Raw genomic sequence first — 72,089 nt, 5'->3', positions numbered from 1 at the left:
ATTGCTCTATCCTTATGCGGAGTACTCAATAACCCTGTTGAGCACAGCTACTGGCCCGATTTAGCCACGTGCTTCGAGCATATTTTCACCTGATGCGACGTGCCACTAAGAGCGCCATAGCGTCCTTTCAGGTGGTTGCTACACTTCGCTCTAAGAGCGCTGGGAATATATGAACGGAAGAAACAAACGTCCCACGCCGACACCACCAAACTCCGTTAAGTAAACAATACCAGAAGTCTCGAAGCTTTCCTGAGCGCCCTATTCAGGCGCACGCTTTTAACAAACAGCGAAACCATCTGTAGATGCAGTTCATTTCTGGGAATAAAAAACCCGTGTCTGTCAGTAGTTACTGATTATGTCTGGCATTTCAAGAACCAAGTGAAAATTCAGGAACGTCAAAAAAAAAAAAAGCGTAGCTTGCACTCGAGGCGCAATGCTAAAGAGAGAGCGGAGCTGATGGGCACCTACGTATTCCTAGTTGCTGCTGTTTTGCTGAGCTTTGCTATTTTTGTCTTGTTTCCCTCTATTTATTTCTTTTGCTTTCTTCTCTCTGTGTTTGTCCATCTATTTTTTATCACTGCTTATTTCTCTTTCTTTCTTTTTTCCTCTCTCTATCCAGTTCTTTCTCGTTCTTGGTATTTCTATCTTTCTTCATATCTCTCTCTCTGCATTTCTGGCTTCCTCTTTATTCCACCTCTTTCTCTCGCTTCCTATTTCTTTCTCTCTCTTTCTCGTTCTTCCTATGCTATGCTGCACTCTCTCTCTCTCTCTTCCTTTCCCCCTCCTCTCTATCGCTTTTCTTTCTCACCCCCTTGATGTACTATATTATACAAGGGTATGCTGAGTTATGTTAGCGAGCCTTCGGATCGTGTGTACGCAGATTCTAATCTCGTCTCGCGAAGAAATTTTCTTTTTCTTTCGGACAAAAATTGTTATGCCGTCATAAATGCATTTCGACAATTAGAAATTTCTTACACTAGGTTAAGCTGTCAAATCCCGCAAATGAATTTTTAATTACATAAAGCTGACCTGAAGGCGTCCCCATTGTGCCAGTCTGGCAATGAAATCGAAACAATAGGCCATTTCTTTTTATTCCGTCGCCTACATGTTATTCACAGAAAAAGGTATCTTGTGGCTCCTTTTTCGAAGATAGGATAGATGTTGCGGTACTTTTATTATTTGGTGGCACTGCATTAGGTTATAGTCACAGGGGCGTCTGCCTGCTCTATTCGATTTCACCAATGACAGAAAAAGATTACCATGTTTGTGTATTTCTCTTTCTTCCTATTCCTGGTTTGCAATAAGTTTTCTAAATGGATTCCTTATATAACTTCATAATCAGATGTTTATCGCCAAGTGCGTTATTATCCCCCTAATATCATCTGATAGTGTGACCGCTTGCTGGCTTGCCATATTCATTTATTCGATTTATTGTTAGCCAAGATTTCCAGATTGCTTTAGCTTGATACGTATATACATTAACATCCTGCAGCCCGGTTGGTTGGTTCCTATCAGAATGGCTCAACCCACCACGGGGCATTGGCCGTGAGTCGTGCGGTAGGAGGCTGGTTCTTGTTCACCTTCAAGTGTGGCTCACACCCACCATGGTGGATTGGCCAAGAATTGAGTGATTTTATCAAATGTTATAATATTTTAGAAGGGAGCTTAAAGAATAAAAACATTAACATTACATATGAAATTCTTGCTTGATCAAATATGAAAAAAATTAATAATAAAATAAAATAAATTAATGCCCTAATTTTAAAAATATATATACATGTGTCGACACAGAAGGATAATAATATAAATTATCTAGTTAACCGATTGGTTTCATACTAGGGCCACTGCTGTTTAACATTTATATAAATGATTTAATTAATATCAGTACCACGGCGCGGTTTGTCATTTATGCCGACGACACTAGTTTATTCATGACCGCTGGAAACACCGCAGCACTACTCAGTACTGCCAATGATACAGTACAGCAAATAAATAAGTGGAGCTCTTTAAATTCGCTAACTATTAATGCTACGGAAACAAAAGGCGTGCTTGTTCAGCCAAAGAACAAAAAACAAATGGTCCATGAATGTCTTCAAATAGGAACTTCCGTGATAGAGATAGTACCTTCGGTCAAATGTTTGGGCGTCATTTTTCAGGAAAACATGTTGTGGAATGAACACATCAATATTATTGCCAACAAACTTGCTCGAGTTACAGGAATACTAATAAGATTACGCCTCCTGTTACCATTAGGAGTGAAGCTATTACTTTATAATTCTCTTTTTCTATCCCATATTAATTATTGTCATCTCGTATGGAGCAACACAACCACCTCAAACATCAACATTCTATTCCTCTTGCAAAAGAAAACCGTTCGTACGATTTGAAAAGCTCCATTCGATGCACATACTGGTCCCATTTTTGACAAGTTAGATATCATGCCAATAAAGTCGCTGTACAATACAATTTTGCAAAAACGGTTTTTAACAGAAAGAAAAAAATAGCTTGAATTTTCTGGAACATCTGTCAAGGCTCACACTAAATTCTAACACGCTCAGTACACGTCACAGAGAAACCTGGTATGTTCCCCACTCTCGAAGAAATTATGGAAACCAAATGCTGCATCATGCCTTGCCATCTTTACTTAACTCTCTTCAATAATTGCCATATTTACTCCCTCTGAGAATGTCTACGTACCATTCATTCATTCTCTTATTTGTCTGCTTTACTTGTGTTTGTTTTGATGGACATGCATTGTATGTTGAAAGTGCATGGTGATGGATTTTCAAACTTTGAATCTTGATTAAAGCGATGTTTAGGATACAAGTGCTATTAAATTATCTCTATTTTACTCTTTAGTTTTTCATTTTTCTGAAAGCTGCAAGAAACACGTCACTTTGGATTCATGTCATAAAATTTTTAATAATGTTTTTATGCATACTTTCTGTTTTTTCCTCTTTGTGCAAGCACCTGTTCATGCATTGTATTGATTTTTCTTTCTTCTTTTGTCTTGCACGTTTGCTGCTTGTTGCCAAAAAGGGACACAGACCTAGTGAAGCCGTTATGTGGCTTTTTGTCTGCGTTCCTGTTATCTGTACTATGTATAGATGCGAAATAAAGTTCAAAGTTCAAGATAATCCCTCACGGCCACGCAAGCCTTCGCATTGGAGAACCAAAAAGTAGAGGCTCCAAAAGACAAAATCACAGGCACAGATAAATTCATTCCAATAGCACGTAAATGTGTTTCCAAAAGGGTTTTTCGTGCTGTAGTATATCGCCTGGAGGTCAGAAAGAAATGATCAATAGTTTCCAGCTCACCACAGAAAGTGCACAGTGGAGAAGGGTGGCTGAGCAGGCCTGTGTTGATAGAAATTTAGCTTCGGTACACGACATCGCAGCCGCGTAATTGACACTTCCAGTTTACGAGTTTGACAAAATGACCTCCGCCAGGGATATAATAAGTGCCGATATTCTGTGGAACTTTTCAGTGCTGTGTCTGCAAAGACTTCCATCATGCTACGCCTGCGAAATCTTGCAGCCGTCACATAAGCGGATGTTGGAAAATAAGGTAAAATGGGTCCACTGATCGACGACTTCACCAAAGAATCTTCGCTAAAGGTTCTTGGTGGTGAATGCCAAAACGAAGAAGATATAATTATCATCATCAAATGAAGGCACGTTTATTGGCCCGGTCGATGGAAGCTGAAAGAGAAGAAGATAAGCTTTCTTCCGGGTCGCAGTGTTGAAACGGGGCACAGGAACAATGGACCAAGGCGTGAACATCAAGGAAGAGAAGCGTGTAGAAGAAGTGGTCCATGTGGAGGGAGACATCGCCCAGCAAGGCCGGCGTATCATAAAGGAGCATCGTTTCCCGCCATCTTGGTGAGCTCAGCAAATCAGATGGCATCTTTTATTGCGATAGTACTTATCGAACCTCAATCTCATTTTCGCCGCCGCCTTGGGCGTCGCCGCGGCCGTGAGGTTCCCTATAAAACCCAAGTCGATAACTTCGTCTCTCGCATCGTGGGTTCTACGCATAAGTAAAAGCGTGAGAGGGCGGCCGACGATCGCGGCTCAAGGGGAGAGGAAGGCCGGCGGTCTGTTCTGTTAAGCACGTTGCTTGCTAAACGACTTAGCTGGTAGCCTTACTTCGTGTGGCGTTTGAACGTGTTCTTTCACATTCCCTTCTTCGCCAGGCAAAAGAGATACACATTGGAAAAGACGACGACGTTACCAAGGGTATTTCGATTATTTGTTACACTTCAGTGAGTGTAATTAATAAAGTGTGACATAAGCGTCTGGTTCAGTTCAGTAGATCAAGGGACATCTGCTTTTAGGTAAATACCATAAGGATGATGATGCGATATTGTTTATTGGCGTAACGTTCAAATTGGGACAAATAGCGTCATCGCTATGAGTGTTCTCGATGGCAAATGATATATAAACAGAAAACCAAGACGTTGATTTTAACGAGTGTTTCGATTGGTTACCCTTTACTGAGTGTAATTAGTGAAGTGAAAGCTGGTGTCATGGTCAGCACATTGGTCAATTAATGGATGGAAACAACTTTATTGTCCCATGTCGGTACGGCAAGGCCTTGCCTGTCCGCCGCTCCACGGGTCTTGGAGCTGCGCTAGGCGGCTGGACACCTGGCTGAGAGAAAGTCGGAATTAATACCTTTAGCTTTAAACTCGCATTCCCAGAGCGTATACTTAAAAGCAGCTGCGCCTGTCTGCCAGACCTTACAGATACAGGCACTGTAAGGTCTGTATATGTATAACACTGTAAGGAGAAAATTGGAGAACGGTGCCTGCAAGGTACTTCTCGACCACCTCAATGGCCTCCTACTGGGCCGTCTCAATCTGTCCGTCACTACCCCGCGTGACGTCATCTGCTACCACAAGTGACGTCATCAGCATATACCGCGTGATTGTTATTGTTCACTGTCTGGAGCCTTTTGGGAAGACCGGTCATGACAGAATTGAAGAGATTGAGGTCCACGTTGAGGTCTCAGAATGGCCGAATGGCGGGCCCAGGGCCCCTGCAATAATTGGAAGGTTCATGAGTTGGCCAGAAATAAATGGATAAAGGCAGTAAGTAAAATACAGCGGCGTTAACAGGAGGATTTCAGCCGATCGTGCATTGGTATGAAATTCGACTATGCCTGATGGGGTTAGCATTCCAAAAGCCCAGTGTATCGAACTCGCTGCACGGGACCCCCGTTGGAGAGAGCAGTTGTCGCGATGGGATCCTGTGTTGTGCCAGCAAAGCTCGTTATCCTTGAGGTGTAAAGTAAAATTACGTCCTGGTGCATCGCACGCGTGGTTCATTGCACAACACCGCACCAGAGTGCCAAGCCACCGAAAACAATGAACACGCTTTTCAAGCTTTTGTATTTCTAGGTGTCATAGGAATCGTCGGCACACTGCGGAAGCTCGCCCACGTGTGCAACACGTGGTCACCGACGTAGCCTCTACAAATAAAGCGCTCCCTTGTCCGGCCTATAAGTTGGCCTTGAACACAGCTCAGCAACGCTATTTTGCAACATTCCTCTATAACAGCAAGCTAGCCGAGGAAGTGCTTTCGTGTTCCTAGCTCATAAGAATATGCTCAGGGACCGTCCGCCACTCTTTATTAATAGTGGCAACAAGGGCTCGTTGCTGTATGATGTTCTGCTTTACTTTAGTGCGGTAACGACCGATGTCCACCAGAAAAAAAAAAGAAACACCTGATCCCAGAGAGCACTGTGCCTTTTGCCGCGTTAGAACAAAGTAGAGCAAGTTTTGATTGTCTACTGACAATTATAATCGCGTGTAGACCAATGGTGCTCCAGGAGATTGATTTTCCCCTTATTTTCATTCCGCCCTTTCTTCAATCGAGGCGCGTCACGTGGCTGGGAATCTTCTGCCAGGGCTTCAGCATCACGCTCGACATCGTACTGCATAAGAAGCTGGAGGAGGACCCGCTTTACGGTGTCGAGATCGCCGTAGCCGTCGGCGACGTCAAGGAAATCGGTGGCATCATGGGATATGTGGTCGGCAGCGTGCTCATGCAGGCGACCGGTCGTGTCACGGCACTCTACCTCTACGGAATCGGCATGGTATTTGGTACGTCTCACGTACATCCGGGCGCGGGCGCTTGTTCAGTCTTTTGAAGCCTATTGCTTGCTTAATTTGTTGAACGCATACTCTAGCTGCGCACGAATGTCTATGGGAATTGATCATTTGCTGGGGTTTTACGTCCCAAAACCGCGACATGATTATGAAGTACTCCGTAGCGGAGGGCTCCGGATATTTCAGTGACCGGGGGTTCTTGAACGTGCACCTACATCTAAGTACAGGGGCCTCTAGCATTTCGCCTCCATGGAAATGCGGCCGCTGCGGTCGGGATTCGATCCCGAATCCTTCGGGCAAGCACTCGAGCGCGATAACCATTAGAGCACCGCGGCAGTTATTAAGCACCTTAGGAAAGTCTCTTTCGACCTCACGGACTATGCGCGTCGTATTGCTGCCTACAATCCATGCCAATGCAAAACAGGAACCGCGCTTTCATCTTGAAGGAATATAATGGCAGCGGCACAAACCTGAGTGTTCTTTTCTTGTGTCCGCATGCATTGAGTTGATGACTGCCGAGACGATAGCTAGTTGGCACGAACGCTAGTAATCGCTGTAAGAAACGACAAATAACAGATATGCTTACAAGTTAACTGTGACGTAACTCATAATATGAAGCAGAATGCGATTCGCTTTGTTAAACCTCAAACCCCAGCTCACTGCGAAACCGGCTTGTTGCGTCAGCGCAAATGTTCTGCCCATTAAAGTGACGACCGCACGTTCAAACCAGCCTAAGATGTACGTGTTCGTGGATGTGCTGTGTGCACGAACACTTCCTCATAACCACGGAAACTTTCAGCGTTTACGCCGGAGATTGAGCCGGTGAAGCGTAATGTTACTGCCATTTTTGTTGTTAAGGTGCGCGTTGTCCCATATTATGAAGAGGTCAAGCAGTACTACAAAAGAAAAAAAAATATTGTACGGGTATGTTTCTTTCGTGAGAGATGGCAATGTGTGGCATGTCTTCATAGAGGGATGTGCAGTGAGTGATAGCGATTATTCTGATCATCTCATAAGCGCAAGCACAGCCACTCAATACTAGTTCGTATCTTCAGTTAAACTTTGATACATGTGAAACCAAACCAACTCCTCCAGAGTGCGCCAGCACTCTTTTGTATATGGACATGAACATGCCGATACTCTCGCCGCCATTTGCCACATTTTAAAGGGGCATTTATTTCCTAGGACCCACGACGCATTTTGGTTACACATTAGAAATCGTAATGTGCTACCTCGTGAGAATTTTAGAGAAAGAATTCAAGGACTTTATTCGTTGTTTAAAGAGTTCGAAGAAACTGAACTGTGCTGTTAAATGTGCCGCCAGGGGGAGAGACGAACTGTGAGCACACACTCCTTCTCTTTGCCTCGGCTAGTTAGGGCAAGCAGCGTACGCCCATAGGCAGTTGCGTAAATCCAGCAAAACAACAGGGGGGGTCCCGGACTTTGCATGGCAGCCATCTTGATTATTAGAAATGTGCATTTTATTTTACACAAGAATGAAAACTTTACAATAAAACAAAAAGAAAACACAAATATTCATATATCGCGTTATTGCAATGCTCTTGACGATCTGCACTGCGCGACGAATACAGCGTTCTGAACTAGTTTCTACAACACAGTTCCAAACAGCCAATGAGTATTCGATGAATCTACACACTGGATATGAAACAAACGTTAAAGGAACACTGACACCAAAATTGAAACCTCGAGATGTTTGTATTGTTTGATTGTCTGTATGCGTGCAAGGGTACTTCTGGCCGTTTATAACTGGCGGACGTTAGCTTTCAGTTATCTTAATTTGATTTTGAAGCAAGCGTGAATGCTCATCTGAGTTGACAGCACCTCGCGACATCTTCACTAGTATGGCGAAACATTGGTATTTATGAGAACTAACACACAGCAATGCCAAGGCGGCGGTCATCTCCCCATCCACTTTATAGGGTATATATATGGATTGAAACTTCAGGAAACTTAGGAGTGTTAGAATTATTGGTCAGCTGCCTGCTCGTATATAGATCACGTGCTACGTGACGCCAAGAAGGCAGAAAAAAGAGTGTTCCACACTCGACCCCACACTATTCCCCCTCGCCTCGTTCTCTCCGAAAGAGCATATGACAGAGAAAGTTAGACGTGACCGAAGTCACTTTCATGTCCCTTTCATCAGGTGCATACACAAAATATTTTTACGGATATCAAGAACTCGTTGCGCACCTTATGTTTGCATAACAAAATTAGAGCCTTGTATACACATAAAGCCTTCTCCTTGCTTTCTCACCGCGGGAGCGGTTGATTGAAGGAGCCATGGGGCGACGCCCTTGGACGGTTCGCTCTGTGTTACATCACTTCCTGCTTGATGTCCGAATAAACACGAAGAGGGCATCATGCCATCATGGGATGTTTTGTGTCATTAATATACGGGAGATTGAAATATGCACTTTTTAATTTTTTTTCTTCGCAAATACGCAACTCTGAGCCTTCACATTGCGAGGGTGCATGGTTTCTAAAGCCCTAACCCCCCGTACGCGTTACAACGCGTCAGCTCGTGGCGTGTGGACTCGGCGCCGCGCCCTTTCCCTATGGAGTGAGAGGACGTGCGGCTACACAACACCCTGGGTGTTGGGCTACACGTAGCTGCGCGACCTCTCTTTCCATAGCAGTCGAGAAGGTGTTGAGAGGAGAGACGAGCTGATCAACGAAGGAAAGAGAGAAACGAGCGAGGGCCTTTTTTTTATCATCAAGCACGTGTAACTCAGATATTACAGCAGCGTTTCGAAACATTCTCACGGCTACGTGTTCGTTGATTGTAAACACTTTTGTTCATGAATAAACAGACTGTCCGAAAGTTAGCCACCAGCCTGGAGATCGTGCGTGGGGAAACTTTCGCCTGCTGGCATATTGCAGGAAAGCTGGGAGGTTGAACATTACAAAGTTTCGAGGTTCCTTCGCGTGATTCAAGAACCGCGCTAAGAAAGCCATGTAGATGGTGCGTAGAAGAGTTTTCGGGTAGCTCATCACTGGACTCAATGTCTTGATAACATGTCACTGCTGCGCGTGCGCTTCTATCAACTCCAAGGCGATGACGATTCATGCTAAAATGACTGGGCGCGCAAGCACGGAAACAAGAGAGAAGTCAAGACACCACAAACTGCGCTTGCGGCTCACTAGTTCGTCTCTCTGTTATTATTCTAAGGTAATGCAGAGTTGGCCGAAGCGTCTAAATCACTCTTCTAAATGGCATTAATTCCTTCGGTGGGTGATCCTGGAACCGGTGGATGAAACCACCAAACATTCCTTGCTTTTTAGCGAATTGTATGAATTAGGGTAGTCCTAATAATAGCTCCATTGAAGCTAGTTGCATCGTAGTTCACGAAACCATTGGTTTAAAAGTTATCTAGCAGATTTCTGTTAGTTGTTTAACGTAACGTGGTAGTTATCCACCTGTCTAATGACTGCAAGCCATTTTGGGCTTTCAAGGCGGCATTCAAGTAACTGTCACTTCCCCCTTTTTTAATCATAATAAAAATTCTTGTATGTTGCACTAAGGGTACCCGACAAAACAAAATTATAATCAATGATCAATTACATAAAAGGCTCACCTCATCAGTGTTTTTGATGACATTGTCTTCCGAAGAAGGTCGCTTGGAGTTCGGCAGAAAGAACGAGCTCAGCGAACTCTGCCGCTTGTGCGGCATCTTCCCAGTCCAGTTGAAAGTCACAAGCACATTACGCCAAGAAGGTTGCGCGGCCGGTTGCAGTGCTGGCAGCACTTCTGTGGACGCGTGCAGGCTGAAACTGCCGAACGACTGACAAGTGATGTCGTATTTGTCGAATATTGGGAAGCAGCCCCCACTTCGAAGCAGCTTTAATTGGAAAACCCCGCGGCGAAAAGGAGGAAGAGGGGCAACCCGGGGGACGCATTTTCGGGGTTGCAACCAAGGAGGTTGAAGGCGACGATGAGTACGGGAAGAGCGGAGAACGTCCTTGACATTCGTCGTTTTACGACCCACTCGCCCACCCCGTGAAAGAACACTGAAAGCCACAGGGAGCGTCACCCAACACAGGGAAAGCGTTTTCTCCCTCTGTTCTTCAAGCTTGTTGCACGTGCGGGGTGCAAAGAAAATCTTTTGACTGTGCTTGTGTTTCTGCATTTCTATTTTCCTTTTCATTTTCCCTCTCTACGAGAGCACTGTAAATAGTGAACAAACAAAGCAGTCTTCGTGATGTGTTCAAACCAAGCGGACGTGTTCATTCTCTGTCGTCGTCCAACCTACTAAAGAAAGTTTTGCCTCCCTGCTTTTCCGCCACAAAGTGAAACCGGAGGACAGGCGCCTTCGTTTGAACTAGAGTGTACTAGAATTGGGCTGTGGGCTCACTGCCGTATCTCTGCGCCGCGCTTCCAAGGCCCTCTCCGCGTCGATTGCTTGGGCGCCCGCCAGGGGTCTTGCCGCCAGTTTCTCCTGAAAACTTCTCTTGCGGGGTGTGAAGCGCATCCTCTTGGTCGGGGTTACGCTGGTTAGGCTGTAATTCCGGGGGGGGGGGGGGGTATCAACAAACGCAGGGTTGGAGGCGGGGAGAGGGCCACCACAATGACACAACAAGAGATCACAAAAAAAAAAAAAACAACGGAGGGAGAAGGGGGTTGAGCATTTTATTCTTTTTAACACGAAAGTGTTTTATGCCGGGGTCCACCAAGTACATCCGTCACGGATATGACATTGGTAAAATGGACGCCAACGGGTGAGAAAGAAAAAACCCACGAAAGAGATCAGCCGCTGGGAATCGAACCCACGACTTCGCGACCACGACGGCAAGCGTCCGACGCCCTACCGACTAAGCTAAGTCGGCAAATGGTGGATACGGCGCGAACGCGCCTTATATCTTTCACACACTCTCTTTCGCATGGTGCTCCTTGTACGCGGTGTAGGTAAGCGCGGCGGAGCGGGGCGGTGCCGCCGTCTATGAGAGGTGAAAAGAAGTAATGCTTCACGATCGACACTTACTAGCGCTTACTCCGAGATTGCGCGCGGTATTAGAGGTCATGGTTAAAACGTGTCGATACCCGCGAGGTACACTTGACGCGCTGGCGTCGCCGAGGCACCCTTGACGCAGTCACGTTCTTTGCCTTTCGCTTCGTGTTAGCGTACGTCAGCTCATCGGAGTAGTGCAGCATCTACATGCACCAACGGGATTTCTCCGCCGCCGACTGCTTCGATTGCGAGAGCACCGACTAACAAAACTGCTGCAATACGCGTTGCAGAAAGGACGCGATGTCGATGGGCGAATGTCGTGCCTTGGTTGTGCGAGACCAGCGCCTGCGAGACAGAGGCCAGCGGAACGCACGCGTTTGCGGCTCAGGCAATGAACCTCTCCGTGTTGCAGAAGCGCAGTGTGTGTTAGTGTATGCATGAGCGCAGGCGTCGGTCACCCATTGTTAGAAAGCGCACACCGTGCCGTTTCTCTCCTTAAGTGACGACGCTTTGAAGAAGTGCATACCGGGTACCAGTGTTCATTATGAGCTTGTTGATATCATTCTTACGCGGGATTCACGATTCGCTGTGTCCAAATATATGTTCACAACGTCAGCTACCACAACGGTTTAATCATGATCATGGGCGTTAGTCGTCGCGATAGAGACATGCCGTCAACATGGGTGCATCCACGTCAAACGGTGCTCTAGCGGTCAAACACGAATAGACATTGTACAAGCTCTCATATACCAATACACAATAAGCACTACTGTGAAGACATGTTTCACTTTCGTGTTATACCGATTCCTATGACGGAGGGATCAGCCATGTTTTTTTAAAGCTGACCCAAGTAGTAGAAGCTACTGTTTCCATTCGTGCATGCCCTGCAGCGCATGTTCCCCGCCATTCATTCGCTTGAAGGACCTTTGTCGGCACCACGCGAGCAGCTTTGCTGCACTTATGTATGCTTGTTTTTCTGAAGGAGCGGCATCTGTGTCTATCGGTACACTGCAACTGTCTCAAAGACGGCTCGCCGCTGCATCTGGACGGGAGGGAGGCGCTTTTTACAGTCTCCGGCGGTCGTGCACATAGAGCATGCAGCCTACGTGCAGAGAAATTTCTGGTGCAGCGTTTGACAACAAAAAACAGCTGGACCCAACGAAGCTAAGAGTGACCGCGCAAAGTCAAGTGCGATAATAATAAAAGTAAGAAAATACGAGGGCGGTGACAGCAAAACCTTACTCGCGCTTTGGTAAGCGGTCAGGGTACTTCTAAAAAATGATAAAGAATTCTGGCTGCTGTTTCGCTCGAAGTTCTAAGCACAGAACTACTGCCAGATGAAAGGGGCTGGATAGAGATCGATGTACAAAAAAAAAAAAAAAAAGAGATTTAGGGGGGATGATTGAAGTAGCGGGGGAGGCCCACGGGCATTGGGCTCCTTTGAGATGCTCCAGTTAGATCGACGGTTGTCATCGGCAGTTTATTGTTTTATCACGAGTGACCATGCATGCATTGTTAATCCATATTGTGATATGGCCAGCATTTGCACATACATAGGCAGGGTTTCGTGTAAATAAAATTAGTTTGTCAGCACGTGACGCTGTCGAGTGTTATTTTGGTGGTGCAATTCTGCGGTGTAATAAAAATGTACGCACGTAATGTATGTTACTTGTTATATACTCATAATACCTATGTATAGGTTTTTTTTTTCATTGGACCCGCACCTACCAATATATATCGCCTACGAATCCAACCAGTTTTGGTAACCTTGTATGATCTATGTCTGCAAATAAAAAAATTTAAGATTAGGCCGTGCGGATACATTTAATACAAAGCCAAGTGATTCCGCCGATTATTGATTCGTGAAAAAAAAAAAAAACAGCATTAAGTAGGTTAGTCGCAGAGACCAGCTCATGCGAAAGCAAATAAATAAAAAATGAGGCATTGTTTATATCCGGCATAGTGGGGCTTGAAAGGCGGGAGTGAAGTCGCTAGGATCGCTACAGTGGCGAAAGAGCATTGAAAATCAGCAGTACAAAAAAAAAAAAAAAAACTTGAACGCCCCACACGCAGGAGCATTCATATTCATCATAGCCTATTAAAATATCGCCCACCCTCTGTAAATCGGTCACAACGACAGCACTTTATTTCACAACTCACAGAAATTTGCATGAAAAGAAGTTTCGTGTGTTGCGCACCGTAATTCAGACTTTTCTTGCGCGCAAAACAGCAACGCGAGCTAGCCGCGCCCTGCAACCCGCCGGAAAGTTTCAGGTGACGTAGAGTTACTGCATATGCTACCTCTGACTCTAAGTGACTCTAAGGTGACGCTGCGAACACTTCTAGAACACTGTAGTTTGAACGATCGGGTGGATCGGGCCCAGAAGTTCGTCAAAAACGCGCGCGCAGCCAGGGGCTCCGGAAGAATACATATGGGGGCGACGGAATGAACAGGGGTACTGAAAAATGCGTGCAGTTTCAGTTGGGTGTGAAAAGATGACTCATTTATGGCGATATTTGCAAGCAAAGGCCGAATATCTCTTACTCAATTTCTCTCGCCCCAGACTCGGTGCTGAAGAAATGTCTTCACGAATCTCGTTGCTCTCAGCGAGTTAGAAGGCGCAATGATACGTCACCACGTGGATAAACGGCCGCTGCATGGCAGCGGCTTTCGTGATTGGCGCTATGGATGTGGTTGCAGACTTTGAACATCGCAGGGAAGATGTCGTAAAAATATTATCGTAAGTTGTTGAATTGTGCTTATTTCTTTCGTTGTATCTGAGAGCTGGAACTCTGAGGCGATTTTGAATGGCACGTGTGAAAATAAACTTCAAGCAAGTCAAGATGGAAGATGTTCGAATGCAAAATCTCAGGGGGGGACCATTGCATAGGGGTCCCCCCCCCCAGTCTAAACACAGGGGGTGTCAGGACCCCCCTGACCCCCCCGGGATTTACGCCACTGCCCATAGGACATGATCTGTCACAAGCGACACCTTTTTGTCCGCCCTTACTGTTTACTTCGGGGACCATCTCCAGAGGTGGCATTGCCCTCGCCACTTTGAAACTTCGTCACCGACGTTACAAGGAGCTCCTGTTACGTTGAACTCACGTGCGTGTGACATTCACTTCCCCTTGCAGGGCGACTCCAAAAAAATATAATGGCGTTCAGACTGCTTTCGGATATTTTCACTGTATTCACACCACGCAGCCGTTCCATACTTCGCAGACCCGATCGCCACCGAGCGATTTATGCGATGCAATCGCCTGCTATGTCCAGACTCGTTCAATCATTGTATACGTTCCATGCACTCCCCATGCAAGCATACACTCTCCGGTCTATTTATTCTCCTCGGATTTAACGTTCATACACAAGAAGTTTTAGCAGAACTATGATTGTTCCAGGGCACCTACTAAATGTTGCTCACTGGTTCGCGTTAGCTCATGCGGTCTACTTCAATCGGTCCACGTCAAGGAGGAGCCGTTCTTCGGGAAAGAACCTTTTTAACGCTGCGCGTTTTTTTACGCAGGTACAATGGTGACGGTGCTGTCCACAATGCTGCCCCAACTGCCGACGGGATTCTTGATCTGCGTGTTCCAGGCCGTGTCAGGCGTGTTCATGGCCGTCGGTAGCCTGACCGGATACGTCTACCTGACCGAGGTGGCTCCAGACGAAGACCGCGGCGTCGTGGCCGGCATCGAGCACTGCTGCTACCTGCTCGGCCGCCTGGTCGGCTTCGTCTTTCCGCACGCGATGCCATGGCAGTGGCTCGCCGTCGTCTCCCTGATACCAAGCGTGTTCTACATCTTCTGCATGAGATGGGTCATTGAGTCACCACTGTGGCTTCTGCAGGTCAGTGAGCCACTATTCGCTATGGAGCAGTCGAGGCGGCCCTATTGCGCGTTACCATATTTGCTGGCATAATGATCGCAATAACATAAAGCTGGCACTCACCCCCTCCCCTGGGGCACATGTTCTATCTAACGAACGCACCCTCCTATACTGCTGTAGCGACGGTCATGTGCTTTTTGAGACGTGTGCCGTGACAAATAAGTGGGACGAGCGTAATGTGATTTATTCCTTTTGTGAGTGAGCTTGAGCTTGCGTTCGCAAACGAAGGCCCTCTGCAGTTCTTGTTCATCGGGACGATTTTTCCTATCATAAATGTTGTTTAGAAGTAGTAATTAAGCCAACAACAGCTGAAGTAAACTCCTAAATTTCTCATCAGCTTTGGTTTCATCGCTTTTAACGTTACTGTTATAAAGATGTCCCTGTAATTGTCCCCGCGAACTTGATGAAACATTATGGGAAAATAGTGCCCGCATTATGACAGCAAACTTACTAACGAAGTGTGTGTAGCAAAACTGCACAACATTTTCGCTTATTTTAAATGCAGCGCATTTCTTAACGAACCAAAGGCACTTTGAGCGTTTGTACCTACCTATCCGTCTATGTAGCTGCTTACGTGCGGGCGCGCTCGTGGTCGCCCTGTTTGCTTATTATTGACCAAAATTGGCATAGGAGGGCATGATATGACGAACGTGACTGTCTAGTTATGACATGAATAACGTGAAAATCATGTCGTGTAACTCATTAAACCCTTTCATCCAGCCACGCGCGGCACATACCTGTATACCACGGTATACGGGTACGCGCCACCGGTGATTGACAGTATATATCTACGCCGGAACGCCGAGAACGACATTGGTAATTTATACGCCAGAGCGTCAAGAATATGCGGGGCATTAGTCGCGTTGATCCGACAAATGCAAAGAAGAAAAATCAGGATCTCAGTGAGAATCCATATCAGTCCTTCTGCGTGACAATCAATTATTCTACCGCAGAGCCACCCCAGGTCTTGGATCTGCTTTGGAAAAAAAAAACCCTCTGCAAGGATCACGTTGGCGCAGCGTCAATTGTGATTGCAGCGCTGGCTTTTTAATTTTACAAGAGAGTAATAAGCATGACATGTGTACTCCTATGATACAGCCGTCATGTAGGCTTAACGTCAGTTGTGGTACCAGTGCTGGCTCTTATAACAAACGATAAACATTACATATGTACTCCTAGGACTCAGCAAGCTATAAAGAAGCGTTGCTCAACCGCCGAGCAATAAGCTAACGAATGCTACGAGTCATATTCGCAGCATCGCACGGTAGCGTGCGTTGATGTGAATATGACACGTAGCATTCGTTGGCATATGGCTAACGAATGAATCACAACGTGGAAATCATTTCAATAGCGAGTTTTAGTATAGCGGATAACAGCAAACGCAAGGATTTAGCGTTAGCGTTAGCGCTGCGTGCTCCTAACTGCGCATGAGCAGGGCCCGTATTCTCAAACGATCGCAAAAGGCGATAGTATCGCGTTTGGTGACGTCGAATTTGATGCGTTCAATAAGTAAAGAAAACACGTGCCTGTGACGTCATTGTTGCAACCGGCCGTTGGTAGTACGAATGTCTGACAACACAGGAGTGAGCGCATCGTGCGAGCGCAGAGCAATCCGAGTGCGGCGTTTTCGAGCGTGTGCTGCTGCTTCTACGCAGTGGCCAGGCTTGGCCGGCTTGGCTGTGGCTACTTGAAATATAAGACGTGTTGAAAGTGCTTTCAACGTTTTTTTGTTCGATTATTTAATGCACAGTATAATATTTAAAGAATGCAACTTTGCGTGAAACGTATTTTCGTTGAGAGTTTAACACGGCGTACTCGGAGAGTTCAGCTGTAGCGTGCCGCCACAGCGACATCGTCTCAAGATGTCAACATGTTGCCGGCTCGCGATAAGCCACACGAGCAACGCACGCTTCATGTTCCTGGGACGTTCAAACCACGAAAAAACACGCGCTGGAAAAGAACGAGTGCTTATAACACCTCAAGGTAATGCTCGATGAAAGCTTCAGCGTAAAAAACGCTGCGTATATCCACCGAGGATTGAATACTAGAAGCTACCGCCTACGTCACTGAAATGCTAGACTTACCACGAACCGACGGTTAACGGTGCCTTCGTTTATTGCAAATATGTCGAGAGCACCGTCGAGCACCATGACGCAAAATTGACGTCGGCGGAATTACCAGACGGCGCCCTAACTTTTCCGGTTTGCTCAATAGCCAATCAGCGCGCACCAAAAGCGATACTTTTGCGATTGTCGCCTTTTGAGAATACGGGCCCACAACGTGAACGTAGCCCGAGCACTTACGTACGAACGCTATTTCTGGAATATAGCGTTCAACGCTAACGCACGCAAGAGATCCCGTACGTAGGGCAAGATGGCGGTGCCTGTTGAAGCGAGAGCCGTCCACTTCGAATCTTTATAGCCGTCCTCCTGCATTAATAAACTTATTCATTCCCTAATAATGTTCATTTTTGATTTAGATTTGAGTAATGAGGCTTCGCCAACCGTGTACCGCCGATAAAATAGCTCCGTTTTTGAGATACAAAGTGGATTTGCGCTGCAGAAGGCTTAGCAAGATTTGTTTGCAAGGTTCGCTCGTGTTTTCTGTAGCAGCGCAGAGTTGGCGACGCTGTCTTTAGTCGCCTCTTTCCAAGATACGGCCACAAGTCAAGCAGATACATGTCAGGCGTCGTTTCCCTTCATGCCTTTCGCGGCAGTGCATGAATGTGACGCGTGATGCGTCCCAGCTTAAAAAGGCCAAGTAATAGGGATTTTGAAGAATTCTCGAACGCGGCATGTCGACAGAAACCAATGTGTAAGAACTGAACACTTCTGCAAACGCGACATGGAGACGCAACAGTGGTGACTTTGGATCAGCTCGACTTGGTGGCGCTTTTGTGGATTCTACAGTGCATTTAGTGGTTTTATGTCTAGATGGCACTGTATGTGCTTGCGTTAGCGTTAGCGGGAATGCCTTCCGCTGTACTAAAAGACCACCAGTTGACACGCAGCGCGTTCCGTTTTAGCGTTAGCGTTGAGACGCACGCTAACGCTAACGCTAACGTAAGCGTTTTTCGGTATACTAAAACTCGCTAATATAACTGACGTATGTGCTCTAACGTGAGTGCTGACGTTACGTCAAACCATAAATTACACGTTAAACGGCAGTGTAGTCGGCGTGCCTGGTAAACGCACGATGTGCACACGACTACTCCATTTACAAAAACACGTCGATACACCTCGTAACGTTTGAATAAAAGCAAAAAAAAAGATGCAGCATACACGGCTACTCACTGGCTGCTTCGCATGAAACCGATTCCCACGAGGCATGGAATCTGCCAATTTTTTTCTTAGTTGCTGAGCATGCTCAAAACACGTTGTCGTTACGATTTCTCTCCTTGTCAATATCGCGAGCGTAAGCACGTCAAACATATTCATCCAGTCGTAACTGTCAAACGCATAAATATTGGCGCCATCATTCGAAACCAGGAACAGGCACTCGCACAGGAGGAGTGTTCGCCACTTGCGGACATGAAAACGGATGTGGAACATCCTTTGATCCCCAGAAATCAAGTGCTGCGTGAATGTGCGCAGTCTATTTGCAGCTCAACTGGACGAAGTTACGTGACCTGGGCAGAAAGGCCACGCGTGACGTTCTACTACCGCCGTACAGTAGTAGGCAAGGCTCGGGCCTTTCGTGGCATAAGGATCGCTACTTTGCCAGTGTCAGCAGTTGGCCCTTGTCACGGATGGAATGGGGGGGGGGGGGGGGGGGCAGGAGCAATAATCTGCGCCGTGCCGCTCAGAGGTTCAGACCGTTTAGTCGGCATCACTAAGAGCCATGGTCGACAGCGACTTCCGCCCTATCAATGACCCCATAAGTGACGTTTCTGTTCAGGCTTCGTTTCCACGAGCTATTGAAGCGGAAGAAGAATTTCCCGAACATGACTTTGCCCTTTGCACAACATACTGCCGCGACGCGCCTTCACACGAAGTTCGTCACTTCTTCGACGAAAGTTCCGGTCTCACATAACGGAGCGATTGCCTTTCCGGCGCGATAGGCGTCGATATCCCGCCGAAATTAGAGAAAGTCTATCTCATGTTACGCGCGATTTTGGAATTCACAAAATATGGGTACGCCTTATATTTGGGGCCCTATAACCTTTCCGCATCAACAAGTTTTCTCAAGCTGAATAAAGAGTTCACGAGGAAGTTTTAAGCATTGAGCGATTTAACTCTGAACTTTAGTAGCGACATAGTATTTGAGTCGCAACGTAGAGTAGTCTGTGAACACCGCAGGTGCTTAACTGCCATAGCTAGCATTTTTACACACATAAAAAATGTCTCCATTTTCTACAAGAAGCACCCCGCAGGCGTTGTGTACAAGCTCTTTCGTTGATTATAAATTCTAGATAGTTGGTAGTGACCCTACTACTGTTAGGAGCCCCAAAAAATGCGTGCGAAGGGAAAAGCATAAAAAAGATGCGGAACAGCTGTGATGCTAAACGCCGGTGCAAAAGAGCCGTTCCATTGCACTAAATCAGCCACTGCGCCAAAGTGTTTATTGACATCTTATTCCAAAATGCATACGGCATCTGCACGATTCAATTTAACGAAAGCTACTTATGAATCTTCCCGTTGATATTGACGACTTCGTTACCGTTTTGTCTAGGCGTTTTCACTGTCAAAAGAGCTCCCAGTTTCCGGGTTGTGGTAGCGCAGTATGAAAGGCTCACAATGGAGTTCGCCATGATGTCGCTACTACGTCAAAGAAAGGCTGGATACGCAAATAGTGTGGTGCTCGCGCCTAGAACGTTTCTTTCCATTTTGTTGAATACGGTTTATTGAATCGTCCTTTGTAACCATATCCTGGTTTTTCGACGTAAAACCCCAAGAAGTATTGTAGGTTAATTGAAACATTCGACACAGCCGTGTTTATAAACAAACGTCTGAGGTAAGGTAATGGGCATTGAAAGAAGAACGTGACGCTACTGCTTCTTGCGAATAAACTTGGATAGATTAATTTAATTCAACGAGATTGTATACACATTTGTCACTAATAATAAAAAAAATCGGAAGCGATACGAAGAGAACATTATACAAACAAACCACAAAGCAGAATTGAGGCAATCGATATTTCAGCACTGAGAAGCGTACATGCGAAATCTGGAAGAAATATTTAACGTAATGATGTTATCTGAACGGGCTTTTTTTTCCCTCTAAAGAAATGTAGAACGCTCGTAGACCCGTACCTGTAATCACAAGCCTCACACGATACTGATAAATCAGTATTGTCTACGTCTGTCACTAGGAACTATCACTTTTATATAGAACTTCAGTTTGCTCATGTTTTGTGGATCCTGACTCAATCTCTGCTTATCATAATGGATATTTTGGTGGCAAGCAGTGGTGGCCGCTTGCACAGTTTTCATTGCGACTTAACTCGTAACTGAGCCTTCGATTTAACGATGAGTCCTATTGGACGCGGAAGAGCCCAACTTAATGCTTTGAACGACTGACTTACCACGGGCTTCGGTGCAGGTCGACCGCTTGACGGAGGCACAGCACGCCTACGATCTGCTGGGCATCGCTGTGACAGGTGACGAATGCGCCCTCTCGGCTATCCGCGTGCAGCGCATGCGCACACCAGTCAAGGCCATGATATGTGCCGTATTCGTCTTCTGGTTGCGCATGCTTGGAGGACCCGCGGGAGTAAGATACCACCAATTCCGTCTGTTTCATTGCGACAGAATCACGTCGGTGGAACACTGTGACTGTTGTACCAAATCGAGATGTCATTGCTAAGAGCCTGCCTATCTATCTATCTATCTATCTATCTATCTATCTATCTATCTATCTATCTATCTATCTATCTATCTATCTATCTATCTAGCTATCTATCTATCTATCTATCTATCTATCTATCTATCTATCTATCTATCTATCTATCTATCTATCTATCTATCTATCTATCTATCTATCTATCTATCTATCTATCTACATAAGCGTATGAAGAATACGAATGGTCGTCCGTTTATAATATGGATGACATTTTATGCTTTATATGTAGGTAACTAAATGCAGGACAAGATGTCATCTTGCTTCATTACCTTGTTCAATGTCAGAATGTTAAGGCATTGCATGTGTGGTGTGTACGACAAACACGAACGAAATGACGTCCTAGACATGTTACCTGTACCATGGCATGAATTGCATAAATGAAGTTGTGATGTGTTGTGACGCCGTCACGATTATTTCATTACGAATGTATGTACTAGAAATTGCGTGAAGGCATAACAAACATGCGGTAATGACTGACATATCATTAATAGCCGGACGCGAATCAAGTACATTCATCTATCCTAATGTCAAGGGAAATTTCATGGGCTCGTGTTTGAGATCTATTCCTAGTTGCCAGTTCTCAATATCTCATATCTCGAGTTTCAGATAACTTTCCTCTCTAGCCTTGGTGTGGGTGGGGGGGGGGGGGGTCTGCTTGAATCCTTATATATTAAATGCGAAGCATTTCTTAGCGAGCCTCAGACACTTTGCCAGTTTCTATCTATCTATTTATCTATCTATCTATCTATCTATCTAGCCGCCTACGTCTGAGCGCTCTCCTGGTCGTGTTCATAACTTGTAATATACCAAATTTGGCATAGCAGGGGATCAGAGTATGATGAACATGAATCACTGGTCATGACATGAATAACGCAAAATACCTGTCACGTACGTCACGAAACCCTTCCTCTCAGTCACATGTGACACATACCCGTATACCAGAGTTCATGTTATGCGGGTATGTGCCACACGTAGTACAGAGTCTCTCAACCAATACAGTAACCACGAACACACACATTGACACGCAAGGAAAGTGATAACAATAATAATTCTTGGGGTTTTATGTCCCAAAACCACGATATGATTATGAGAGACGCCGTAACGAAGGGCGCCGGAAATTTGGACCATCTGGTATTATTTAACGTGCACCGACATCGCACAGTACACGGGCATCTAGCATTTCGCCACCATCGAAATGTGACCGCTACGGCCGGAATCGAACCCGCGACCTTCGGGTCAGCAGCCGAGCACCGTAACCGCTACACCACCGCGGCGGACGCAAGGGAAGCGAGGGAGCTGAAGACAGAACACCCCTGGAAGACGCTCAACTACCATCCACTCGTCCACGTGGTCCGCAACGTAGACCACGTGGACGAGTGACCCCGGTTTTTGCGAAATAAAAACCGGGGTCACTGCTTTCTACAATATATCTGCCGATACGACCAGGCCCCTCATTATTACCGGTGACTTCAACGTTGATTTATCAGAACTGAACAACGCCTCCTTACACTGCGTGAAAGACTGCTTGGGTGTGGACAGGGCATCAAAAGACCTCGTTGCCACGTCCAGGACAGGAGGCATCATCCATCATTTTATCGTAAAAGGCATCCAGTATTTGCACCAGCTGTACTATACCTCGTACTTCACTACACATAGACCCCCTCGTAGCCGCGATCACGAACGGTACCGGTAACAAGTTTGGTCCAGCTGCTGGTGCTCACTGATCGCTGTGATGATGAGCTTGTTCAAGAACTGTCAAGAACCCCTTACACACATGCACAAGGGTTTGTGAAACGTGCTTGCGTTCTCCGTCATAACGGACAACTATAAGCATAGCAACTGTGACTGTGACGTACGTACAGTGCGCCTGCGCGTGCCACTCGGCTGCTTCTATATCTGAGGAGGCTTTTCTGAATAAAGCTTAGTTGCGAGTAACGCCTGTCCTGTGCATCTGTGTTCCTTCTTTGTCGTGTTCGGATTCCCGCTATCTAGTATTGAAGAATGTAGGAACTACATATCAGCTTACCGCGTCTGGTGTTGGTAACACCCATGTTGGTGTTGGCATCATTACGCAACTGTAAATAACTGTTTATATAATACATATGCGACTATTCAACATATCAGCGTGCGTATACCACTTTCACATTTCCGCAGCGCCATTCCCTAACGTTTCGCTCAATGTGAAAAATTACACATCAGTCACCTTCCCGTGCATGCTTCGCATAACATCGATTCCCAGGTACGTGGGATCTGCCTTCATTTTTCACCATATAGTTTCCCATTCGGAAGATTGCAACCGAAGGTTCCCTCATTGAGAAGTTTTATTGCGATAGCAATTATATGGACAGTCTCGACGGGTTTTTGCCGTCGCCGTTGCTGTCACTGTCATGTCCTTACAGTATGAAGTCCAAGTTGATAAGACACCCCCGCGCATAGTATGTTCTACTGCGGGTAGAAGCGCGCGAGAGGGGGCGACGAACGCGGCAGAAGCAGAGATCAAACGAGCTGGCCCATTTCCGTCACTCGGAGGGTGCATGCGATAACATCACCCCGCTCCGGAGGCCTGCCGTCGAAGCAGACAGGAAACGCCCCGCCCGTCTTTAACGACCATGTAAAGACGCGAGATGGGGAGCGGGAGACAGTGTCGCGCGAGCAGCCACTTTGAACTTTGGATCTAAGGGCGCGATCGCTGGCGCGCCCGCTATCTCCACAGTCATCATAGCGGGCGGCTCGCATACCCTTCTACGTCCTGCGCTCTCAACACGAAGTGACTATGCGGAGAGCATCTCTCTCTGGAGCGGCCGCATTCTCTCACACCACCGTTTTGTATTACCCGAGATCGGATACAAAGCAGTTAGCTGCTAGCCTCACTTCGTGTAACACTACAATTTGTTGCTATCGCATTCACCGCTTCGCCCTTGCGGTGAATCTGTAACATTCTTATTTTCGATGTTTACGAGCGGAAACCGCTGTTCTACTTTACGCATATCCAGGTGCAGAAATTCCAAAACCTGCAGCTGGTGGGCAGCAATGACATCTTCTTCGGCCGGAAGGACCTCATCATGGTCGTCTTCGAGATTTTAATCATGCCGGGCATCATCTTCCTGATGGACACTATCGGTCGGCGATTCCTGCTCTATACCTCCACGGTGCTGCTCACGGTAATCCTGCTCTTGAGCGCCTACCTCGTCCACCGCACAATACACGCCGAGTCGCTTGCCGAGAACGCCACCTTCGAGCGGGCCGTCATGTGCGCTTCCCTTTGTTACGTGGTCGCCAACTCCGTGGGACTGGGACCCGTCTCCTTTCTGTTGTGCACCGAGGTACTACCGCCGCGGCGCCACGGTCTACTCGCTGGCGTCCTGTACAGTGGGGTCCACGTCCTGTTCTTCTTGTTTCGCTGGTCGATGCGCTCGGATTCCTATCAGGTAACACTGTCTTGCTTGTATTGAGTTAATAAAAAGCACTCACTTGGCTCACTTTTTTAAAACTTTGTTGCGAGAGTGAATAGATCAAAATTCAAGGCGCGTATGAGCCATGCATGTGCCACCATACGGCGCGGATTAAGACGTTGATTATTCTCCGCGTTCGGCGCCTGTTTTAAGTTTTTGACACTGTCGCTCAAGCTAGAACATTGTGTAATGAAGCGCAATGGCCGTCATTTCCATTAGACGACATTAACCTCACGAGCTTGATCTTTAAAAAGCCACCACAAAGCTGCGCATCATTCCTGCAGTGGAACAATGTAGTGATAGATATCTGTCAGTCGTGTTCATGGGTTTCTTCTTCAAGTACAGAGTGTAGCAAGGAGGTGCGGAGCTCAAGATAAAGCGAAATGTTTCAAAAGGAGTGTCAATAAAAAGTTGTTTCCACGTTTGTAGCGATAAGGACGCAACGGTGTATGACAGAAGGTCGTTGTTTTCTGGACGCCACGTTTGCATCTCCCACAGTACTGAATAGTGATGGCATGATTTCATGTTTCCACCCTTACAGGTATGGTACTTCGCGGCGGCTGGTGCTTCGGGAGGCTTTTCGCTGCTGGTGCTCATATTTTTCTTGCCGGAGACAAAGCTGCTGCCGTTAGACAGGATACCGAACCTGTTTAGCGACGACCCCCGCTTGCGGCAAGCAGCGGCCCGAGCTCCGGAGAGCGCCGGAGGCACGCACGAACTTGTGGAGAAACAGGTTGTGCACCAGTTCCCGCTCAGGGACTTCGCTGACACCTACGAGCCGCCCGAATTCGTGGAAGATACGGAAACGACCACTTCCGAACTAGAATGAGTGCGTGGGTATCTTTAGGACTCGAATGCATGACTCTTCTCTCAAGCACGGGTGTGTGCGCGCCTGTATATTGAATGGGATTCAAGGAGACAGTGCAAATTGCGCACACGCATGCTGTGCGCTACATTATTCGACGTGTACGATAAATGATTTTATATTTACCGACACTGTACTGACTTAAGAATGGAGCTCCTAAGTTCTTGATCCCTGTGGCCAACCGTGATGAGTTTGAAAGCTGGAAAATGATCACCTCGTGATTATTAAGACGAATACCTCCGGGGCCCCATCAAGCGCGAAAATTGATCGTCGGCGACGTCAGCACAAGTGATGCAATTAATCATCGTCACCTGATGACGTCACTATTTGACGTCGTCATGACGTGAAAGATCGTCGGTACCTATTTGTGACGTCGCCATGACGTCACATCACGTGTCCTCACATGATGACGTCATCGCATGATATCGTCGTTTGGTGAAAGGTGGGCCGATCACGAAGGCAGTGCATGTTAGGTGTAGAAAGATTTTGGAGTGGGGGATGGGGGAGGATCAATACATCGAGTGTAAACATGAATTTCGCCTTCAAGTCGTCTTTGGCGAATGCACAACTTTTACAGCGAAAGCTGTTATGAGATCACAACAAGGGCCGTTTTTGGCGCCGTAGTTGTCCGCCGCCGCAGTCCGTAACCACTATCGCTCGAAATAAGAAAAAAAGATGGTTGATCCCTCCGTCATAGGAATCGCAATAACACGAAAATAAATCGTGCCCTTACAGAAGTAACTGAACGTTTACTGCACATTGATATAAGAGAGTTTGCACAATGTATATTGATGTCTGGCAGCGAGGGCCCCGTTTAACGTATATGCACCCACTTTGATGATTGGCGGTACATCTCCATCCCGACGACTAACGTCCACGTTAAATGATTAAACAAACCCTTGTGGTAGCTGTAGTAGTTAACGGTGAAAGCGTAATCAGAGAACGAGGTGTGATCGCCAGAAGAGCGTCGCATATTGGACGCAGAACTTTGTCGCCATCCCGCGGCATGTTAAAGTGTGATTGAACACCACTGCCCGACTAGAGGGAAACGCAAAGCGCGTCGTGCCACCCCCCGGCCGCGATTTTTCTCGGGGCGAGCGCGTGAGCGGGGAAAGCGGTGTAAAGGCTCTGATATACTCCAGCGTAACGTCGACGCGCGCGTGCGAGCGTTACGGCGACGTTACGTCAGCCAAAAACAGCCCTCTACAGTCCGGCGTCGGCTGACCGACGGCGCAGCCGACGGCTGCTGGTGCGCTAGGGCGTCGCTCGGCTCCGAGTAGATCATGCTGCATTTCGCGCCGGACGCGCCGGGCTCGCACGTACAGGAACCTGCTTTGCGGGTTGTTTCGTCGGTTCCCGACAGGTGTCGCAGCGCGTTCATCGGTTTACTGCGCATGCGCTCCTCGAGATGCGACTGTAGCGGAGACCAATTTGCGCCTGGCGTAGCGTCGCCGGCTCGGCGTCACGAAACAGAACGTGTTCGCGGGCGCTCGCGTCGGACGTCGGAGTATAACAGAGCCTTAACAGCCACGTGAAGCAGGCGCGCGTCGCAGAGCTATTTTTGGTTTCGATTAGCGTGATGCTTTGAGCGAGGCCGACGCTTTTCAGACACTTGGGCTAAGATCGCCGCTTCGCGGTGTGTTAAGGCATTGACAAAATTGAACTTCTATTGAAAACGCGGCGAATGGGATGGACGTGTAACGCGTTGCAGCTGCTAATCGCGGAGGCCACAGTAGTGACGAATTCCTCTACTTTACCGCTCCCAGAGGGCAACAGCACCCCGCCGACCTGGAGAGTGGTAGATATAAAAGGCGCGTTTGTGAAGCTTCTAGAGTCTGTGACCGTGGCGCAGTGGATAGCGTGCCCGGCATCTGTTGTTGCGGACCGGGCGGTCGTGGGTTCGATGCCCGCTGGCGGAACTTTTTTTTCTTTGCCATCTGATCGCGTAAATTTTTTTCGACGTCATTTCCGTGACGGAAATACGTCACTGAAGTCTTGGTAGACCCCGGCATAAAACACTTGCGGGGGTAAAAAAAAAGATTGTTGATCCCTCTGTCAGAGGAATCTGTATAACACGAAAGTGAAACGTGTCGTCGCAGAAGTAGTTGACTGCTTTAGTGCACTGGCATATTAGAGCTTGTATAATGTCTATTGTTTGACAGATGCAGCACCGCCTGATGTGGACGCACTCACGTTGACGCCTAGTGGCACATCTCCGTACCGACGACTAACGCCCATGATCATGATTTAACCCTTACAGTAGCTGAAGCTCTTAACATATACGTGGACACCGCATATTGTGAATCCAGCGCAAATATGGCATCAACAAGGACATTATAAACACTGATACTCGATATGCATCCCTCCAAAGCGTCATGAAACGCGAAGAGAAACGCTACGCGCGTTGTGTCTTCCCTCTAGCCTGGCAGTTAATTCTCACAGGACAAGCGGTGAACGCGGTGCGACAGCCAGGCGAGCGTCGGAGAGCTATTTTTCGATATGGATAGATGCTATCAGCGAGGCTAGCGCAAAAGCCACCACCTCGCGGTGTGTTAAACGAAATTACGCTTCTATTAGAAACGCGCCGAATGGGACGGTCGCAGCAACGGCGCGTTTCTTTCTTGTTTTGTTTTTCGAACCTGGTGGCACACATGTCACCACCCCGTTATAAAGCCCCAACCGCATGCACGCGATTTTCGGACGACGGCGACGAGCGACATGATTTGCTGTCGCGGAGGGCCATCCATCGCCGTCGCTTGTCGCGTCGCAGCTTTCTGGAAAACTAGAAAAAATCGCTTGTCGCCCGGAAGTGAGCGTGACGATTTCCGGCAACATGGCAGCATCACCGATCCTCGCTTCGGTTGCAATTTGCTCTTGATGCTTCCAATCGGCGCGTACTTCAATGAATGCAAGTTATAGCCTACCTTCTTTGCAACCCCATCTCACGTGGAGAGCGAGGCAGCTGCCGTATTTTGTCGTTAATTTTGATCGACGGCTCGTTTTGATGTTTCGGTGGTAGCTTGCTGCAATGATGGTAGCTTGCTGCAATGTCAGTTTAAAGTGCGTCGTAGCGTCGTAGACGTCGTAGATGCGTAGTAGATAGATAGCGTGCGCTTCCGGGCGCCCCCTCGAGGTCACAGAAGATACTACTGTCGCAGTTAAACAAAACATTGCAAAAAAAAAAAAGAAAATCCCGTAACGCTGCTGTGACTTCCTTATCTCCCACAAGTCAATAATAAGTTTGACGTGCTGCCATTCATCTACTCTGTAATTCTTTTTTGCAATTTACATGCGTGCACGCAATAGTTTTAAATCTAGCAACCATGACACTTTGTCGCGAACATGTGGGTGCTCCCGTCGCGACGCGACATCGCGACGGAGTCCGTTTGTCGCTGTCGCTCGTCGCCGTCGCTCGAAAATCGCGTGCATGCGGTTGGGGCTTAAAGGGAACGCTCATAGCATCCATCCATGCTAGAGCACTGTGAGAGGGAAGAGCGAAAGATAAACGGCGCGTCCATGTAGCCTCCGTTATTTGTTTGGCGGTAGCTCAGTGGGCTAAACACCCGCCAGCCATCGTCGCGAACCGAGAGGTCATTGGTTCGACTCCTGTCGACGGAGCTTTTTCGTATAGTTTTTTTTCTTTGTCATTTGATGGCGTTCAGTTTGCTGACGTATTTCGGTGACGGAAATAAAAATAAGGAATTGTCATAAAAATAAGGAATTGTATCAAATTGGCTTAATTGACGGAGCTGTTGCAACCCCGCATGAGGAACTCTGCGAGTTTCATTTTAGAGCGCAGCTCTTAGGCGCCCATTCCTGCGTTGTGCGGCGTCGCTGTCGCCGTCGGTGGCGTAACGGATATACATGAAAAAGTAACAGATAGACATGCAAAAACTAAATGAGAAAAAATACCCAGGATGAAATGGGAATTGAATCCGGACCCTCTGCGAGGCAGTCGACTATTCTACCACAGAGCCACACTGGTGCTTGAAACTCATTTGCAAAAAGACCCTATACAGGCGTCATGTCGGGCAAGGAATCGCGTTAACCTATCTAATATAGTGTGGCAGAAGAGTAAAATAAGAACCAGTCATCACACAATGCTAATTGTGCAACGACTGCATGGTGTAATGCTTCCCACCCAATGCAAAGTTCTCAGCCATAATTTTTGATTGCCATGAACCACATGCAGCGTCAACAAAGCGCACATGATACCTTTAAGATGTGTAGCGGGTATCTCGCTTATCCTCAGAAAGACGAATAATCGCGTAGTGGGTGCTGCCTTACTTCACAAAAATTATGCTTTATGGCGTAGTGGATACCTTACGGAAAGCCAAAACTTCAAACACAGTTGGCCTTGCGCCAACACGAAGCTGCACTCAGAATTCGCATTAGGCGGTATCGTAATCGACGGTGAATTTTTAAAAATTTTCGAGTCTACTTCATAAATAATAATAATAAACACGGCTTGATTACATCTGTACGTCGATCGCTCGCAATATTACGTAGTAGAAATAAATGTAGGGCTATTTGGTTTTACATTGCTTAAGTCAATTAGCGCAATTAAAGGCGGTTATGACATTTCACCAGAAAAGACACTGGCGATGAGGTACGCCTACATTACATGAAATGTATCACATATATCTAAATCAGTTACCCATAAGCAGGCTTTTAATATCCTATAAACCTGGAACAAACTACGTCAGAGTTAAAGACACAAAGCCTAAATAAATTGTACTTGATATGGCGCAAAAAAATGAAGTGCCCCCCCCCCCCCCCACCCAAAAAAAAAACAAAGCTTCATCACTATTCCTTGAAAACATAAAGCATTTGAGCTTTCCCAATGTCCGCTTGAAAGCCTTGTACTTTCTGGAAATAATTACTATGAAGAAGAACTCAGTCGACAAGAAATGTCTAGCAATAAGCGTGCATAAGTGAGCACGGATCAGGGGAGCCAATTAGAAAAAAATGTTGCAGTGGCTTAGCTCGGTTATGCCAGGATAACGTAGAGTTAGCAAAGGTTTAGCTGATTGCTCTTAGCTTTCCTGATTGTCTAGGATTAGCTTGATTATCATGCTTACTGCTGCTCCAATGACACACACATGGTATACATATTATGTGGCACATGTATATTTATTTTTCCAGGCAACTACTTCGGAATCCGATGAGTTAAGCTTCTCCGCTCTTCTGCGCCGTTGAGAAGCATTTGCGTTCTCCTTCTCCATGACTAAACCACACTGGCAAACGCCAGTCAGAGGCGCTATCAAGCGGCTTCAGCGCAGTGTCAGACGGCGACTGCACAGCGAAGGCGAATAGCTGCGCGCGCGCCGGCGCCAGTACGTCTACCCCGGCTACGACGTCACTGCTCTGGAAAGCGCAGACCGGCGGCAGCGAGTCGCGCGCGGCAGCGGCAGAGCGCGCGGGAGGTGCCGCCTCCGATTCGCCAGCTGTGTGACATCGCTGGTCCTCGCGCATGCGCAGCACGGCTATTGAAGAGCCACGCGAAACTGGCTCGGCTAGGCCAGTGTAGCTAACGCTACAAAAATTCATAATGTCCCGTTTCATTAGCGAAGCCGTTTAGGAAATCGTTCCTAGTGATCCGCTCGGAAAACTATCATCATCATAAAGGAGCATGTGCCACAGACAGTGGGTACATCCCGCTACTAACCACTGGTTCACTAAAAAAGAAGGCAACAGTTAGGCCAATAAATAGCTCCGAAGCGACGGTAGCGAGCCGAAGACCACGAGTGGGTACAACGAGAGCATACTAGGAAACGGGAAAGGCAATGGCGGCTGAGAGAAGACCCGGAAGCGATGGAAGGCCTACGCCAACGACGACGTGCCGGTCGATCCACGAGAGGTGCGAACGCTTGATTTCAGCGCAAGCTTCTCTCTTTACAGTTTCGACAACCGTGTCATGTCTGTGACTGTCTGTGGTTTAAGTCGAGCCTCTCTGCGCTGAAAATCAACATAGAAACAACCTAGCAACACCTAGCTAAAGCCTTGCAACAACCTAGAAGCAACCTAGAACCTACATCACCTAGCCAAGGCCTAAAAGCAACCTAGAAGCAACCATATTATTATTCATAATCGCCCAGTTTCGCTGTTTTAAGCCTTGGGCGGCACACTGCAAGCTTCGCCAATTTTTTATCCATTGCACGTCGCAAGCATTTCGTTTCTTAATAACCGGTTTCACTTTGCCATTTAGAGTGCTCCTAAAAGAAGCTTCGAAGAAATGTTCGGCCACCTCGCGATGCGGAATCTTCGCGTGCAACAGAGCTTACGAGGTTGAGCGCAGCTCCATGGTGCAAAATTTAGAGGTTATATTTATGACGACGTCAACATGTGCCCTTCCATGTCAGATCAAGAGAAGACAAAACGCACTATCAAATGCATGTGCGCCGGCCCCTTTCAATTGTGGGGAGCTAAGGGCACGCTTGCAATATCTGACCTCGTGAACTTTTGACAGAGCTTTGAAGAACTCCGCAAACAACGCACCCTCGCTCGACGACAAAAGAGAATTGCTTTCCCGCCTTGAACATTTCTGGCGACCACAATAAACAGAACAGCGTGCGAAAGTAGCAAGCAGCTGCACAGGCAGGTACTGGCACTCACACCTGCATATATATACATATATATAAGAACCCCAAGGAGTCAAAATTATTTACCAGAATTTACTGCGACCCTCATTATCAAATTGTGGTTTTTGAATGTAAATCCTCAGGACGGACTGTACTGATAGTTTTTGCAACAAAATAGATAATTCCTATGATTGCTAAACATAATTTCATGAACGTCATTTCAACACTAAGATTCGCTGCACGATAGACAAAGTACATTTTCCATCATTAGCCTTTCATGTTGCACAGTATTGCATAGCATCAACAACTTGGATGAAAGGCCCGAAACACTAGGCACATGAAATGTACTGGCAACAGACGGCATATCATAAGCTGCGTAAGGGTGATTATGAAGGCGCAGAGGGTTTTAAGAGGGCTTGACAAGCTTGGCATAATGCCGCTAGATAGTCCTTTTCCCCGAGATGTGTTCGTTTTCCCCACATACCTGGAAAGAAAATGACACCGACTGAATGGACATGTGATAAATAGGACTCATCTACTTTCGCTCCAGACCTCCGATTTCGTAGGCACGTGTACCGCACTACATTCTGCAGAGCAGTGTGCTCAAGGCTGCAGAAATATATAATAATGATCATGAATTGTAACTGTATTTCATTTATTGCACATTAAAAGCCTTAACCCATAACATAAGGGTGTATGCATCAAGTTTGTTATGTTTTGGAACTCGGATCTGCTGTTGGAGAAAACCTGAGAAGGTAGAGGTGTTTAATAAATGGTGAAGGCATCGTCGTCGATGCCTTTCATGACGTTCCGGATCTTGTCAGACTCAGGTATGGTTGCGTTGGCTTTCTTGCACAAGTCGAGGACGTCCTCAATGTAAGTCGTGAAAGACTCGCTGGACTGCTGGGCTCGTTTATGTAAACGCTGTTCAGCTTGCAGCTTACGAACGGCAGGGCGGCCAAACACGTCGACGATGGCGGTCTTGAAAGCGGACCACGTAGCGAAATCGGATGCGTGGTTGTTGTATCATAGGCTTGCGACACCCGCGAGGTAGAAAACTAGGTTGCTCAGTTTGCCTGCCTCATCCAATTTATTGGGTACGCTGACACGCTCGTAAATCGCGAGCCAGTCCTCGACGTCGGTGCCATCCGCGCCGGTGAAAACAGGAGGGTCGCGGATACGGGGGACACCGGGACATCCCGTCGGTGCAGGGGGAGGAGTTTGCTGGGTGGCATCTTGAGTCATGGTAGATGGCACGGCACGGGATCGAAGCTCCAAGGGCATTGAATGCAGACCGTAGTTGTTTGAAGTGCACAGCACTCTCCGCCAAATTATAAAGATGTTTATTGGCTGACACTCGGCGAAGATGAACGACAGCAACAGTCAAGGCGGGGACCGACTCTCTGCACGAGCTGCGTTCTCTCCGAAAAGAGCCGAAGAGGGCGGTCCACTAGAAGGGGCTGGAGAGGACGACCCACTTCAGAGTTCCAAAGCTCCGCTACAGCAGGAACAACACAACGACTTATCTTTTGACGCTTTGTTCACCGATGCCCGCAGTGCCAAAGGAAGTGGTCACTTTTGCCTTCGCGATGGACTGTTCCACAAGATAATTTATTCAGCAAGTGGCGCGCGCTATTTACTGGTTGTTGCTGAAAGTCTTTGCCTCGAAGTCGTTGCTGAAAGTCTACTTTTTCCGCGTCTCTGGCGAAATGCAACTAATTGTAGGTAAGATATTCTGCGGTCTTCCAAATATAATAAATGCTCGCTTACATAGGTTGCTCCTTAAAAGTACACCGCATTGTCAATATTGTTAGGTGACAGCTCCAACTACGTGCAAATATGCTTTAATGCCTTGCCAAAGTAGTAATACATTTCTGCCAAACTATATATACGCGAGATGTCACTCAAGAAGGCACATATGCACATAGGTACTTTTGCAAATACTTTCGCCCTTATGGGAATTGGTGTGAGACCTGACCATAGGTAGGCAAGTACCCAGCGCCTGTAGTAAGCGAGCTATCTATAAAGTATTATCTACGACGTTCTATAAGTGGTCTACATAACACGTATGAAAATAAATGTGATGTATGTATCGAATGGACATTTCCCGCTTCACCTAATGCGATATTCCTAAAAACTTGGAGGAAGCCTGGGCTTCGCGTGCAGAAGCACTCACGGAATTGCATATGACAATGCGATAGCGCAATCGCGCCCCGTGCGCATCGCCGTCTCATATGCTAGCCTAGCTTCGGTCCTCGGTGCACGCCTCAACCGTGCCGTAAGGAAAAGAACGACTATGCTCGTAACATTGGCCGTTTAAGACTATCCTAGAATGCCTACTGCAAGGCATTTGGTAGGTATCCACTACGCCATAATTTTTCCTTTTGCGAATCAGCGAAGGGCCAGCTACGCGTCCGTAAGGCAGCACGCGTACCTATTCAGGCACTCTCTTTGTTGATGCTTTTGCAGCTGCTGATGATTAAATATGTCACAGCGCTTTGTAATGGGTGGGTCTTTAACAAACACTCGTTGCGCAATTCATATGTTTTGGCGACTGGCGCGATTGTACACTTCTGACACGAAAACGCACATGCGTTAATGAGAATCCTTCCACTATACGCCACTCATATGTATTTTTTTCCGAAGCAGTTTCAAACAATAGCATTGCTTTGTGATAGAACACCTTCTTGCCGTGCAAACGGCCTGGGTTCGATTCTCACTCGAACCGAAGCTTTTTACTTTATTTGCATCTTCCTCGATCTTTCGGTCACGGACAAGATGATTTTTCGCTCACAAACAACCAATGACGCTGACAACGAAGCCGACAGCGTAATTTCTGGGAAACGAGCCCTTTAGCACTATCGCGTAAAGATTTTTTTTTAATTTTTGTAAGTTCGGAAAGCACCCGTTTGAATCCTACGGTCGTATATGGTGTCCTCTAATTGTAAAGATTTGTGGGGGGGGGGGGGGGGGGGGGGGTATTTGTCGCGTGTCTCGCTGGTGAGAAAATTCCGTGAGGAGCCATTCGAGATGGGTTCGTTGTCCTCCTCGCGGGTCTCCTCCTGCAATTTTTGCGCCGATTGAGAGGGCGGTAGAGGCTGTGCTCGGTTCGCGAGCGCTCGAGCAAGGGCGTTCACACTATCGTTTCTCTGCAGGACTGTGTTCCTGACACTAGATCAGCCTGCATTTGTTTCTAGATTTTCCGCCTAAGGAGCTTTTTTTACATTTATAGGGAGGTGCCCTTAAAAGAAACTGCGCATGGTTCCTCCCTGCCTTCTTGATCTTTCATCGCCACGGCAAAGTCAAAGTGTTCTGCCTGGCGATGGAAGACGTGTCCAGGGAGGCACATGTCATCCTTCTGTTCTCGCTGCTAAGTACAATCACGACGAACCGTTTGAAGTTATACCTGCAAGCGTTCACATAAAAAACGGCAAGCAAGCAAAGCTGTTAAATCTATTTTTTTTTTGCAAGAACGGTGCTTGATTGTCTAAGATTAGGGCTGCAGGAAAACGTCTGCTACACACTGGAGCGCGCCATTGTTTGTTGTCAAGCTCGGAAAAGCGGCGGGTCCCTGTGCGACCGCGCCGCTTCGGTTCGATGCGCATCGGCGCCAGATGCACTGGCGTTCCGCGAAGCGCGGTCGCACTGATCCGTGTTCACCCCAAGAGTGCACGACTTAGTACATGTAGCCCGCTTTCTTTTTTCTGTGCGAACAGTTTCCGAGAAAGCACTTAATTGCTCCGGGGTCGTGATAGTTTTGCGGGAATTGCACCAGAAGGTCAAAGATATATCAGTGCACTGCAAAGCTTGAAGATGTTTCGCGTTTCCGCGATATCTTTGAGAAAAGAAACAGAACAAAGCGATGGTCTAATCGATTGCATATGAAACACTTATAAACGCACACAGAACAGCAAGACACTCAAACGAATTACCTTAGTTTCGTAATAATAAAATTCGCTCCTGCCTATGAATTGCAGGCCTTTCGCGAGTAAGAAAAAAAAACAAGCGATAACGCAAACGTGCAGAAAGTTTGGCTGTCACTGTGGCCGCAGCGACGTTTTCCTATGAGCCAACTCGGGATCCGGGATTTCGTCCTTCGTGCATCGGTGCCACAGAAGTCGAGCGCCCCAAAACGGCCTTCTCGGGTTGCCCATGCCGTGAGCCCGCCTGAAGGCTTCACTACACCTCGACCGGGACATGGCGGACGAGCGGCTGGCGGCCACTGACGGTCGTTTCTGCCTCTTCGGCGGTGCGGCTTTGATCGAATGTCCCGGTGGTGCTGCGACGGCGTTGGTCGGCTGCGGTGCGGGTCGAGGGACGGCTTCCACGTCTTGCTTCGAGGCCTGCTCCTGTGTTTTTGCGGTGTGTCGTATCGAATCCTTGTGGTGGTACTGGGTAGAAGACGGTGCACAGTAGCGTGAAATGGAGTTGGAGCACAGCATCGGCAATCTGGCACACATAACATAAGACTAATTTGCGGAGGTAAGGCGCACCATGCAATGGCAAGCCGGCACACCGCACGACCAGCGTGAAGGGCATCGAGACACTCTAGTGGCATGTCGGCTCCCGCAAACGCCCTCCGGGCGCTTAATTATCTTTATATTTAATACAACAAACTCTGAGGTTAAGCTAGTTCAAAGCGCCCACCAAAGCGAAAGGAGCAGGCATACTAATACGCCTTATTGTGGGTACTAAATTTATTTCGAAATAGGCTCATTTCAACCTTTTGCAACGGTACAAGTACTCGCAATATTATTTAATAGTGCGCATATGCCGTTATCAAACACTGCTAAACAGTACTGAAAGTTCATTTCGCATGTTTTGGGGAGAAATCCGATGAATAAAGCAGTTAAGCGTAATATGTGCGTTTTCAGGCGGATTAACTGCATGGCACTGCTATATCCAGCAAGGAATGATTCTTCCCTCATTAACCCCTCGCGTGTTCGCCTATTGTTGGCACGTGACAAACGCAGCTTTTTTAGTGGCACGACCACCCGGTCAGGGTTGACGTTGGGTGGAATTAAAAAAAAACAAAAAAAAAACACCAGAACTCAAGCTAAAAGTAGCCAAAGTAGCCATTACATTTACCTTTATCGCCAAATTTGTAACCAAATAGAAGAGATGCTGTATTATGAACATTTATTACGGAGACACTGTATATGCCAAAGCGATGCGGATGTCCGGAGGCAGTTTGTCCGTAGCTCATGTATATGCCACACAAATTGGACAAGCCGCACTACCCACCATTAATCCCGTGATGAGGAAGCATCCACGGGAAAAAAAGCGTACGTGCCACAGGAATTGGGCGAACCCCACTACTCACACCTGGTGTACTCAATTGTCGCGAAACGGAGAACGCGGCAAAAATACGCATGCTGGTCAAAGGGCTCCACCGGATCGTGCACGAAACGCTAAGCGCACGCCGCAACCCAGACAACATGAGGTATGTCCCGACGAAAAGACGCGTGCAGCTCACTGGAAAACGTTAAAGGAGCATAGACCGCATTCAAAAGAAACTTCCTGTACTTTTCGTCCAAATTCAGCGTTAAAAATAATTTCATACCACTGAAGCTTCTGAATTTTACAGCAAAATGCGCGAATTTGGGAAAATCTGCAAATTGGTCCACATTGACACGAAATTTAAACCACGCGATGCTTCGATGAAAAATATGCTTTATACTTGAAGCGAAAGTGAATAAACAGTTCTTACATGGCAAGTTTAGTCATTACATTTTTTATTTTAAGGAAGAAAATAATTTCTGAAATTTTCCCTTGAGGCTTCACTGAGGAAGCTGCCGCATGACCAAATGAGAAGAGAGCCATCAATGGGGCATTTCAAAAATTATTTCGTTCCTTAAAACGAAAAATGTGATAAAACTTGCTATGTAAAAGGTATTTATTTGTTTTCGATTGAGGTATAAAGCTTATTTTTCATTGGAGCGCGACGCGGTGTAACTTGCGTCTCAGTGTGGACGAAAACGGAGATTTTCCTAAATCTGTGAATTTTCCTCGCGAAGTTCAAAAACTTCAGGCGTATGAAATAATTTTTCACATAAAATATGCCTTCCGTAGAGTAAGTGTTCAACCCTCACATATTGATACATGGTGCAATATTTTAAGTGAAAACATGCAAATAATTTACCAAAACATCTGGAGGTGCACGCAGAAAAATTGCAGGAGTATTACTGAGCTTCGAACACCTCACAGAAACGCCTTTGCTTAATAGGTAAACCAAACTTAGTATCGAAACCAGAAATGATAGTCTCAGAATAAAATTTTTGACGAACAACACTGAGACGACTTTCAGCGAAATTCGGAAGGCTCCTACATGACCAAGAATTTGATTCTCTCGGAAATATTCTAGTAGTTCTCCGTTTTCAACGCGAGAAATCAGCATGACTTTTCGAATACATTTGAGATGGTCGCCAAAATGGCTGAGACGTTTGTCGTGTAATGACCCAGCAGGTTTTAGAACATGGCCAATATACTATGCCAGACACTTGAGACATCGTCCTTTAATGCTGGTAGACGCTGCAGCGTTAAGGTCACGGAATACTCGCGAGATTTCTCGTGGAGAGAAAGAAACAACAACTTCCGTGAATGGATGTATTTTGTTTTCAAATTCCCCGCTTGGATTAAAATAAATGACAAACAGCGGCGCGCCGCAGTTGTTGCGCGGCGGCGGCGGCGGCGGTGCGATCACTCTTGAGACTTCGGCGGTGGAGCGAGCGGCGTGAGCAATGCAGGCGGCGGCGCACAGCTCTAGTTCCAAGTACTTGGCATTATGTTAAGGTTAGTCATCTGCAGCGGTGACACCACGATTGTCAATTTGCAAAGCATACCCATCTTGAAGGGTGTGAGAGGTATATCTATGCGCTTACAGGCACAGCATACGCAATGCTTGCTTTTGGAAGCTCCTGCAGGATTTTCAGTAAATTAAGGGTAACCGCTAAGCGACGCACTCTCAATAAACTACATATATGTATATGAAGACGAATTCTCGTACCAATGTGCTCACCGGTACGTTGCAAACACGAGATCGAGCAAGCAAGTACGAACAAACGCTGTGGTTGTACTTCTGTGCTTTAAAAAGCATGAACAGACTATGAGCATAATTACTGTCCAGGCTCTGTTGCATGTCAGCAAGAAATGCAGCTTAGACAATCATTTCACGTGGATCTACAGCTTGAGGAAGTAAAGGGAAAGTGTGTTTTTGTGCTGTTTTCCACTATTTGTAATCAGCATTCATCGTTCACGTTTGACTCTCTCGCTTCCATATATTTTTCGAACCAATGTGCACATTTTGTCTCAAACCTATTTTCACACAGGCCGTGAATGTCAGTTTGGTAGACTTTCTGACCCTTTACACGGCAATCAACTGCGTTCTAGCTGACTTAAAAAAAAGTGAAACAAAACGGTACGAGGAAAATGCGCGACCGGGGCACGGTCTTGCCCACCTTTACTTCTTGGCCCACGAGCAGCACGTCCTCGATGGACGCATGCGCAGTCTCTGGCAGGAGAGCCAGAAACAAGAGACCGCTGGTGAGAGTCAGACAGCTGTACACCCACAGCGTGATTGCCAGCCAATGCATCGTACTCGATGTGGAGAAGTAGTTCGCTGTCACGAAGAAGGCAGCCCAGCTGGCGGCGTACACGCTGCCCAACTCCATGCCAGAGCCACGCAACGGAGTCAACTCCACAGCAAGGATCCATGGCACTGGACCTAGGCCGGCAGAGTAGCCAGCAACCAAAAAGGCCTGCACCGATGGAAATTTCAGCTGAAGCTAGCGCGACCAAACCAGCGAGAGATGCGAAAAATTATGTCTTGTTGACCGAAACAGGAACTATGCTATGAAATGTGAAAAAAAATTACGTCTAAAAAGCTACTGTGCTTCCTCTTTATTTACATCGAGAAGAAGTATGAAGATGCGAGGACGTCGGAGGATATCATGTTAAACGTATTAAATACGAGCCAAATCAAAATTATTTCAATATGAAAACGCCACGAAATCATATAAACTGCACGCAATTTACACCCACGGATTTCATTACCATCACACCAAGAGGTATTGGCGGGCTTGCTGGCTGCACGTGATCTTTACAAGTGATTGAAAAAAGAAATCGATGAATAAAAACACTCAGCGCAAAGGGTGACCAGCACGTGTGATCCGTGTCTTTTTAAAACTTGTGTTGCTGTTATAAAGGATGTCAAGTCACCTCGCATGTTGATTTCTCGTTTGCGTATACATTCCGCTACATCGAAAATGCTCAGCACTTCTTTTTGTCTTAAACACAGCGTATCATCAACATAGATTTACGCCAAGTTTGAATGACCTTTTTGATAATACGGGGCCGCGCGATCAAGCGGAGATCCCGTATATGACAACAATTGCCCATAATATGGCTACCAATGTTCTAGTTCAGTACGGACCGGCTTGCTATAAAGATGTGAAAATGGCGAAAGATCTGAGGTCAGTGATGGTTCGCCGAAGCAGAGCAGGGGCTTTCTTCAAGAAAAGGTGTATAGACATCGTAATTTTTTTTTCCTCGTGCTGCTCTGCAAAGTCAATAGTATAGTTATTAGCTCTAGCTAAAAGAAGAGAGCTCAGGCTTTTTCCCGAGTACACGTGTAACGGGTCAAAGCGAACCGAGAATAATTGAACAGCGGCCCTTCACACTTCTTGGTAGGAACAGCAATGCAAACTTTCTCGAAATATTTCATGACACAGAGCTGAAACACTTTCTCGCACCACTTAAAAGGTTCCTCAAAGATGATAGAACTGCATATCTGGTAAGTTACATGACGTATGCCTGAGAATAGATTATCATTTGGAGCAATAGTTAATGATAATTAGAAAGAGCTGATGAATGCGCGCTTTATGTGAATTTAGAGCAAGAATCAATAAAGCAAACAGTTAGATTTTTTTAGAAATTAGGATGGTTCTTCGTATAATTGCACTCACCTGTATGGCAAACGTTACCGCGTTTGACTCGTGTGAAGTGGAAGCGGTCGCGACTGGTACCACCGATTCTGAGGCATCCGGCGATGTTGTTTTGCCGCCACTATTCACTGTATGGGAGAAAGGGTAGTAGACCAGGCCCAACGTGACCAGGCTACCAGAGCACACCACAGTGGAGAGGATGAGCAACTTGCGCCGACCCGCCAAGTCCAGGAAAGGCACCACGAGAGACGCCACCAGGGACTGCAGCAGACGGGAACAAGGGGTGAGGTTATCGCACGGTACAGTCAAACATGACTATATCGAGTAAGCCGTTTAGAAAGCTGGGCAAGATGGTACGGCTTCATCTTGGTCAAACTGCGCGGTGGGACGGGACACGAAAAAGGAAGCGAGACAAACGAGCGCAGACTAACAACTTGGTTAACTGAAAAGGCTGATTTCATGTTTTGGTGAACCCAGTTGTTAGTCTGCGCTTGTTTGTCTCACTTGGTTATGCCTAGTTTATGAGCCTGACTTAAGGAAAGGTCAGAAAATCGTGTGGAGACTTCCCAAATGGCCGCGCGAATGAGCACGATGAAGAGTGAAATCCAGACCAATAAACTGTTCAACAAGCGGACCAGGAATCGCGATTAGATTGACTACTGAGAGTTATTGGTCTGTCGGATAAATTTCCTCTTGGGTTCCGCGCTGCAATTTGCATGATTGTAACTGAAAAGCTCGGACATCAGAAAGTGTTTGCAAGGTGGGTACCAAAAATGCTTACCGACTAACTCAAACGGCAAAGAAATTTCAAGAGGACGAGCGTTTTTGGACCACTACCGACAAGACGGAGATGATTTGTTTTCGTACGCTGTTACAGGCAACGTAACTGGGATAGCCTACGCCAGTGCAGAAAGAAAACAACAGTAAATTCAGTGGCACCGCTCCTCTTCACAAAAAAAAAAAAAAATTCAAGCAATCTTCGTACTCGAGTCGGAAAATGAAGGCTACCGTTTTCTGGGACAGAAACGGCGTTCTATTGGTTGATTTCATGGAATGTGGGTCCACAGTTACAGCTGACGTATACTGCGAAATGCTGATCAAGCTTAGACGTGCGATCAAAAATCGACGGCGCGGCAAACTGTCGTCGGGAATCGCCCTCCTCCATGACATCGCGCGTACTCACACCGTAGCCAGAACCAAAGAGAACATTGATGATTTTGGTTGAACACTTCTGATCAGCCCCCGTACAGTCCTGATCTCTCATGAAATGTCTTTTCCGTCTTCTTGCACTTGAAAAAGTGGCTTGTGGGTCAACGGTTTGAAGACGGCGAGAAACTCAAGGCAGCCGTCATCATTTGGTTCAATTCCCAGGCGGGGAATTTCTATGAAAAGGTACTAAAGAAACTGGTGCAGCGGTACGAATAGTGCTTAGTAGTTAACAGGGATTATATAGAAAAGTGAACTACGTTCGTATTAAACTAAACCTGCCAATAAAAACTTTCACTAGCGAATGTGCATTTTTTGGTACCAAACGACCCTTCCTTTGTCAATAACACTCTTATTTTTCATCACGACATTGCTTTAACCTTAATGCATAGAACAATCTATAGACACACCGAACGAAAGTTCCCGGAATCTTTCATACATCGTCCATCAGGCATACAAAACACCTCAGGAAATTGGCCTTCCCTAACAAGAGGTTGACTTTTTCTCACGGCAAGGAGAGATGCCAGCACGCGTTCGGGAGAGCGAGCGGTGTGATTAGCAGGACACCTCACAGAGCGAGTAGAAACGACTGCTGGCTGTCACATGCTTTACCCCATGGTTCCACCCATGATTCCTCCCAATTTCTCGAGTCATTCCTCCTCGTCGCGCCCGTCGTGCGCCATTACCGTTCGCTTCTCCGCATTTCACCACTCCCTTTGTTAACGAGAGGACTGCTGTGAAACAGAAGAGCCTTCTGTTCTCCGCAAAGATGGCGACAATCAACGCAGTCGAACGTGGAGAAAGCAAGTCTGACGTCGTTACTGCGTACATCATCCCTAGAGGCACGCCCAGTACCGACTAAAGAACAAGGCCGACATTAGGGCCAACGCGGACTGCAGGCTTCCGGCGCCCAACGGGTACCCGCAGATGCGCATGAAGATGTTCAGTTCCTGTTTACATCGTATTTTTTTTCACGTGTAACCCACTCCTCTATGTAATCCAAGCATCCAAGTAAAATTCCGGGAAAATAAAACTAAAGAAAATCCTCGCGCGCTGGCGTGAAGCCGCCTTCCTTGCGATACTGCGAAACAATGCAGTGAAGCAAACTTGCGCACCGAAATTCGCACTGATTTTACGGAATATACTTGATATATCGAACTAATACCCGCATTTTCATGAGTTTTAAATATGTGTATTTGACTGTACTCAACGGATCAGGGTTTACCGCGTAGCACACATCATGGTGTGCTTGAACTGTGTACGAGCAAATGAGGACAGAACACATACACGATTACAACGGACGGTCTGCAAGCTCTGAGCTGGTTCATTGTTTTCTTGAGACATGTTATATTAAGTTGAATATTCAGATAGGCGGAGACCACTAAAAAGTCCGGAAGAGCGGCAAGGAAGGCCACTATAAACAACAATACCATACACACACAGCGTAAGCAGTAACCACGCATAGCCATGAACTAGCGCAAATAATGGCTCGAGTTTTTACGCAAGCGGAACTATACACACCTGAACAGCTGCAATCGCTGACACTTGCTTTGTGTTTTGGTCGCATGCATTAAATGAAGGAATCTCTCTTCAATCCTCATTGATGTTTCGTCAAGCGTAATGGTCCTCTTAATAAAAGGTATTCCTTCCTTGAAAATTCAGGAAATTAACGTAGAATCCTGAACTAGACCACATAATGTATTATATGTGCGCTAAAATAATATGTCAATGAGAATGACAAAACCTAAATTTCGGACTTCATCATAGTTTTGTTCCGAGCGGCAGTTGCTCAGCCATAGGTAGTTTGCGGCCCAAAAACTCGTTTTGGGGCAGTCGCACGAGTCAACGATAACTTAGGGGTTATGCGTTAGCTAGGCATGAAGCCTGTATCACCAGCAAAAAGGTTTCATACTGGCAAGTATAATTCTTTTATAGGAAGCTATTAAAAGTTATATTACCCTGATGAAACGCGAGTTCTAATGAAATTATATGTGTATTGGTAAATGCTGCCAGAAATGTACAAGTAGTCATGAAATCATCTTGATTTATCATATACAATGTTAACTGCTCATCGTAGCAAAAGTATATACATTACAAAAATCGTTTTGTCCTAGACATATATTTCGCGACTAAATTTCAGGGATACGGCTGCTTAGACAAAAAAAAAAAACATAGTACTGACAGAAGACTGTAGTATTGGGCGTGTCGGTACAACGTGATTATGAGTGCAAATCAGCGCAACCGACAGGAGGGGACAGAAGAGAGGACAGCGCTTTGTTTCCTCTGTTCTGTCCTCTTCTGTCGGTTGCGCTGATTTGCACTAATAGTCATAGTATTGACAGCACGTTACTAAATCGATACACAAACACCTTTGCTTGTAAATACCACTGTGATAGTAAGAAAATGGAATCAAGGAAGTCATTATCGACGATTTTGGGTAGGGCTCATGTACCCCAGTATGAATCTGGTTGTACGTCCTTGAAGTAGCATTCTTTAGCTACGCCATGACTGAATGAAGTACACACATTTTCCTTGTTGCATTAGTCGAACCTCTGTACCCGAAGTCTGAGTTATAAATATACCTTATGCAGACGAGTGCAAGCAACGAATGCCAAGCTCCGAATGCCTAAAAACATCACTGGCCAAAAAGTCTGCCCTCCAGCTATAAATAATCATACGAAAAAACAATGCGAAAGTCACGAGGGCTCATATTGGGAAACGGCAGAATGCCATCGTAAATTGTGATGTGGCGATTCTGTTCCTCTTAAAAGGGAGTGCTCTAAGGCGGCGGCGTCGCATAATGGTGAGTTCACACTGAGACATTCGGCGGCGAGAGCGCGCGGAATCCGCTTCGGCGGCAGCGAGATCCGCCGGAAAAGCCTATTCCGCGCCGATCGGTTCTGGACCGATTTTTGCGGCAGCTGCCGCCGGAGCTTCTCGCGTCTTGCAAATCAGAACGAACCAACCACAACTGCTTGCGTCGTTTCTTGTTCGGCGAATGCATGTTTCTCCTCGTCAGACATCGCCAGAAAGTTGCTTTGCAGCAGGCCCAGCAGTTCGACGACCCTGCTCCTGTTTATGCGCTTCGCCGTAACGAAACGCGTGCACAACGCAGAGCGCGTCGATGCCAGCGTTCCTTCGCGCGAAGGGACGATGACAACTAGACGCCCTAGTTTCGGCGGTACGTTTGCTAAGTGGTGTGAACAATGTGGAATTTCGGCGGCGCACGAATTCCGGTCGCTGTGGCCGGCGGATTCCCCAGTGTGAATGAGCCATAAGCGTGGAGCTTCTTTTATATTCGCCGGCCATGATTATATTTGCGTGCACGGTAAACGAAACAAGGGGTATATCACCATGCCCGAAGATATCAAGTACCTTTTCAATGTATTCGTTATTTGCGTAAGAGCGCGTTGTCTGTACAACTACGTACATAAGCGACGTTCAGCGGACTTAGTGCAGGAAATAACGAGCGCCTGCGCTCATACCTGAATGAGTGCCAGTGCGGTGAGGCTGTTCATGGATTCCTCCTTGGGTGCCAGGTTTGTAGCGGAGAGCAACACGCAGTTGATACCACTTAACTGCTGGGCACCCATCACGAGTACGGCGAGCATGTAGTGCACAGGCGGCGTGTTGTAGTGGGGAAAGATGGCGGCGATCGCCTCGAACTCGACCTCCGTCGCAGCCTGCACGGAGATGCGCCACCGCCACCGCTAATCACCAATTTGTTTACTCCGCGAGGCGTCACATAGCGAAACGCGACAAAGTACATGATTGCGTTCCGCTCAGTGTTACTCCGAAGTCGAAACGAAACAACAAAAAGACGACGCATGTGGCGGGCAGACTACGAATTCCTTTAATACCTTTAGAAATAAAACAACTTGGGTGACGCCTGAGCTTCGCTTTCAAGAGTAGAACGCGAAGCTGTCTTCGCTTCTCGGTGGAAAATTATACCGTGGCGCAAGGAAAGCCTAAGTACGAACGCCCTCCGGCTCCTATATCTATGCATGCGGCGCGACGACACACGGCCACACGGCGGGGCGATGCCATTTGAAAACGCGACCGTGGGCCCTTTGGGCCATGTTGCGGGTGATAATCAAGCCGCTGAAGAACCTCCGAGATATGCGCAACCCCAACGGTTAATGATGTATATAAATAGCTCAACGTTAGCATGCTGGTGGATGAACGTGGATGAGTGGAGAGAGACGACGCATGAAATATGACAATACCATCACTTGAGATGCCGCGATGGGTTGCACAGTAAAATTGGTACCACTTTATGGGTGTATAGGAGGTGTTAGGTTATCTCATTATCTCACGGATGACAACCTCGCGTTTATAGGGAACCCAAGCTCAAGTATGCGGCGCGACGACAGCGCCGCGCCAGCCGCGCTGCGGCTCTGTCGGAAAGCTCTGAAGCTTCTGCGCGGCCGACTCAGCCCCTTTCACGGTAGCGGTAGCACACGTGTTCTTCTCTCGGTGCGGGTAACTGGGCTTGCTGTGCGAAGCTGCGCATTTCCGCGATGGCAGAAGCGACCCCGCAGAAGCGCAAGCGTGGTCCGAAGTATTGCGGTTTAGCGGCCAGCCACAACAGTGCAGACAACACCAAGGCACACGATTCACGTGTTAAACTGTATCGTTTCCCGGGCGTGTCGTACGAGAAATAAAGGCGGCAAGCGTGGATAGCTGACAGCGCTGTCTCGCCTTCTATTTTGGCTGTCTGAGTTCATCGCTTCCGTTCGTTCCGACTACCTGAATCGGTAAGTAACGCGGCGCATGCACGCAGCGACTACATTAATGATTACTCGCTGTCTTCTCGTATTATTAAAGTCCAGTTACGGTTGTAGGTGAAGCAACTTTGTGTTTTGATTCCCCGTGTTCGTGAGACCTACCCGTCGTTGTTGAACGTTCACATTCGCGTTATACCGTTAGCATTGCGCGGTTGGTTGAATTCAACTGAACTCGGCACATCGTCAGAAGTTCGGCGCCTGCATTTCACGCGTCGGGAAGGCTGCTTTATCACGCCGGAACGGACGTCTGTGCATTTGCAGCAAGCTTTGACATCGTTCTGCAGGTTTGCTTTGTTTTTGTCACTTTATTAGGGTGATATATATTTAAGCCGCTAAATGTAACTGGCACATAATACATGCTTTGCGATTGCAACCTTGAATTAACCACCTTCTGACTTTGTGCGATTTTCTAGCCGCGTTCACGCAGCAGGTTTTATACGCCTGTCAAGTCGATATCATAAAAAGAGACTGCAAGCATGACGCGAGAGCCGAAAAAACGAGGCGAGCAGTTCATCTTGCTTCACAGTGGTTAAAGCTCAGCTAGCTGCCTCGCGTCTTAATCGGCGGGTGATTCTCCAGCGGCACGGAGGACGTGACTCTAACCTTCTCAGGAAGCAGTGCCATGGCCGTATAATCTTTTTTTCGCACGCCGCAAACGTTTGTTCACGAAAGTACACGGCTGCTACTGTAAGCATGCCATATCAAAACAACAATCATATGATTCGTCGTGCACGCCGCAGAACATCGATAGCGTGTACGGCTTCATTTCGGAGTGAATGTGGACCATTATTCATCTTTAACATGACAGAATGAGACTTACCTCGAGGTATACGTCCTACACGGTGTAATCGCGACTTGGGAAATGCATTTCGCTTTGAGTTGGGCGTCGTTGTTGTCGATCGTCTGCTCTTCACCGTTAGCGTTATTGACGAGCCTTTCTCATTTTATCAAGTTCGCTTTTCGGAAGTGCCAGTCAAGCTTGAAAATCCTTTTGAAGCCGCACTGTAAGCGGTACATTGCGAGGCGCCGAAAGTGCACCGCGAGAGCTCTGCACGTGCACAGAAGCGAGCAGCAACGCGGTGGAGAGAAGGGAAAACGCGCGCTGCTACCACCCCAGTTTCTGTTTTTCTGTCAGAGATGACGCTGCCTGTCAAGAGCAGCAGCGCCGCTAAGCGTTGCTTGGGAAGCCTATAGGGTGTGGTGGAAATGTATATACGCAGAACAACTTTCTTGCTTGCCGACTATTCGTTCCAATTGAAAATAGTGAAAACTGCTAAAGGCTCCAAAAAAGTGCATTAAATTATTGTAAAAACCGCGCTACAGTTACTGCGAAATACGAAGTTAGGGGGGAGACACGAAACGAAGTGGACACTACAAGCGCAAACTATCAACTGAAATTTATTGAAGAGTGCCGAACACGTCATGCTAATAGATACGTTGAATGTTAAGTAGGAATCGTATATACCATCCCACTAACATGTGGCAAGGCATACATTGGACAATCAGGAAGATGCCTCAATGAACGGCTCAAAGAGCATCGCTATGCATGCCAGCAGACGGCGAAAACAGGCAACCTTTCCATGCACTGCAGAGAGTGTGGATGCCGCCCAATGTTAGAAAAAACGACAGTTTTGGCCAAATCAAAGAAGAAGACTACACGCGAAATTTGGGAAGCCTTCCACATATCGGACCAGGAAAGCGCATGCGTCAGTACAAGCTCCATTCTACGAACCGCCTCGGAAATCGAATTCATCAAAAGCCAGAGATAGCAATCGAATCAGCGCACTCGGACAAGAACTTTGAGCCTTGGACTCTTCTCGCAATCGTAATCACCCCATCACCTCATCGCAATCACCCCACGTGGAGCACATGAAGACAGTTCAGCAAGATTGCCACCCTACACTCTCGGTAAACCGTTCTTTCCCTTTTCTGGATGTCCTTCTTACCTTCAAGTTTTCTTCAATAAATTTCAGTTGATAGTTTGCGCTTGCAGTGTCCACTTCGTTTCGTGTCTTCCTCCTAACTTCGTATTTCGCAGTAACTGTAGCGCAGTTTTTACAATCATGAAAAACCAACTAGCCCAATACCTCACTTTGCATTAAATGAATTTTTGTACTGCGCACGGCAAAATTATTAGTTTCAGCATCAGGTGAGGTGGTCATATTTAATACGAAGCATTTCATGGCACTTTTTCCGATCGTATGTGCGACTAAAGCTGGCTGCCGCTGACGCTTAACCAATTTCCAGCTGTAAAGACGGTTAGAGAATCAAGACAGACCAACAAGCCCGCATCGCTACGCTCGTCAATTTATCCCCTTCGTCCTTGTCTTTTCGCGCCCACATCCATGAACCAAAGTAAAGCTAAAGACATTTCTCATGGCTCAATAAGACACCCTTAGGGTCGTAAAAAGTTTAATAATGTACAAGAACTGCATTCAATTAAACCCATTGATTTTGGCAAAATAAGCATCGGTTTAAGTGATCAGAATTGGCGGAGAGATCGGCAACGAGTGCAAGGTTACGCAATGAGGAACATTTAAAAAGAAGATCACCTGGCGGACACGACGGTATGGTATTTCCGTGCTTACCATACGGCTAACCGGCACTGCTAAAGGACCTCAATGCGTAATAAATATCGGGACATGTGGTGGGCCGCGGAGCCGTTTCTTAATGTTTTGTGTACTCTGCAGTGGCGTCAATAGCTCCCTTGCGGAAATAGATAGATAGATAGATAGATAGATAGATAGATAGATAGATAGATAGATAGATAGATAGATAGATAGATAGATAGATAGATCATCATCATCATCATCAGCCTGTCTACGCCCACTGCAGGGCAAAGGCCTCTCCCATGTTCCGTCAATCAGCCCGGTCCTGTGCTTTCTGCTGCCACGTTATACCTACAAACTTCTTAATCTCATCTACCCACCTAATTTTCTGTCTCCCCCTCACGCGTTTGCCATCTCTTGGAATCCAGTGAGTTACCGTTAATGACCACCGGTTATCCTGCCGACGTGCTACGTGCCCGGCCCATATCAATTTCCTCTTCTTGATTTCAAATATGATGTCCTTAACCCCCGTTTGTTCCCTGACCCACTCTGCTCTCTTCGTGTCTCTTAAGGTTACACCTATCATTTTCCTTTCCATCGCTCGCTGCGTCGTCCTCAATTTAAGTCGAACCCTCTTTGTAAGTCTCCAGGTTTCTGCTCCGTAGGTAAGTACCGGTAAGATGCAGCTGTTATATACCTTCCTCTTGAGAGATAGTGGTAGATTACCATTCATGATTTGATAATGCTTGCCGAATGAGCCCCATCCCATCCTTATTCTTCTAGTTATTTCACTCTCATGGTTCGGCTCCGCGGTTACTACCTGTCCTAAGTAGACGTACTCCTTTACAACTTCCAGTGTCTCGCCACCTATCGCAAAGCGCTGTTTTCTGCCAAGATTGTTCCACATTACTTTAGTTTTATGCATATTAATTTTCAGATCTACTCTTCTACTTTCCGTATCCAGTTCAGTAATCATGAGCTGTAATTCGTCTCCCGCATTACTCACCAATGCAATGTCATCAGCGAATCGCAGGTAACTGAGATACTCTCCATTAACTCTCATCCCTAATTCTTCCCAATCTATAGATAGATAGATAGATAGATAGATAGATAGATAGATAGATAGATAGATAGATAGATAGATAGATAGATAGATAGATAGATAGATAGATAGATAGATAGATAGATAGATAGATAGATAGATAGATAGACAGACATCGCACCTCGTATCCAGCTGTGCGTACGCTAAGCAAGGCTTCCAGGGCCCGCTGTCGCCTGTGGTGGCAGAGCAACCACCGGGGAGACTCGACCAGGAGGCATCCGGTGAGCAGGAGCAGGAGCAGCGCGGGTGGCGCGCAGCACAGCGCCAACCAGGACCAGTCCAGGAAGAGCCCGGCGGTGTGCGCATACAGCATGCCCACCGTGATGACCAGGTGGTGCAGCGCTCCCTGTACCGCGCACGTATATAGGCAGGCTTAAAGCGGTGTGGTCTGTGCTTGCTAGGTTCATTTGCAGCAGTGTGTTTTATGCGGTATGAAGGACCGAGGAAAGGGTAGCGGAGAAGAAAGCGGGACGCACGACTGGTGCGCATTCTTTCGCGTAGTCGTTCAGCAAACGTCGACAGCAGAAAAAACGAAATGCCTAACCAGCGGCCTTCAGACAACCTAAAACACATTTGACACATTTTATATGGTATAAATCAGGACGAAAATTGTTGCAAAAGCTCCTACTCGTTACCTGGCTTGTTCTGTATTAGGGGCGAAGCTCCTTATAGCATCACCTGGTTGGTCGTCGCCCCATGCGGCGTGTCCCCGCCGTCGCGTCTCCCGTATCATTCAATAGATGGCGCTGTCCCACAGAGATGCTGAGGTATGTGCAGAGAAGTGGGCTGTGTATCTGGACCAAAAGCACAAGGTGCAGGCCCTAGTTCAATGGAAGATAGCAGACTACAACCTTAGGCTGATCCAGTCCATCAGACAGGAAGGAAGGTCCGCAGCACACAAGTTTTGGACATACGTCAGGTCCTTGGAGAGGACCGCCCCCTCGCCACCTCCACTCGTAGATGCGGCAACGGGGCAGCCGGTCAACGAGCCGTGTGAATACATTACACAGCACTTCTCCCGGATTTTCGGGGCCTCAGGCCTGACTACGACCACCCCCCTTACTGAAGAGGAGGCAGCCAGTCCCAATACTGAACAGTCTCCAGGCCAGGAAGGACCACCCTGGGCCTTCTCAAGGCTCACAGTTTAACGGGCTTTGAAGCGGGTTAGGGCCCGAACGGCCACTGGCCCCGACGGCATGCCAGCGCGCGTACTAAAGTGCTTGGGAGAGGACTCGAGGGAACAGCTCGCAGAGATCCTCACGGCCATCATCTAAGGCGAGCCCATCCCCAAAGAATGGGATGAGGGCAGTGTGATATCCCCAAACGGGGCGGTGATGCAAGAAACATAGAGGACTACAGGCCAATAACGGTCACCAGCGTTATGTATCGCGTATTGGCGGGAGTGATCAAAGCATGGTTGAGTGGCTGGGCGGAGACCAAGGGACTACTGACCGAGCTGCAGAATGGCTTCAGACCAGGCAGACGGCTGGATGACAATCTGTTCGTCATCACGCAATGTGCAGAAGTAGCCCGAAAAGAGGGGAGGACGTCGTTGTGCTGCTTTCTGGATGTTGAAAAAGCGTACGATAGCGTGCCCCATGGTCCTCTATTCGCATGCTTATCTGGCCTTGGACAACCACAACTGCTGATCTCCACTATACGACGGATGTACAGCGACAATGTAGTCAGTGTGCAGTTGGGTGACATAATAACTGGCCCTATTCGTGTAAATAAGGGTCTGAGGCAGGGCTGCCCACTGTCGCCATTGCTGTACATCATGTACGCATCCAGACTAGAGTGGGCCTTGCTGAACTCAAACCTTGGATTCAGCATGCGTTTCAGCACAACTAGTGCCAGCGAGAATCACCACCTGCCTGGTTTGGCTTTTGCGGACGATCTCGTTTTTATGGCAGAGAGTCACCAGGAGCTGCAATCCCTCCTCGACATCTGCCAGACAGAAATCGTGAGTCTTGGACTCCGATTCAACATAAAGAAATCAGCGGTTGTCCGACTAGCTGGAGGGAGCACCAATGCAGCGGCGTTGACCTTGGAAGGAGAACCACTGGCCGCACGCAACGAGTACAGGTACCTTGGAGTCACCCTGTGTGTGGATGCAGCGAAGTACAGTCTGCACGAGACCAAGATTCGACAGGCTGCGCTGCAGGCTCAACGAATCCTCTGTCGTCGATGCCTCTGGGGTTGCAACCGCTTCCAAATGATCCGCGACCTATGGAAAATGGTTCACGTGCCGGGCCTGACGTTTGCGAACGCGGTTGTGTGCATATCGCCAACGACACGTGAGTGGTTGGAGCGTCAACAACGAGAGGTTGGTCGTGCGGCGCTCGGTGGCCATGGTCGAGTTGCCAACGAGGCGGTACAGGGGGACGTCGGATGGTCCAGCTTTGAAGCTCGGGAAGACGCCAGAAAGATTGTCTACCGGGGTCGTCTCATGCTCATGCGGCGCATTCGGTGGGTGCGCCGCGTGTTCGAGTATCTTTCGGCGACATGCATGAGGACTGACTGAACACGACGACTGTACCAGCTGGAGAAGAAGTATGGCTTCTTTGCAGAAGCCATCCCTACTGAAACTGCGGCTAAGTGGGCGGTCGAGGTCCGCCTGCGAGTCAGGGAAGCAGAGGACATCCGATGGAGAAATGCTATGGAGGCCAAGTCCACCCTCGAGTGCTACAGGAAATATAAGGAGAGCATCAGTGGGTCGCGCTTCTACGACAACAGTATTGGCAGCAGCCTCCTGTTCGAGGCGAGAGCTGGGGCTCTTCGCACTCTTGAGTACCGCAGAAGGTTCGACGACGATGTAGTCAGCAGCCTGTGCAGAGTTTGCGGTGTAGAGACGGAGACGCAGGAGCACCTCGTTCTTCGATGCAGGAGTCTCCCAACTGCTCCGGTGGAGGGCGCAACCCTCCCACAGGCGCTGGGGTTTCAAGTGCTCGAGGAAGATGGCAGCAGTGACGGTGGGGGTGGACGATACGTGGTGGCAGTCACGAAAAGGCGGCTTTCCGAGTGGTGGGCAAAGGTACGACGGACATAAGACCTAGGCTGCCCTGTGCGCGTCTCCTGCCTTTATCGTGTGTTTTTCATTCCGTTTCTTTTATTCTGTTTTTTTCCTTTTCTTTTTGTTTTTTATTTGTTTTATTATTTTTGTTGAGGTCAGGACACTGAGAGTGTTCCCCCGTTGCAAAGGGGCAGGCCGCCAACACATGATCATCATCAGCAGCAGCATGCAAACTGCACTTGAGTGACGATATACTATATGGCGCTGTCCCATAGAGATGTGTGCAATATGGGGGCAAAAAAAGAAGAAAAAAAGAAAAAGAAAAGCAGCGGCACCCTGCACGCTAGATGGCGTGCATTTCACGGTTACACCATGATTTCTTCAGGAGCTTCGCCCAAGCTCTTCATCATTCACCCTTGGATATGCTGTAACTTTTAATTTTCTCTTTTCGGAGCTGGCTCGCCAGGTTCTTAGGCTGGGGCAAAGTCCCGTGTCGTGAGCGTAACCTCAGTTCCAGAGGCGACCGCTACAGGCGCAGCTCGTGCGAAAGAGAAGTCTTCTTCCTCTTGTTGTTCGACCGCCTTGATGATGATATTAACGGAGGCAAAACCACATACAGCATAGCCAACTGTAGCATTTGCACGCTCGCGCCAAAGAGAAGTCTCCTTCCTCTTGTTCTTCGAGAGCATTGATTATGATATTTAAGCAGGCAAAACCACATATAGCATAGCCAACTGTAGCATGTGCACGCTCGTGCGAAACAGAAGTCTTCTTCCTCTTGTTCTTCGAGAGCATTGATGATGATAATAACGCAGGCAAAACCACATATAGCATAGCCAACTGTAGCATGTGGCGCTCGCTCTACTCCGGCAGTGCGTTTCGATACCCATAAAATGAACAAAGAAGACATGGCGGTGGAGCGGAGGGCTCGCAAGGCAGCAGCAGGAGGGCTCACCACCAAGACCCTGCGGTGAGAGCTCGCGAGGCCGCAGAGAGACGTCAGCGTCGTGCGGACCCCGGCATACAAGCCCGCGAAGCTGAAGCAGCGTGGAAGCGGCGGCAACAGAACCTCGAAGAGGTACGGGCGCGAGATGCAGCGACCAAGAGCCGAAAGGGTCGCTACCTGGAGTTGGTGGCACCGACGGGTGTTTCAAGCGCGCTTTCCTGGACCACACGTTCTGTAAGGTCTGCGTCCGCTTGTGGTTCGACAACAACTTAACCACAATCGCTACTATAACAACGCGTGACGTCTTTAAATGACAGTAGAGCAATTGTATGGAGCATTCACGGTTTACCCGACTATCTCCGATCCAGCTCCTCAGTCATCATTCACTTCGTGGATATGGCGGGATTTTTTCATTCTCTTGTGTATGTATCAGTACTCTCTGAGAAAGGAATTACCTGTGAGTTCAGGAAAGTTAAAATTGCGTTGCGATCATAATCGGTAGCTTTCTTCTATTACTCTATTATCTATTACTAACTCCTACGTTTATTCTGTAACCAGCTTCTCTGATCTGTGTATCAACTGCAGCCGTCAAAAGTGCCTTACTGTGCAGTATAGAGGTTACAGGGTTCTCCACGGTACACCGCTCGACAGCAGTGGCTACGCGCACCGGACAGGACTACTTCAGAAGAGTATTATGTTCTGTTCGTAAAGAGTTTAGCATAGTATTGTGGCGCAATATAAAAAAAGAAAAAAGGATACAGCAAAAACACCTGACGCCCTTCATTATATTCCACTCATATGACAATTTTCTCCATACCGAGCCACATTCAAACTAACTGATATGCTCGATGCTCCGTTCAATGATTCCTCCTTCTTATTTGTTATTATTTATGTGAACCTAAGATATTCTAATTACATCAATTGCTCACGGAAATGTAGCTTGCAGCATTAGAATTTTTATCAGATAAGTCACTAAATCAATACTCCGATTTTATTTACACTACGCTTTCTTTCACATTCATATGCTACATGACGTACTGGAGGAAAGAAGTGTTAATTTTAAGGGCTCGTTTTTTCTTTGTTATACACAATATTAATGAGCACTAACAGACAATAATGCCAAGGTAAGTATACGGGATGTTTTTTAGTAGTAAATGTAAGGTAAATATGAAGAAAGAAAAGTGGGCGAAAAGATAGCTTGCCGCGGGCAGGGACCGAACCTGCGACCTTCGAATAACGCGTCCGATGCTCTAGAGAGCTCGCGTAGAGCATCGGACGCGTTATTCGAAGGTCGCACGTTCCGTCCCTGCCCGCGGCTAGCTATCTTTTCGTCCACTTTTCTTTCTTCATATTTACATTACATTTACTACTAAAAAACATCCCCTATACTTTCCTTGGCATTATTGTCTTTTAGTGCTCATTAATATGACTTACTGGAATATCTCCAATTTAGCACATAAAATACACAACCATCATGGTAATAACAGTCAGTTCATATCGCAATAGCAATTCATTACTTTACATAGCTTCGATATACTTCCAGTTGCTGTTTTAACTAAGTATCCAGCCATTACGCTATCGAAATCTTTGATCCATCTAATACCGTCAATTGCGGTTTTCTCATCATGATCTTTCTAACGCTAAGTCCAATAGACCAACGTCAAATGGAAGTTTTATGCCTATTATCTGAGCTGATTAAGGAAGATATACTCTTTTTTTTCTGTCCCTATTTGGGTACATTACCCGCTCTTATCCAGCGCAGTGCTTAAACTTGTCCGCTTGAGAAACAATTGTCTAGGTTGTATTCATTTACTTGCTTTATACTATTTGGTTTGTATCAATTTCTTTAAGAATATTGTCTGTAATATAGTTTTGTTTACCTTTATCTGTGTGTTATACACATGTTTCATGTAATGTTGCGGTTTTTGCGATTCAACTAACTTTTGTTGGTAATCTTGGACAGTGGCCTCTTCAGGCTAGTTACATCAGACCTCCTTCTGCATGTTTCTTGCGCGCGTTGTTCTTTTCTAAGATCTCAATAAACTCCACTTCGCGCAGACTTCAGAAGGCTTGCGCTGATTGCTCTGGGGCCAAGAAACATTTCACTTTTCTGGCTGATCCAGCAATACGTTACTTCGTCTATATGTGAATTAAAAGTTTAATCCGCGGATGCGTAGGCTGAAATGGAAATATGAAGATTCGTGCCGCAAATAGAAAATATATGAACGGTTTCCATCCGCCGGAACAGCATTACTAGTATAATCACCGTAATCTCGGATTCGCAGGAGGCCTGCCGACTCTTCACAAAAGGCTGTCTCCCACTAAAGGTTAGCAACCTCTTGGGAAACGAGTTGAAAAACACTTGTAGGTTGGGCTGGTGCCCGGGACATGCAGGCCTAGATGGTAACCAGAGGGCCCAGCTCGGATGGTTCCACGACAGCTTCTTGGTCATCAGCGGCGCGCACGGCAGAAAAAGGGCACCTCCCACAAATCTCTTTAAAGGGAGGACGCCATGGACCTCCGTAAAATTCAAACCGGGGTGTATCCAAATTTTTGCGAATAAACACAATTTTTCCAACGTTGTATGGGCGAAATTGTCCGTGGTGTCGCGCCTCGCCGCCAACCCTTTACCGCATCTTATAACCTCAAATGCGTACAGCATAAATACAGAATAGAAAAATCTTTGGAGCAGTGGGAGGCACTCCTCGCTAGCTCGGACCCGGAGGTGCCACTATAGCGCTCCTGGACCACGTTAGGCTGGCGGCACAAGCCAGTGGAGCCTTGGACATGGGGCCCCACCCATCTAGCTCCTAAACGCGCTCCCTTTTTCTGAATAAAAAGTTATTCTTTTTCTTCATCGAAGGCACGTAGAACCCCTGCAAGGCAACTGAGGCTATAATCTCTTCGTTTTACCGTATCACTCAACCTCTTATTTGTATTTTTGAGTACACCAACGCGAACGTTTAAATATCTTACTAAATGCTTCCCCTTAAGTCGGCGCATGGTCCTGGAACTAGCTAACTAAATATATTTACATGCCCTTTTGCCACATCTCATTTCATCCTCTTCGTTCTTGCTATTTTTTTTTCAATTACGTGGTTGATGCAAAGTAGATTGCGCTGTCAGAGCGCGCGCATGGCTACTTTTTTGTTTACGTTTGCACTCAGTTGTACATGATTGTACTTGGTCACATAATTTGCCGGTTAACTATAAAGACCATAGCCGACATAAAGAAAAGTTCCTTGTTCTGGCAGCTTCAGTCAGCCATGTGTCTCGGATGCTCCGCGCTCTGCCTCTCACGCGATGTAGCAATGGCACTGGGGGCTCAGCGTGGTCAACTTACGTCCGTGCCGCGGTGCGCGACGAGAGACATTTCGGCTATGTGCGCAGGAACGACGAGCGAGACGAAGCCGGTGAAGAAGCCGTTGACGAAGCGTGCTACGAAGAAGAGGTACACGTCGTGCCCCAAGCCAATGCATAGCCAAGTGGCGAGCAGGCCGAGGGCCGAGGTCACGAAACTCCAGCGACGCCCGAAGCGCTGCGTCAGGAGTGCCCCACCGAGACAGCCGAACACCGCTCCCAGGGCCATCAGCGAGCCGAACCTGCAACCGTCGAAACAATATCATTCATATCCAAAAAAAAAAAGAAAAAAAAAGGATGTAAAGGAGACAGGCAAGTGCCAAATTTACCTCTCGAAGGTTGTGGGTTCAATCCCCACGGGCTGCGAGTTCTTTTTCTCGTCCACTTTTTCCCATTTATCCCATATTTAATATACTTCAACTGAATACTGCAAATCATTCGCCCGCAGTAAGGTTCTAGCTGCTTGACGTCCTTCCTGTGACACTCCAATTTCTTGCTATCGCATTCATTGCTTCGCCCTCAGGGCGAAACTGTGACTTTTGTAGCGTTAGCTACTCTTGCCGAGGTGGAGCAGTTTCGCGTGGCAGTCCTAGTGCCGTGCTGCGCATGCGCGAGGTGCAGTGACGTCACATGGCGCACAGCTGACGCACCACCGCGTGTGCCTCGCCGGTCTGCGCATTGCAGAGGAGCGACGTCACAGCCGCGGCAGACGCACTGGCGCCGGCGCGCGCCCATTTGTGCGCCTCCGTTACGCAGTGGCCGTCTGACGCTACGCCGGAGCTTCTTCATAACACCTGTCATTTAGCGCGCATGTACAGACGTATCAGTGGGGGTATACATATAGCGCGGAGTAGGAGGAGGAAAAGAAAAAAAAAATACACCATCTCCCACGCAGGATAGATAAAGGGAAGCAACTTTATTGAAGTTAACAAAAAGATGTATGCACTTGCACTGAACGTGAAAGCTGTAGGAGGGGCGGAGAAGTGATTTGCCTGCCTGTGGGAGGGATCAACCATGTTTTAGGAACAGTGTCACCAGTAATGGCGCACGCCTCGCAGCTAATCGGTGCGTGCAAAGAATGACACAGACACAAGCTGTCCACGCTGACAGACGCGCCAATGATTTCAACATGGACGCTTGCACGGGAGATATTAAGAGCGAAGCTCCTAATATTCCCCGGGATATTAAGGATATATCCTTAATATCTCGGGGGATATATCCTAAATTCCGGGGGAAATATCCTTCAGATCCACTAAAAATGAAGAGAACAGTTAGCGCACCAAAGGGGTATGTGCCACAGAAATGTAGTAAATCCGACTATTCACCACTGGCCAACTAAAGAAGAAGGCAACAGTTAGCCCAACTATAAGGAACGGGAAAGTCAACGGCGGCTACGAGAAACTCTCATCATCATACAAGGGTATGTGCCACAGAAATTGGGTAAATCCCACTACTCACTTATGGTCCACTTAAAGGGAAGAAGGCAACAGCCCAACACTAGGGAACGGGAAAGGCAACGGCGGCTACGAGAAGACCCCGAAGCGATGGAAGGGCTACGCTGACGACGACGTGCCCGTATATCTATGAGAGGTGCGAACGCTTGGTTTCAGCGCAAGCTTCTTCCTCTGGAGTTTGGACATCGGTATTGTGTCTGTGACTATGTGGTTTAACTCAAAGCACTCTGCGCTGAGAATCAACGTAGAAACAACCTAGCACCACCTATAGCTAAAGCCTAGCAACGACCTTGAAGCAACCAAGAAACAACCCTCCTCGCCTAGATAAGGCCTAGAAACAACCCAGAAGCAACCAGATTAGTCTTCAGAATAGTCCACTTTCTCTGTTTCAAGGCTTGCACAGCTTAGAGTAATACCCCTGTCACACGGGCACCGTGATCTCCGTTTAACTCCCTCGTCTTTTTCTCAAGGGAGATGGGGTTCATGTCACACGGTCACCATTTCGCTGAGGAAGGTAAATGGAGCTTTTGGTGCAGGGAGTTCGGTAATGACCATTTCGGCTCGATGGAGTACTCTCGTTCTCAGCCAGCTACTGCTACGCTGAAAACCGCACTAGCAAAATCGTCCTAATGAGCTGAATTATAATTTTGCTCTTTTTTTGCGTAGCCTTTCCCGCCCGTAGTGTAAGGTTTAGTTGTATTTTTTCGGACATCAGCGCTTGTACTCTCCACACCAACGCCTCGCCAAGCTGCCGCTGTGAAGCGTCGCGCCATATTTGTTTCTGCACGTGTGAGGCGCACGCACAAGCACTGTGACAGCAATGGTGATTCCGAGCACTTCATCAACACACAAAAACACGTTTTTGTTGCTTTAAAGGCGACTACACAGGCAAAAAATTGGACGTTTCCACGAGCGCAGCAGTGACGTTTCTGCCCCATGCGGCAACCATCGAAAGCTTGCACCGACCCATGTAGCTTGGGGAAGAAACGAGCCTACAGCGTCTGAGCGCGGGGCATTTTTTGAAGCTTTGAGCCGTCGTATACCGCCCATCAGTAGCGTAGCCAGAAATTATTTCCGAGGTCGGGGGTTCAACCATAGTTTTTGTATACTGCGTGTGTTTTTATGTGTGTCAGTATATATTGCTATCTTAGCGCGAAACTACACCACAAGAAAGAAACGACAAAGTGCTTTGTGCTGACTTCCTTCTTGTGGTGTCCTCTCACGCTAAAATAGCACTGTGGATTCGCACGAACTAGCCCGTCAGAGCATTGTGTAGCCTGTATATATACACATGCAAAACAAAAATATCGGGGGGTTAGGGGTTCGATCCTCCTCAGCCATCCCCCCCCCCCCCCCCCTGCCGGCTACGAGAGTGCTCACCAGTGAGGCATTTGTCTGTTGCACATTTGGCTTGGTCTTAGAGGCCAAGAGTTCTTGACCCGGCGGTTAAACACTTCATTTATACATTCATCTTACAGCATCCATTCAGCGCCGCCGAGCTTTCCGCCCCGTCCCCATAAGCAGTTACGCGTATGCCACATGCTTCACAATGACCCGAACAAAGGCCAATTTTTCCCGAGAAGTCATATTTCAAGCCCAATAATGTTGTGTCAAGCTAATTTGTTTAGAAATATTGCATAACCATATAGTCTTATGGTTCTACAACTTTGACGCCGACAAGCAATGTGCTTACGCTGTTCGAGCAATACCCACTCACGAATAAATCAGCGTCTTTTATATAATGGTATGACCGTTGCCTCGTCTGCGTCGCTTCCCTATAGACCTTCTGTCCGTCGACAATTGTTGCAATGGTATGTGGTTGCATGTACGAATAATAAAGCAGGTAAGCACGGTAGTTGAAATACATATACACATATTATTGTGTAGTAATAACAGCTTATCCCTCGCGTTGGGTTGCTTTGATACTCGTACGTGTGCCCACCTAAGTGCACGGCTCTAAATGCAAAAGGCCACATGAACTGTTATTTTCGACGTACCAGAATATCTGCGCATGGGTGATGTCGAAGACTCCGCTGTCCTTAGCCTGATGCAAGCTTCGGCCGGCTGGCAGCGAGTAGCCCAACGCCGTCCCCACGCACAGCGAACCCACCCAGCAGGGCACCAGAGACATGAGAGGCATGGGCCAGGTCTTGTGTTGGTGCCTCGACCGTTCGCCGGGCGTAAGCTCGACGGAGTCTGCGACATTCTCAAGCGTGGCGGTCCTGTTTTCTGGAACAGAGTGCCGGCTAGATTTCCGCGGCCTGGCGTTGGTTCCTCGCTGAACGTCGGCGCCGGTCAGAGTCGCCTTGGAAAACGGTGTAAGTGGCACACTCTTGTTGCTCGCAACGCTCGTTCGCGACTGAGCGTTCGCAGGCATAGTTTGTAACTACGAGAAGCAGTCAAAGAGAGCTGACGTCGCGCACATGAGCAATCCGGTCGATTGTTTGTTTGTTTGTTTTGCCTTCTGTTCTATGGCACGTACCCACTCTGGGGGATGGGCCAAGAAAATCCGGTCGAGCAAGTCCTTCTTCGTCTTCTTCACTTTCGGAAACGCGTGTAATGAGGAATCTGACTCGGATAGAAGCAATTTTCTTTTTACGAATTCACGGTGTATGAAAAAGCATGTAGGGAAGGGTGTTTTAGCTCTACTAAGGTGAAACCCGGGGAGAGGCGAAACATGCAGTGTGCGCCTGTGTTTTCCACAGGAAAATCGTTGCTAATGGGCAATGGGAGACAAAAGAAGAAGAAGAGACAAAAAAAGAAGGGCCTGACTGAGCTAATTCGCCACCTTGTTTTGAGAGAGATTTCTTTGATGAGGCACTAGTGGTACCAAGCCTAAAACCGGGCGTGTAGGGAAGAGTGTTTCAACTCCACTAACGTCGCCGGAAAACTGCGTCGGAATGCAGCTTACCCTGAGGTGCTTCTTCTTCGTCTCTACATGCCCTGTTTCAGTTCCCTACGGTATGTAGGGAAGGGTGTTTCAGCTCCACTTACGCTGTCGGCCATTTGTTAGGCTAACTGGTTCACTACTTCATTTTAGTGGACCAGTGGTGAGAAAAACATCATCACTTAGCACATTAGTTGCAAGAATTGGCTTTTCATATAGATGACTTTGCTGTAGCGATCCACACTTCTGTCTCTGGCTTTAGATTAGAAACTTGAGCGCCCTGGTAAATTTTGTCGGGCATTCTGACACAGCTGCCAAGGCAAACATAATCTTTTAGGCAGTAACGGTGAACCTTTAACTCCTTATATGCATAATATGGACCGGTGGCGAGTAGTGGGATTTACCAACTTTTTGTGACACATACGCGTTTATGATAGACCGTGACGAGGACATGACACGCCGACAAGCCGAGACCCTAATGTGCTTCGCCCCTAAAACACCACCTGAATTTTTACAGCGTAGCTGTTACATTCTACTTTCCAGCGGAATGCTGCGTGCGTAGACGTACTTGTATAAAGCGGCGGTTGGAATCTCCCCATTGGCCGCTGTGGCGGCGCGCCTGTCGCGGCTTCTGCACTTTGTTTTGCAGTGATGTATAAACGGTGGAATAAAAGCCCTCTGCAGGATAAAACCTAAAACCGACATGAATAATTGCGTACATCAGCAAAATTCTAAATTTTATAAAATTTGATGCCAAAGATGCGTTTCGCCATGCTCTCGTTAGGGGGCCGCTCTCAATGCTGACGAAGGCTAGAGAGGACAGGTAATGCCGACGCGGACTGAAAACAGCGTTCTTGGGAAGGTCGCAGTTTCAAATGAAACTGCGCGTACGCATTCCATAGACAGCTGCGAAAGGATGTATTGCGATGGTCAGTTCAACTGGCCACGCGCCTTCACCGAGTGGAATAGTCTCGAGTTTACCGGCGTTTCCATTGTCAGTTCCGCTGATGTGCTATGAGTCGAACTACATAATTTATTATTCAGCACGGACGTAATGGTTTGCCTTGTGCTACAGAAATATTTGGCGGGTGTTATTTCTGTCACTTAAATGACGTCAGTAATATACTACCTCAATAGTTTGTAATGTACAACCGTCAAAAACGATACTTCGTCTTAGGCATGGCTAGTCATTGCTAGGGCGTCCGCCGACTCCTGGAAACCCTACGTAGCAAAGTTCATCGTTGGCGCCTCCACCGGTGTTGTCTCGCTTGTGGCACCTGCGTACTTCGCGGCGGCAAAGGACCGTGGCAAGCAGGTACTTCTTATTGTTAACAAGTGAATGTAGCTACATGGCAAAAAAATTACAGCATATCCACGGGTGAATGATGAAGAGCTTGGGCGAAGCTCCTGAAGCAATCATGGTTGTAATCAAAGTAGTAATCCCAGTAGTAATCAAAGCAATACGCCGCTTTGATTATTTTTCCTTTTTTGTTTCTTCTTTCTTTACCTCGCTTTATTTTTATATTGTATATTTTTAATTTTTTTATTATTTTTATTTCTTTTTATAGTAATTTTTTATTTTTATTTTATTATGTTTATTTTATTTTTTTTGTATCTCTATGGAATAGCGCCATCTAGTATATCGTCACTCAACTGCAGTTTGCATGCGTCTCTATGCGACAGCGCCATCTATTGAATGATACGGGAGACGCGAGGACGGGGGCGCGCCGGATGGAGCGACGACCGACCAGGTGATGCTATAAGGAGCTCCGCTCCTAAAATAACGAAGCTACAACCAGCAAAGAGTTCCGTCAAAAAAAGTCAAATGGCGCCCGAAGAATCTGATTAGTCATGCACGTTAACGAACACCAGGTGGTCAAAATTTCCGGAGCTCTCCACTACGGCGTCCCTCATAATCATATCGTGGTTTTCAGGACATAAAACCCAGCAGATGTTATTTACAAGCTGATTAGTCAAAGTGGAGCGTGCAACGAAACGGAACATAATGAGAAATCTTTAATGAGCGGACAAAACTTGCGGTTGAAACAAGTGATGGGCACAATACATCGGTGCTGAATGAATCCATGAATTTAGGCGAAAGCTATCGTATCCCCAGGAAGGGCAAAAAGAAAATGATCCGGAGCTGCGCAAGGCTGCTACATTCTGACATGTATACACCCTACATGCAGGCTCCGGGCACGTGTCCCAACGTCATGCGAAGCTGGTCATGCCAACGGCTGAAAAGAAGTGTCCGTTTCACCGCAAGGGCGAAGCAATGAATGCGATAGCAACAAATTGTAGTGCTACACGAAGTGAGGCTGGAAGCTAACTCTTTTTTATCCGATCTCGCGGACCAACAAAACGCTGGTGTAAGAGAATGTGGCCGTTCCAGGGAGAGATGCTCTCCGCATAGTCACTTCGCGTTAAGAGCGCGGCACGTAGGACGGTATACGAGCTGCCCGCTGTGATGGCTGTCGAGATAGCGCGCGCGCCAGCGATCGTGACCGCGCCCTTAGGGCTCGTTCACACAGCCGTCAAACGCCCCGTCCCGTCAACGTCACGGCACCGATTTCCGTCAGGGGAGAGGATTTCCGAGACGTTTTCTCCGGAAAAACCGGTTGACGGCGTCGTAGGGCAGTGTTCTACGTTTCCGTCGCGGGAACGGTGACGGAACCCCGCCCCTACAAGACGGACCAATGAGAAATTAAGAATCCGGCTGCTAAACATGGCTCTTTCACGAAGCAAAAGATGGCAACAGCGGTGGCTGCGCAAAAGTCGCAGTCGTAGTCGTATCCGGTTCCACAACTGTTTACCATTCGAGTTGGACACGTGCGATCACGTGTGGCCGCCGTGTAGCCAAGTCAGTTTGTGAAGTTTGTGCGGTGCCGAAATGTCCGACATCGATATCCGTGAAGGGCATTTTAACCCTGAAGCACTAATTCAATTGGTAAGACCATACAGATTTCTCTATAAGAGGGAAACATGCTTCAAAGACGCTCAGATGAAAGAGAACAGGTGGGCGTTGATCGGAAAAAAGCTCGGCATTTCAAGTGAGTGGTTTATTAAGCTATAAATTCAAAAGAAATTGTTAACAAGTTTAAAAAATAACGAATCGTTTCTTTCTCTCTTTTTTTTTGTTCTGTGACGCTCATGTTGCAGTGATTGTTGTATAAAGAATCCTTGTGCTACAGCATGCATAGTGAGCTGTCAGCCACGTGCTTCCAAGTTTTGTATCACGCACGGGACAAGTTTGTTGTCTTTGTCGGCTGGGATTTACTGCATTGTTGTGGCTCAAGCGACCACAATGTTTATTATTTTTATTGTTTTGTTTAGGAGAACTTGCTGCCAAGAAATTTCAGCACCTAAGAGATCGGTGGCGGAGGCTGAAAAAAATTCACGACGGCGCGAAGAAGTCCGGGTCTGGGGCATCGGACGTGCCCAAGATATCATGGCGATATTTCACGTTGATGGACAGCCTGAGGGCCAAGGAGCGCCTCGGGACGTAAGTAAATCGTACATTCCAGGCCACGGCCTGTCAGCAGATCGCGTGTAGCCAATTTACGCGTTGCAGTTCTCGACAGGCATGCTTTTAATGTATAGATGCAAAGTTTGTGTGATAAAAGAGTTATTGGCACTGTTAAGTTTGCAGGGTCATTTCAAACTTGGACATCGAAACAGACAGCGCTGACATGTAAGGAATGGTTACGTCTAGTTACGTTGTATATTACATGTTCTGATGTTTCATTCCGTTTGCATGCACAAGAATGCTGAACAGCTAACACAAATGTACTCGGAATTTCAGGAGTGTCCCATCAGGGGTACGTGACATTGGGACAGCAGAGTGTAGTGCTAGGTAATGCTGATTATTGTTCATTGATTGCTTTTGCATTGATTGGCGGAACATGGCAGAGGCCTTTGCCCTGCAGTGGGCGTAGACAGGCTGATGATGATGAAAGATTCAAATGTGTGACTAAGCCATCAAGTAAGAAGGCAAGGTGTGCAAAGAAAGGGACTAGAAAAAGGAACACCACACAGACGCCATATCCGTGTGTGCATGCCTTGCGTCCTTCTTTGATAAAGCCATACCGACTAACCCAGCTTTCTATTGTGTTAAAAATGCTTCAGTGGTACTGTATGCTTGGGTAAGCATTATGTTAGCATTACTTTTCATGAGTCCATTTCGGTATTTTTGACTGCCTGCAATGCAAAATGGTAGCCAAAACAATAGCAGGTGGAGTGATGGCAATGCATAAAATCGAGAATGATGGCTAAAACGTGTTATTCCTGCGCAGGTAAAGAGATAGCATTGAACAAATTTTCAGCTGATGCAAGGGTAGACTAGTTATCAAAGATGTTGGCTGTGTATGTGTGTGTGTTGTCTGTTCACTGAAATGTACCGTCATAATAAGCTGTTTTTGTTTTCATTTCAAGGGAATCAGACCAAGATATGCCTAATGACTGGGAAAGGTACGAACATCAACTCTTCAATCTTATTCAAATGATTGTTGCTGGCCTTACTTGAATAGGTGTTAATGTATGTCAAGGTTTCTAAAAAAATGTTGCAGCTGTCTTGGGGTTACATTAATGGTTTGATGTTAAACTATAAAAACTATATGTTAATCTGTAATTTTCAGCGCTTCATTTCAGTACACATTGTTTACTATTAGAAAGGTGTCATTTGTTAATTCCACCCAAGTGTACCCCACTGGAAGCAACTTTAGACAACAGTGCATTTATTGGATGGGTTTTAACATATTTGATGGCGGATTTGACAAAGTAATCATGGTTCAAAAACTTTGCATTCAGTTTTTTGCTACTGTAATTAGTATGAGGCTTTTAATAACAGTGAGTGCCTTAATCAGCAGAGTTTATTACTACGAGCTACACAGCCACAGCAAGGAAATGAATAATGTGACAACATTGATCTGTAATTTCTTCATTTTGGAGTATGAGTGAAAAATATGTGCCATCTTCAGTAGTTCTTCAGTTCCTACCACATCGAGCAACAGGCCTGCCTCTACAGAAGTGGAAATAGATGCGGAAAATGGGGACGTCGAGCAAACCAAACCACCAACCACTATCCATGCATCGAAGAGGACGTCTACTGTCCAGCACAACTCAAGGAAGTATGATGGAATCTATGCGATGATTGTGTCATTTGGATTGAAATCTCATTATAACGTTCAATAGTCTCACACAGTGAAGCTGCTCCAGAGAGGGCACTTAAAAATAGCCTTCGACATGGATTGTGTTCATAATTACTGCATGCAAATCACACATTTGAGGCAGTGACTATACACGTTCTGCATAAAAGAAAATCTTTATTTCAGGCAGAAGACAAAGGATGTCAGCGATGAAGATATGAAGCATGTGACAGGCGCCTTCGTGCAGGCTGTGAATGCCACAATGCAGAGGCAGCCAGTGCACCGATGTGTCTCTTTCTTTGATTTCATGGCCGAATCGGCCAAAGAACTGACGCCTGCCAAACAAGACAGGCTAATGCACGCTTGTCATATGGCATTGTTAGATGTTAAAGAAGATTGAATGCAGGTGAATGTGAATTTACATGTAGTATGGCATGCTGCCACTCCTTAATGTGAGCTCATTGCTTTGGAGCATTCCTGTGTATGTAATCCAACTGCCACTCCAGTTGTCCCGGTCCCATGAAATAGTTCTTAAATGTCTGACGAACCTTTTGTGCTGTGCGGGAAGGTCTGTTTGAGCCTAACCTCGACGCTTTTTTCAAAAACTGGCACTGTTTCGCCATTCTGTCGCCACTCGCCGTCAATTACCTCACCAGTCCAAGATTCTGTGTCCACTAGCCCGGAAGGACAGTATTTCTCTTTCTCCTCTTTTTTCAGTTATTAGGAAATTATGCAGTGCCACACATGCAAGTACATATCTGTTGACATTCTCGTCAGTGGCCTTAAACCTTTGTTTCAAAATGCGCCAGCGACTAGTTAGTATGCCAAACGCATTCTCAATCACACGCCTTGCTCGAGCGTGACGGTAATTACAAATTCTCTCACTGTCTGTTTTAATATAACGCTTTGGATAAGGTCGCATGAGGTACTCCTCCAAGGGAAATGCTTCATCCCCAAGAATGACATAAGGGGAGACATCTCCTCCTGGAATTGCAGTGTGCTGAGGAATACCCAGCTTTCCTGTCCCAAGGGCTTTGGAAAGCGCACTTCTTCCGTAGACGCCCCCGTCGCTTTCTCCACCAGAGCGCCCAACTTCCACGTAAAGGAACTTGTATGCAAAATCACACATGGCCATCAAAATTTTGCTAAAGCTTCCTTTGTAGTTGAAGTTCTCGGATCCTGAATTAGATGGGGCTTCGACCGTCACATGTTTGCCATCGATACTTCCTGCAAAAGAAAGTAAAACTAAGTTGCCATGAATTTAACAGAGGGAACAGAGGGAACTTCATTCATAGCGAGGGCCTCGTTCTGGCAGACTTGATGCTTTCAGGTAGTATGCGAGGGATTATTGGTCAGCATGCATACACGTGACATCAACAGCAGCATGCACACACGTGACATCATACCTGACATTCCTTTGGACGATATAACCATCTGCGCTTTAGATACCGCACTTTCATATCGCTCAGTACACTTGTTGATGTGTTTCCGTGCTGTTAAGTAGTTACGAAACGTTTCAAAACGGAAATAAACGTTTTTAGGAAGTCACAAAATAAATTTCTCGCCTGCAACTTGCTCTAATATCTATGGTGTATTCCACGCTTCCTTAGAGCCCTACTGAAGTGTTTTTACCGACATTCTCCTTTGTGCTTCAGTAAAGTTAAATTTACTTGCACCACTTACCGATGTAGTTAGGAAAATTCCACCGCTGCTCAAAACCACTCGCAATATCACGCCACTTCTCGGGATTCCTGGGGCACTTAACGTATATTTTTTCAAGGTTTCCCAAATCACTTGTGTGGTTTCTGAAATGATTTCGGAGACAATCGATCTTTCAATAAAATATGAGTATGACAACGAGCGCTGAGTGTCACCACTTGCAAGAAACCTGGAAGAAACCGAAAGAAATGCTTGTACAGTAAGAAATAATAAACCCGACAATCTTCAGAAAACCAACCTTGATGAGCATATTTATTCCATTATTCACCTCTGTGTTATTTCAAGTCGTGTCCGCGCCGGGATGGCCATTCTCCAGTTGGTGTCCAGTCGCTCGATCCCACTTTTCACCAAAGACAGCAACTTCTCGAACGTCGCCGGAAGCATCCTCATGTAACTGCGCATAAATTTGTGCTGATATAAAACATATTTTCTAGAAATGGTCCACTTGAAGTACTGCAGTAATGAATCTCTTGAAAAGGACTTCAGCACTGACAGCCTTTCTTTCACTGCCGTGACTTGACCAGTAATATTAGTCATTAGTGTGTAACATGCGAAATAGGCTGGCAGTAAGTGGACCTGAGTATGCTAACCAAGCTGTGTAGCCTATCGCTACCACAGAAAAATGTTATCCAAAATTCCAGAGGGGGCAGCCCCCCACACCTTGCACACATCGCCGTCGATAGATATAGCGTTTGGTTTCATTGGCTTTCGGCTAAAAGCAATCAATGCACATTTCGCTGGCGAGATCTTGAGACCTTGTTCACTGAGGTACATCGATACGAACGTCACAGCTTTCTGAAGCCTTGCGCCTAGCTGAGGACGGGTCACGCCAGAAGCCCAGACGCAGATGTCGTCAGCATAAATTGATAGCTCGACCACACTCGGTTGTCGTTTCACAAGGCCAATGAGTGTGAGGTTGAAGAGAGCTGGACTCAAGACGCCACCTCACGGAACTCCACGGTGCGTGTGATGTTGGGAGATTGGACCATATTCAGTGTTCACAAATAGGTTCCTTCCTTGTAAGTAACTGCGTGTCCAGCGATATAGTTGACGACCTAGGCCCCCTGATCCCATGGCTTCTAGGATGGCGTCATGAAGAACGTTGTCGTACGCTCCTTTTACATCAAGGAACATGGCAACAGATAATCTTTTGCATGTCTTTTTATGTTGGACATACGTGACGAGATCGATAACATTGTCGATGGAACATCGGTGACGTCGAAAACCAGCCATGGCGTTCGGGTATATCTCGTAGTATTCAAGGTACCCTTCTAGTCTGGCGAGGATTATTCGCTCCATTTCCTTTCCAACGCAACTTTCCAGCGCAATGGGTCGGTAAGAGGTAATCTCTAGGGGAGACTTCCCAGGCCTAAGAAGCGGTACCAAGCGGCTGATCTTCCAGTCTTGCGGAACCATGCCATCCCGTCAGGACTCGTTGAATATGCGAAGGAGCGCATCTCGTGCCCGTTCACTAAGGTCGCACAATATCCGGTAAGATATGTCATCCAGGCCAGGCGATGACGACCGATTACATAGGGTGAGCGCCGCGTCAAGTTCTTGTATTGTGAACGGTAGATCCATGCGCGTGTCCCGTGAATCTGGGATATCGTCCAAGGTATGCATACTTGTGCACGTCGATTGGCCCGCAATCGTAGCGCAGAAATCTTCTGCCACCTCAATTTCTTGTCGGCGCTGGAAGAGCGCGTGGGCCTTGAACGGAGAGCGCTGTTCCGGAACAGAACGTAGGCCTCGCACAGTTCTCCATATTTGAGACAGTGGTTTACGGGGATCTAGCGACGCGCATAATTTTATCTATAGTTGTGTCTCTAGTTTAACGAGGCGGCGTTCTATCTTCTTTTGGATGCGCCAGGATGTTCTTAGATCGCCGGGCTGTTCTTAGATGGGCTTCGTGCGTCGGTATCTTCTTTCGGCACGATGCCGGATCGCACGAAGTCTCTATAACTCCAGGTCGAATTCACAGTACTTCGGAGAGCAGATTAGTGTGCGCATAGCCATCCGAGCAGGTTCCTTAATAGCTTGCTGAAGTCCACAGGGAAGGCCTTGCTGACAAGCGTCCTCAAGTTGAGTTTTGAACTTAGCCTAATCTATTCTTCGTATTACGGTAGATGAATACGTGTTGGAAATACCTCTGATCCTCAGGTAGGGGGGATATGGGCGCTTCCATGTGTTTCAATGTCCAAAAAAAAAATTACAGCATATCCACGGGTGTATGATGAAGAGCTTGGGCGAAGCTCCTGAAGCAATCATGGTTACACCGTGAAATGTTCAGTGGTTTCGCCCAGCAGTAATCAAAGCAATACGCCGCTTTGATTACTGCACGCCATCTAGCGTGCAGGGTGCCGCTGCTTTTCTTCTTTTTTTCCTTTTTTTTTGCACACATATTGCACACATCTCTATGGGACAGTGCCATCTAGTATATCGTCACCCAACTGCAGTTTGCATGCATCTCTATGGGACAGCGCCATCTATTGAATGATACGGGAGACGCGACGGCGGGGGAACGCCGAATGGAGAGACGACCGACCAGGTGATGCTATAAGGAGCTTCGCCCCTAAAACCACTTTGCCTTCGTGGCGAAGTGGCGTGACACGAATGACAAATCAAGGCAGCTGCTGTATGTGGTGCCTCGCAGAAACGTAGGACTTGCATCATTGAGGAGGACGAGACCATAACTGGCGACCAATGAAGCGAGACGCTGTCCCGTTGAATTGGTCCTTGGGCTCCCCCAAATGGTATCATGTGCATTGACGTCCCCGGCAATAACCCATGGGCCCGGTTGGGCCTTTAAAATGTCGTCGAGTCTTTTTGGAATCGACTTGATGGGGAGAGGTACACACCCAGGAGTGCAAAATTAAACTTTCTATATTTAACAGTCAAGCACACATACTGATTGTCGTCGTGAGGTTGCACTGGCTGAACGACGTAATCAAGCTCTCGGCGAATAAAAACAACGACCTTCCTACTTTCGATGTCGCTTGATGAGAAAAATGACTCGTAGCCGGATAGTGTGACTGGAAGTGATAATTTCAGTTCACATATAACAATAATTGGAAATCGATATAGACGAACAAACTGGCGGAAATCGGAGATGCGAGATCTTAGACCTCCCACGTTCTATTGAATGGTCGCCAAACTGGCTGGGACGTTCGGCGTGGAATGACCCTGTTTTGAATAACACAATATTAGCAAATTTCTCCTGGCTGTGCAATTTATTGCACGATGACTAGAAATTGCATACCGATTTCGCATATT

General features: G+C 47.1%; 2 protein-coding genes across 2 annotated transcripts; one reads left to right on the top strand and one right to left on the bottom strand.

The window, feature by feature from the left end:
• Nucleotides 1-35,744: 35,744 nt before the first annotated feature.
• LOC125758319 (solute carrier family 2, facilitated glucose transporter member 8-like) lies at nucleotides 35,745-50,606 on the bottom strand. The gene is made up of 5 exons (XM_049415365.1): nucleotides 50,415-50,606; nucleotides 45,341-45,538; nucleotides 40,671-40,910; nucleotides 39,165-39,464; nucleotides 35,745-36,098 (listed from the first exon to the last, which is right to left on the bottom strand). Exons 1-5 carry the CDS (start codon nucleotides 50,604-50,606, stop codon nucleotides 35,745-35,747), a joined length of 1,284 nt encoding a protein of 427 aa, XP_049271322.1.
• A 1,353-nt stretch (nucleotides 50,607-51,959) lies between these two features.
• Nucleotides 51,960-52,817, top strand: LOC125758318 (uncharacterized). Its single transcript, XM_049415364.1, has one exon. The coding sequence runs from the start codon at nucleotides 51,960-51,962 to the stop codon at nucleotides 52,815-52,817; it is 858 nt and encodes a 285-aa protein (XP_049271321.1).
• The last annotated feature ends 19,272 nt before the right edge of the window (nucleotides 52,818-72,089 follow it).

Source organism: Rhipicephalus sanguineus, chromosome 4 (assembly GCF_013339695.2).
Source record: "Rhipicephalus sanguineus isolate Rsan-2018 chromosome 4, BIME_Rsan_1.4, whole genome shotgun sequence".
Lineage (NCBI taxonomy): Eukaryota > Metazoa > Arthropoda > Arachnida > Ixodida > Ixodidae > Rhipicephalus > Rhipicephalus sanguineus.
This window is presented reverse-complemented; position numbering and strand designations above follow the sequence as displayed.

Coding starts and splice junctions, on each gene's coding strand:
- LOC125758319 (XM_049415365.1), bottom strand. CDS start 50,606: ATGCTGTATGCGCACACCGCCGGGCTCTTCCTGGACTGGTCCTGGTTG. Junction 45,539..50,414: donor TACGCACAGCTGGATACGAG/GTGCGATGTCTG, acceptor ATCTCCGTGCAG/GCTGCGACGGAGGTCGAGTT. Junction 39,465..40,670: donor CGGTAACGTTTGCCATACAG/GTGAGTGCAATT, acceptor CCATCGGTGCAG/GCCTTTTTGGTTGCTGGCTA.
- LOC125758318 (XM_049415364.1), top strand. CDS start 51,960: ATGTACAGCGACAATGTAGTCAGTGTGCAGTTGGGTGACATAATAACT.